The sequence below is a fragment of the Nicotiana tabacum genome, chromosome 14 (assembly GCF_000715075.1).
Source record: "Nicotiana tabacum cultivar K326 chromosome 14, ASM71507v2, whole genome shotgun sequence".
In the NCBI taxonomy this organism is placed as follows: domain Eukaryota; kingdom Viridiplantae; phylum Streptophyta; class Magnoliopsida; order Solanales; family Solanaceae; genus Nicotiana; species Nicotiana tabacum.
In genome coordinates, this window is record NC_134093.1 from 85,337,179 (window position 1) to 85,409,267 (window position 72,089).

Here is a 72,089-nt window from a genome sequence, read left to right on the forward strand (position 1 = left end):
AACAACCACTTTGGATGCAAATAGTACCAATATATAGCCTAAACATGTTTTATAGCATACCTCACAGCTCAAGTGCTCTAACACATAGAGTATAATACAAGTATTCAGATAAGATAACTACATAGTTCAATGAAATAGACAAAATAACCATTTATACGGTGTACGCCCACACGCCCGTCACCTAGCATGCGGGTCACCTCAACATTAATCACATAACACGTAATTCGGGGTTTCATACCCTCAGCATCAAGTTTAAAAATGTTACTTACCTCAAACAAGCCAAATCCAATACCGAGCAAGCCAAGCGATGCTTCCGAAATGCCATCTCCCACGTTCCAACCTCCTAACGGCTCGAAACTAGCAAAAAACAACTCAAGAACATCAAATAATGCCTAAGGAACAATTCTGAATGATAAAGGTCGAATCTTCAATCAAAAGCCCAAAATCGACCAAAAGGTCATACTCGGGCCCGTGCCTTGGGACCCGACAAAACTTGTAAAATCTGACAAGCCATTCAGTTACGAGTCCAACCATACTAGTTTCACTAAAATCCGACTCCAAATCGCTGTTCAAACCTCCAAATTTTGCTCTATGAAACTTTAGACAATACCCCCAATTTTCTTTTTAAAATTCATAATCTTATTACAAAAAACGAAGATAGATTCATGAAATATAATAAAAATCTAGTATAGAACACATACCCCAAACCTTGTGATGAAATTTTCCTTCAAAGTCGCTTCACTCCGAGCCCCAAATCTCAAAATATGATAAAATAACCAAAAACCTCAATTTTATAGCTCCTGCCCAGCAATTCCGCATATGCGACCCCTACTTCTGCGGCAAAGTTCATCGCTTCTGCGAAAATATTTTGGCCCATCACCCCTCGCACCTGCGGTTGCAATACTCCGATTCTGCGATAACCTTCGGCCCTGCGCTATAATTCATCGCACCAGCACATCCGCACCTGTGCCAAATTCTCCACTTCTGTGATCTTCCTCACACAACCTCTTCTCGCTTCTGGGATGGACAACCCGCATTTGCGAAGTCTCTTCCGCGAACGAGACTCTGTTGATGCCGCATACCGGTACCAGCAAATCTTCCACAATGCAACAAGAGGAAAAATGATCCGAACAACATCTGTAACTCACCCGAGCCACTTGGGACCCCATCCAAATATACCAACAAGTCCCGCAGACCTATTCGAGACCTCAAATCATGCATAACAACATCAAAACGACGAATCGAACATCAATTCAAACTATTCCAATCCGGAATGAAATCAACTTTCAACTTTCCACTTCAAAAACTCGCGCCGAAACATATCAAATCAATCCGTAATGAACTGAAAATTTGCACACAAGTCCCAAATGAAATAACGAAACTATTCCAATTCATGGAACAACAATTTATATGTGATATCATCAAAGTCAACTCTCAGTCAAACTTATGAACTTTCCAAACCTTCAAATTTTCAACTTTCGCCAATTGGTGCCAAATCCTTCTAGAAATATCCAAATGAAAATCCGGGCATACGCCAAAGTCCAAAATCACCATCTGGACCTAATGGAACCATCAAAATTCAAATACGAGGTAAAATACTAAAATGTCGAACTTGGTCAACTCTTCCATCTTAAAACTTAAATCTTGAAATTCAGTCTTCCGAATCGATTTCGAATAATCTGAAACCAAAACCGACGCTTCACACAAGTCATAATAAATCATACGGATCTACTCATGCCCTGAAACTACCAAGCGAAGTGCAAATGCTCAAAATAACCGGTCGGGTCATTACACCCTCTACTATCTGAATCCAGGGTAAGATTTCGAGTTATCGCCCACCTCATTACATCAAGTAATGCCAGAACAGTATCGCATCAACCCATTAAAATGGGGCAAAATTTTTGGGGGGTGCTAAAAATTCCTGGTTAAGAAGGTCGCAATGTCTCAAAGTATGTCACGACCTATGATTCAGCCAAATTATTTACTTTTTTGCATTATCTTTTAAATCAATCGTATTATTTACAAATGATTTACCACAAATGTATATTTTCGAAAATCGCATTTCTGTAATAGCAAGATGTTACCTAGGGTGACTCGAACAAGGCGTCAAGACTGGAGTAACGGTACAATGAGGAATCAAGAGCACGAATGACCTTCCCCAAAACTCATGATTTTCTTTGGATGCAGGAATAATGGATGTAACAAACACGTGCACAAATTTATACAAAAATACCACTATCTTCGGACCGACAAAAGTCACAAAGCACAAACATGTCAAGCTAAGAACCACTTTGCATCCTCATATTCAATCGTCGCTTTTCTTTCCATAGGGCTAACCACTACCCTCATCATTGCATAAGGCTAAACGATGCCTTTCTTTAAATGAGATTACCACTGCTTCAATTACGTTGTATGAGCCTAAGCACTGCCTCCCTTATTGTATAAGGCTAAACGTTGTTTTTCTTTGCATGAGACTAATGTCACAACCCGCATTACGGGGTTGTGACTTCGTGCAGATCAGGTGAGAAAAGGATCTTTTGATTCTTTGACGTAGCCTGTCTACTCAGAAAACTTGGTCTTTTTAATTTTAAGCATATATAAGGGAGTATAGGTGCTGCCTCCCCCATACGTGCTGCCACCAAGCCGTATCAAATGAGCGACCTTGAGGAGGAACCTCAAGGGCCTAGCTGGATGATGACTCAAAGGAGTGTCCTAGGTATCCAAACGAGTTTGGGAACTCTATGGATGGCGCGATGCCTTCGAGCTAGCATTAAGCACCAAACGGGAGCTGGAGGCTCGATATGTGGGACGGCTATGCCCCGCAGGCTGCCAAAATGTTGGACAATGACCTTCATGCCTATTGGATACTTGATGCACCTATCTTAGGGGCATCTTGTGTCGACTTGTAAGCATGGCTTGGGTTCAGCCATGCGAGCAAGGGTCCGTTGGCCTAAACGTGCAGTTGTGGGGCGACACTGCACTAGACGGGATAGAAGTGTGTCACCAAGGCTATGTATGGGCATGGCACAAAAGACGCACATGACAATGGCCAAGGAATAAAGGTTGCCTTACTTGGGCAAGGCACAGGCTGGGTGCGGATGAACGAGGCGAGTGTCAAGCTTGAGGATTTGGCTGTGCACGCGAGAGCGATGCTCAGTATTAGGCGAAGGACAAGACATGTCCTTAGCCAACCCCCGGGGCACGCATGGATTATGATCCTAAGACTAGAATCTCCACGAAATGTCAAGACCAAGAGCCTAGACATCTTACGGGTGGCACAATTGGAGCACACCTTCTAGGCAGGCTTCACCACAGGCACAGGATCGTGCTTGGAAAACCTGGGAAAGCAGCTAGGCTGGCCTGCAACAAGGGAAACTACAGGCGCCAGACGGGCAATTTGGTGCCACTGACGAGCGTAAGAAAGTGAGCCCGTGGCACGTGGTATCAGAGCTGATTAAGGCCATACTATGACATGGCACAATGTCAAGGTAAAGAGTGGAGATGGAGAGTGAATTTTGGATGTCAAAGCAGAGATTGATGTTCATATACCACCAGAGATCGAGAACCCGATACTACTGGTCGAAGAAAGAAATGGGTGATTCCACTTTCTTTCGAAAGTCTGGGTTTCTATTGAATTTGGTGATATGTCGATGAGTCGGATAGTCAAGAAAAGGCCCTATTTGCCAGGTCGAGCAACCATATTGCAAAGAGTGGGAGCCGTGGACTATAAACATTGGGCATGATTGAAGCGGAGATCTTGCCAAGGATGCGTGCAATGCATCAGTTGAGTGTCTTTCCTTCGCGATAGTCTTTTGGACTGCCTGAGGGCATTGCAAAGGTGAGGGGACGGATTCGAAGGAAATAGCGAAGCTTCAGAATTTGGCGAATTTCCAAGTTAGAAGGTGTCATTCTAGAAGAGGTACGCCGAATGATCGGGGACAATTGAGAGTCTAAGTGCGCGGCACAACCGGCCCGGGAAGTCGTGATAATAGGACCAAGAGAGTACCTATCTATAGGGCGAGTATAGACGTACTACCGGGAACATTGGGTACTTGGTGAGGAAGTGACAATTGGAAAACAAAGAGCTTTGTTCGTGAATGCGGCGATGCTATGACTTTGAGAATGTAGTACTCACCAAGAGACGTCCCAAGAGCTGGCCGAATTCCAAGTGGGACGTGTGCGCTAAGAAGTATCCTCCACATTGAGTGTGGGAGGATCCCGCCTATGCAAGAGGCATTAGGGTGAAGTTGTGAGTCCGGAAGCAAACACATCTTCAAAGGTACTATGGGCGAGGAAAAGATACGTGAGTGAAAGGCTGCGGGAGCTATGCCAGAGAGCGTGAAAAAGGCTACAGGAGCGATATAACTACGGGAGCTGCGCCAGAAAGCACAATGAAGTGCTTACCATTGAAGGAAGAGCTTCAGACGGTCATGAAGGCCGTAAGGGTCATGGTGTGATTGACTAGTGTGGGTCAATCACAAAGTTAGACACCAGAAGGTGCAGGTGCGGAGGCACTTTCCAAGTGAACACCGAAAAGAGGTGAAGTGTAGAGGAATGCTTGGAAGATACTTGGGGGAGAAGTGTATGGGGCACGACTCCTTTTGAGCAGGACTTCGAGGAAGTCCAACCCACAGGACAAAGGGAGCCGCAACGTACATACCTAAAGGGGCAGACTCCGGGATGTCATAGGCCATGATGTGTCATCGGGGACGATGACATAATCAATGTGGGAGGATTTCTCAACCCGCATTTTGGGGTTGTGACTTCGTGCAGATCCGTTGAGAGCTCAACCTGCCTCCCCCATACGTTCCTTTCCCGGGGGGTATAGGTTTTGAAAGCTCAACCTGCCTCCCCCATACGTGCTGCCATCAAGCCATATCAAATGAGCTACCTTGAGGGGGAACCTCAAGGGCCTGCTTGGATGACTCAAAGGAGTGTCCTAGGTATCCATACAAGTTAGGGAAGTCTATGGATGGCGTGATGCCTTTGGGATAGTGTTGGGCACCAAACGGGCGTTGTAGGCTTGATATGTAGGATGGCTATGCCCCGCGGGTTGCCGAAATGTTAGACAATGACCTCCGTGCCGATTGGATACTTGATGCACCAATCTTAGGGGCATCATGTGTTGACTTATAAGCATGGCTTGGGTTTAGCCATGCGAACAAGGGTCTGTTGGCCTAAACATGCAGTTGTGGGGTGACACTACACTAGACGGGATGGAAGTGTATTGCGAGGGCTATGTATGGGCATGGCACGAAAGACGCACATGAAAATGGCCAAGGACTAAGGTTGCCTTACTCGGGCAAGGCACAAGCTATGCACGAGGCGAGTGTCAAGCTTGAGGATTGGGTTGTGCACGCGAGAGCGATGCTCAGTATTAGGCGAAGGACAAGACATGTCCTTAGCCAACCCCCAGGGTGCGCATGGATTATGATCCCAAGACAAGAAGCACCATAACATGTCGAGTCCATGTTCTTAGACATCTTACGTGCGGCACAATTGGAGCACGCCTTCTAGGCAGGCTTCACCATAGGCACAAGATCGTGCTTGGAATACCTGGGAAAGGAGGTAGGCTGGCCTGCAGCGAGGGGAACTGCAGGCGCCACACAGGCAATTCGGTGCCGCTGACGAGCATAAGAAAGTGAGCCTATGACACTAAGCATTGTCTCCATTGTTGAATAAGGCTAAATGCAACCTTTCTTTGCATGAGCCTGTGCACTGTCTCCATTATATTGCATGAGGCAGAGAATTGCCTCTATTATTGCATAGGGCTAGACTATCACGACCCAAAATCACGTGACCGGCACCCGACATACTACCTTACTCGAGCGAACCAAACTAGGTGATGCACCCAAATCATATGCATGAAAACCAACTTAACTGCGAAAGATCCTTGAAAATCATATACATTTTAATGTTAAATAATAAAATATTTTCCAATTAAAAATCTCACATGACGCCTTTCATGATAATAACAATGAGACTAAGTAAAATAAATATGTTTTCATGTATATCGTGTACAACCCTATTACTACAATTTTTCACAACTATCTATGGAGCCTCTATATCAAAGGATAGAATTAAACACTTGGGCTAATACTTGACTAGCATAAATAAAGAAAACAACATGATAGCTACCACGAAATAGGAGGGGTGCCTCACCATATACCTCAGGAAGAGAGTCATCCTAGTCCTGAAAACATGCCACGTATCATACCTCATTCTGAAACATGTAAAGTAAGCGGGGCCCTGGAGGGGAGACCCTAAGGATTGAGTACACCACAACAGTACTAAATACATTTCATAGACTCTCTATAACTTAAGTTCTTGGGTCAAACGTTATAAAAATAATGCACTAATATTTGATATGTATCATTTTAAATAAAAGACAAGTGATATATAACCCACAATATAAACTTTTAAAACATTTATATCAATTCAAGATTTTGAGTAAAATCATATAAAATCATTCCATTTGCTTTAAGTCATTGAAATCACTTTCGGCTCCTTAGGCCTAAACATAAAAAAATCATCTTTACCTTTCACTGGGAGTACTATACCATCACCAACACAAGAAGGTCAACTAGGTTATGTACCTAGCGGCAAGTATCATATACCCTACTTGCTTAGGTCGTCTCATCGTAGTGCTGTACGAATCGACTCAGCCATGCTAATAATTGCACAAAATAGTTCTCTCTCGAGGAAGAGAACTCTGCCGTAGTCTATACCACAAAGTGGCCAACTACGCCTACACTGGCACATGTAGTTTCATGACAACAAACACAATATATCTGAAGCTAATCTCCGTGAACACAAGTAACTCCCAAAACATTTGATACTCACAATATATATTCATAGAATATTAGCCTCAGAGGATCTAATTTTTGTCAAATCATAGCTTTAATAGGAAAACCTAAACCATTTGAACCATAATTAAATAAGCAACATTTTACATGTTAAAGCATTTAGCAATTTAACATCAACCTTTAAAAATATACCACAAGTGCTATTCTATTTATCAATTTTCAAAAGAAATACTTTCTACGAAAACTTATCTTTAGCACTCAGATATATATACTCTTATCAATATGTAAGTTTTGATAAAAACTTATAACATTTACCTTAAATGTCATTTTGCCAACAAGATTTAAATAAAAGTTTATAAGACATCATGACACTACATATGCAATATAATATTTTAGTACATGGAGACATCCGTACTTGTTTGTCCCCATAAGCACGAAATTACATTTGCAAGCAACTTAAGCATTAACTAGAAACATGCTTTCAGAAAAGAAATCCCTCAAGAAGAGAAAGTTTTAATCAACTTACCTCACTTTCGCTTTATTAACATTCACAAGCTTTCAATCCTCTTCCATCACTCCAATGCTGATTAAAATACTCAAACATCATCAACAAGTCGATATCTACAATTAGATATCCTAATTACATTAAAATATGATCTAAAATATTGATCAATATTCATTTATGGCTCATAAGTTGACTACAAGCCTCCAACAACTCAAATCGCCGAATAGGTTCACTTACTAGCATATTCAACTCCATTCCTATCAATTAATACTCATTTGCGGTCATCAATGATACTACATTAGTTCTCCAACACCGCCAAATTACTATTCATCGTCTTCATTAACCAACACTTGCAAAATATACAATTCGGGTGATTACTTAGTTGATCACTTCCAACTTTTTCCAACAAATAATTCTATAGGTTCAGTGTATTCATCAATTTGATCGCAAAGATTACTATTCATCTTCTCTCTTATTTTCTCAAAAGTAATATTCATGCCATGAACTAGAGTTTTATAATCCAATCTTTCAACCATTAAAACTTGTAACAAATGCTTCAAATACTTCTAACTACTCATAATAAACGACTTTGAAGCATTGGAATTACATCTACTAGATCAATCTTAAAAAATCACAACTTTGGCGATTTTTGTGTTCTATAAGATTTGAGGATGAAATCTAGTATTTGGATGTAAGAATGATATTAGAACTCATGTATATTGTGTAAGAATCAAGGCAAAATATCATTAACAACTTACCTTAGTTGGTTAGACTTGATTTGAGCTTAAAATCGCCTCTTGACCTCAAGAACCCTAACCCCAAAAGCTCAAAATACTCTCTCTCCTCGACTTTGCACTTATAGGCCCAAATTTCAGAGTTTCGGATGCTAACACGGATGCGTCGTGTCACGTCCCGAGTTCACTTCTCCTCCAAGCTCGGATGCGGACCTGGATGCTATGGCAGTACTTCACTACCAGCCTTTGGTAATTTAATTATAACTTCTTGTAGAAATGTCCAAATGACAAACGGTTTGAAGAGTTAGAAACTAGACTCAAAGATCTTTAATTTGATAGGTTTTCCACCACATAACTCCTTATATATATATATATATATATATATATATATATATATATATATATATATATATATATATATATATATATATCTTAAGATGTATATATAGATAGGTGTTGCGCGTACTCATTTGGTACTTTAGTCTATCATGTAATTTCTAACTTGACTTGTCCCAAGAGCTCTCCTTAGACCCCATATCACTTCAAATACACCTCGTACACTTTTTATTATATCCAACATACTAATAGTCCTCGTCTGCACACATAATAATGTAATTAGCACACATCAACATTCTTAATAGCGCTTAAGCATTTCAAAAATTTTCGGGGCGCTACATAAATGCTGCCTTTCTTTGCATGAGACTAGGCACTGTCTCCATTACATTGAATGAGGCTAAGCACTGCCTCCATTATTGCATAAGGCTAAGCACTGCCTTTCTTTGCATGAGACTAAACACTGTCTCTATTACATTGCATGAGGCTAAGTATTGCCTTATTATTGTTGTAGGCTAAACGCTGCCTTTCTTTGCTTGAGACTAAGCATCGTCTCCAATACTGCTTCCATTATTTCATAATGCTAAACTCTGCCTTTCTTTGCATCAGACTAAGCACTCTTTCCAGTACTTTGCATGAGGCTAAGCATTGCCTCCATTATTGCATAAGGCTAAACACTGCCTTTCTTTGCATGAGACTAAGCACATCTCCTTTACATTGCATGAGGCTATGCACAACATCCATTATTGCATAAGGTTAAATGTTGCCTTTCTTTGCATGAGACTAAACACTGTCTCCATTACATTGCATCAGGTTAAGCACTTTCTCCACTATTGTATAAGGCTAAACGTTGCCTTTCTTTGCATGAGACTAGGCATTGTCTCCATTACATTGCATGAGGCTAAGCACTACCTCCATTATTTCATAATGCTAAACAGTGCCTTTCTTTGCATGAGATTAAGCACTGTCTCCACTAAATTGCATGAGGCTAAGCACTGCCTCCATTATTGCATTAGGCTAAACGTTTCCTTTCTCTGCATAGGGGCTAAGCACTGCCCTCATTATTTTACATGAGACTAAGCACTGTCTCTATTACACTGCATAGGGCTAAGCACTACCCTCATCTCATACAAGGCTAAGAGTTGCCTTGTCTCATTCTTGCATATAACTAAACACCACTTGTTCCCTCTATCAAGCAATCAATATCAATGCATCCGTGCATTTCATAAGCTGAAACATCGCCACGTTGTCCGAAGGCGTCATAGTCTGACGGCATCATACTCATAGCCCGAAGACATCATGCCATGGCATGAGGATCTTTCAAAATTGCATATCATTATTCAAAGGCATCATAGTATAGAGGCACCATCCTCATGTCCCGAGGACACCATTTCATGGCCTACGAATCTCTTATAATATGCTTCATGTCCTAGGACGTCATGGTCTAAGGACATCATCATCATCGTCCAAAATAAGACTCTCATGGTCCAAAAGGAATTTGCTTCATGTTTAAATTTATGTAATAACTATATATATATTCGTGCACATCATGTTTTATGTTTCGTAGACAACTTGGTAGGTAATCGTTCTACAAACAGGAGCAATTCTCACGCCAGTTTCCGTTCACGACGTTCACACCCTTTGATTACCTCAAAAGTAACTGATAACCATCAATGATCGTTTCTATCCAGTAACCGCTCAAAAATTTATCTTGTACAACCATAACGTTCAAAATCGCATTCATAACTCTTCCTGAAATTATACGTTACTTATGACACTATCCTAGCCTGAGAAGATCATTCCTCGTAGCATATAACTCTTTTTTATAATACCTCCATCGGCTCCGTTCACCGTTAGATCTAGAACTACACACGACCTGATTCCCGTAACACCAGGGATATGCAGGCAACTTAGAAACTTGGTTCTGCCCCTATATTTTCAAAACACCTCATTCGGATAAAATGGGTCATCATTTTCAAAACACCTCATTCTGCCCCTCTTTCATCATTCCCAGGTAAAGAGGGGCAACTGTTGATACCCGATTTTGTCCTCATATTTTGGGGTGACTTAATCATTCAAATTTATTAATAGTACCCATATGAATATTTCATAATATTTTGATTTTTTTATATACTATTTGCATTCTTTATATCATTTGCAATAACAGCCAATATATTCAATAATTATCTTTATTATGCTAATTTTAGGTTAAATTGACTTTTTATATTTTTACAATTATATTCATTTATTTTCAAAGTATTAATTTCAAAAACAATATTTTATATTATTTTATACCCATTTTTATATTTTATTTTGTTAATTTTTATTTTATTTTTAATTCAGCCCAAAATCAAACCAAAAGAGGTCCAAAATGCTAAATCCCACCCTAGTTGACCCATCGAAAGTCCAAAAGCAAGCAACCCAATAACCCGCACTCACCTGCCACCCGCTATACCCGACCCTAGCACCCCCTAATCTCGGCTGTTGATCTCAAATGATCAACGGTCCATAATAAACCCCCCACTCACCTTATATTCCTCCCCACTAAACCCTAGAGACACTGTCCTCAACCAGCCGCCTTTGAAGTCTCTCTATTTTCCTCCTCTATTCACAAAACACTAGCCGCCTTATCCCCCAAATCCTCTATGAATCCTGCTATACTATGGATTCTTTCACGACTTTATTGGCTTATTCCGCTACTACTCACGCATTCATGGTGTTACTTAGTACTTCCCCAATTTTGGCAAGTACTACCTTTCAAAATCAAGCCTGATTGACTTTGATTTTTTAAAGATTTGGGCGATGTTTCTCCTATATACACTCTATAATGAATGATTCTTGCATGTTTGGTCCGATTCATGGCCGTTGGACCCAACTCGGGTTTGAAATTTATTTCATCACTTTTACCGGCTCTGTTTCCGATTGCATGTGATCCTTTCCTTCGTTATTTATGTTTATTTGATTATTTTCCATGTTTGTTTGTCCTAATATGTCACTATATAAACCTTTCCACAATTCTTCTAAACAGACCTAACTATGTTTATTCTCTCACTCTCACTCATTCTATACTTTTCTAAAACTCTTAATTGTGGCCGGCTAAAAGCCAAGGCCACCAGAATCCTCTCTATTGTCTTTCCTAGTATGAGCATTGCTCGCGGCTCATTTGAAGCTCCTGTGAACTCTGTCGCTCGCAATTATGTTTGTCCCCTGTTAGTTTTCATACTTCTGAACATCTGTGTTATAACTCTTTTAAACTAATATGACACTGTGTCGAAGGAGAAGGTGGAGAGGCCAAGGAGAAGGTGGAGAAGTAAAAGCTCAAAGTTCATCATTCAGTCCTCACACAAGACAAGGGTTTGGATTGTTTTATGTTTTCCTTTAACTCAAACATTGTTATGATGAAATACTCCATATTCATGGAGTAGTTCTCTTTAATGTTTGATGGATTTGGTGTATTGATACTTGTTTGTTGATACTTAACTCTAGTTTTATATATTGAAACTGTTTTGGATGTCCACTTGTTAATGTAATCCAGAGAGACATAACTTGTGATATTTTTGCATTATACTTTGTTGGTTGAAGTCATTAATTTCTTTTAGTAATCGGAAGAGGCTAGTTGAATTGTTGATTAAACTTAGTTAGTAGGATAATCGAGAGAGGTTCTCTTAAAGATCAATCCAATATGAATTCTTGCATATCTTCACGTGCTTAAAATTGGTTCATCTCGTGAGGTTGAGACTTAATCGAGAGAGGGGTTTCTACTAATCAATTGAACTAATAACCAAGTGAATTCGAGAGACTCACTTGAACATTAGAATTAAATTATCTAGAGTTAAATCCTAAACATTTATCTTGCACCTATCCTATCAACCCCATCTTCTCCCAATTGACAACTTTCGTTGCTTAATACTTTCATTGATTGTCACTAGTCAATAGTTTAGACTCTTAGTTAATGTTAGTTTTAATCATATAAACTCTCAACCATTGATCATCTTGAATAGAAATCAAGCTATAAACTACGAAAATACTGTTTAACTCCAATCCATGTGGATACGATAGTACATTATAATATATTCGACTAGCGAGCATATTTTAGTGTGTGTTATGCGCTCATCAGCTTCCCCATGTCTACTAGTCTATCTTTTATTTACTTGGTTGCAAGCTAGATGTAATCATGTCTTCCTTAGGCTCTCATATTTAAGGCATTTCTGTATAACTGCTCTTTACTTGTGTACCTAAATTTCCTTGTTAAGACTCTTAGGTCTAAAGTCCCCTTTACATTCATTCTAAACCATGCTTACTTAGAACTTCAGCTTAACTTTGGCTTGCTATCTCTTTACCCATTTTCCAGAAAATATAACTTGTATCTATCATGTGCATGCTATGCCTACTGAGACCGTGTGTAATCTTGCATGTGTGCCTTTGGCCTGGAAAGGTTCTGTTTCTCTGTTAGCTACAACCCTAAGATCTAAGTGCGTAATTGACTTCGCATATAGCTTGTCACTTGAATGGTTAATTTGGTGGGTAAGAAAGGCATTAGTTTGTGCTTTATTTTCTGGACAAGTTGGTGTTGGGAGTTGAAGCATATCTATATCTACTCTGGGTATAGGCTTGTTCATCGACATGAGGCCCCAAGTTGGGTCGAAAGCCCAGATGAATCCTTGATTTAATTTGTATCTATGTAGGGTCTATAGTCGTCCTAGCTAGGCCTGTGGTGATTTATTTGAGTTTGTATTATTCTTATCGGGCATGTAATAATCTTTAGTGACGAATAATGGTGAATTAGTTTAAGTGGGGGGATGGGATACTTTAATTCTCGTATGAAAGGGTAGAAAACATGCCTATAGGATCTAAATGCTTCATTCGCTAATTGCTCAACATGCTCTATTTCTATGTGTTGTTAGACAACATTTTCTATAGGATCTCGTTTGAGTAATCAAGAACTGTTTACATTGATACCTCTCGCAATTATGTGGCTCACCTAGAAAGCATGGCTATAGGACTAATGAAACAAACATGCATTTAAAACAACTTCATTGCCCAAATCCGTTCATCTAGAAACCATGTCTATAGGACTTCAATATGTTTAATTAAGGTTGTTGCTACTGCTGTCCTCATCATACTGCTACCTAGATAATATGCCTATAGGAATGAAATAAAACAAATGTCCATTACAAGTTACTTTGATAAATGGATATTACTGTCTAGATATCATGCCTATAGGTTTGGCTGTTCATTTAGAAATCAGTCCTATTGGCTCCAAGATGAATAATTATTACTTTCAATTACCCCATAGTCTATTCATAATTCACCTAGATATCATGCATATAGGGTTATAACGAACCATCTATTAGAATCAGTAGTTTGTAGGATCTTATGTCAACTTTTAAATCAATCAACCACATAGAAATCATGCCTATAAGTCTTGCGACATTCAATATTGATCCGATTTCTGATGTACCTACCTGCAACTATTCACTTCATAGCATATGTTCATGACTATTTGCATGCATCTATGCCTATGTGTGGAGGTCTATTTGAGCGTTTACTTGTGCGCCTAATTTTATCATTTTGAGCATCCTATATGATGTCTAGAACTACCAAGGTAGTAGGTCTAAAGCCTCTTGGACCATAGTTATGGGACGGGTAAAGCACGCATAGGTCGCGGTTTAGAATTGAACTAGAACGCTTTAGGTAAACAACTTTAAGATAGCAATTGGGCAGCAGGAGATGATAGTTTGTGCTTGTCACGACCCAAAACCTCACCCGTCGTGATGGCACCTATCGTGTTACTAGGCAACTCGACATCTCCAAAACTCTTCCAACATTTAACAGAAATGAATTAATATATTTAAAATAACTGGAGTCTTTCATAAAAATGGGGTAAAATCCAAAGCATAAGTGTGGAAAAATAGCCCGACATCGGGATGTCACTGAGTCATGAGCATCTTGATATCTAGTCTAATACAAACCGTGTCTAACTATCAATACAGAAAAGAAAGAAAACATAGAAGGAGAGACAAGGTCTGCGGACGCCGGCAACTACCTCGTAGTCTCCGGTACTCGATGGCGCACGAACTCAACGACCTCCATGATCAAACACACCTGGATGTGCACATAAATTGCAGGGTGTAGCATGAGTACAACCAACTCAGGAAGTAAAAGAAATAAATAAGGAACTGAGAAGGTAGTGACGAGCTATACAAATATAGTTCATTTTCAATTATTCCAGCAAAGAATATACATGCTTTCAAATCCGGCAGTTCAAGTCAAATCAGTTTATACAGTTACAGTGCAGGTAATCCGGATATAGAATCTTTCCAAAATTTCACGACAATGACAGATAGCAACAAAGTGCATCAACAAATGAAAAACAAGTATAGCCTCTCAGGGTAACATACACTCAACTAGTCCCAATAGCTCAATCACTCAGCTCTCAGCCCTCGGTACTCACACTCAATAAGTATTTGAGCTCACTAGGGGTGTGCAGACTCCGGAGGGGCTCTTTCAGCCCAAGCGCTATATCGCTGCGGCGTGCAGCCCGATCCCATATAAATAGCCATAAGGCTCATTGCGGCGTGCAACCCAATCCATATATATATATATATATATATATATATATATATATATATATATATATATATATATATATATATATACACACACACACACACACACACACACACACACACACATATACAGCCCTAAGGCTCGTTGCGGCGTGCAACCCGATCTATATACACATATAGCTCATACCTCGGCACTCAGGCCCTAACTCAGTCACCAACCTCTCTAGTATCGCGGGCTCTCAGAAATCATAAAGATCAACCCAAACAAAATTAACATAGTGTATCAACAAGAATCAAGAAGAGACTGAGATATGATATGCAAGTAAAACCATGATTGAGTACAAGACAGCAATTAGCAAATACTTCACAAGTACGCAACCTCTACGGGTCCCAACAGTACCATCACATAGCCTAAGCATGATTTCTAACATGATTTGCAGTCAAATTTCTATAACACAGAGAACAGGTAATTAACAATAGGCTATTCGACTTTACAGTCTCACGGGATGGACCAAATCACAATCCCCCACGGTGCACGCCCAAACGCCCGTCACCTAGCATGTGCGTCACCTCCAAAATAGTCACATCAAACCAAATATTTGGGGTTTCATACCCTCAAGATCAGAATAGAAATTGTTACTTACCTCAATCCTACTCTGCAATACCTTTGCCCCTCGAATCAATATCCAAATTCCCCAAATCTAGCGACAAGAAGTATGATATAATTAATATAGGCTAAAAGAATCAATTCCACAAGAAAAATACGAAACTATAAGCCAAAATCTGAAATACACTCAAACCGGCCCCCTGGCCCACATCTCGAAAGACGACAAAAGTCACAAAATATGAACACCCATCGACTCACGAGTCCAACCATACAAGAATTACTCGAATCCAACCGCAAATCACCTTCCAAAACTAGAAATTTTAGCCTATGACGTTTCTACCATTTCCCCCCAAATTTACAACTCAAATCCCTAATTAGATGATGAAAATAGAAATAGATTCATAAAATATAGTCCTATCTGCGTTAGAATAACTTACCCCAACAATATTCTTGAAGTAACCTCAAAATATCGCCTTACACCGAGCTCTCAAACTCCCAAAATCGAAATGGAAATCAAACCCTCGAAATCCCATTTTCTGCCCAGTTCTTCCGCATCTGCGGACACACTGCCGCACCTGCGACGCCGCACCGGTGGAATTTCCCTAGCAGGTGCGGAAATGACTTAAAGGACTGGGTCCTCATCTTCGGTGAATGAGCCGCATCTGCATGTGCGCACCTGCGGACAATGGTGCGCTTCTGCGTTCACCCCTCCAGCTCACTCTTCGCATCTGCAGAACTTCAAGCGCATCTGCGGGTTCGCAAATGCGAAAATCCCCTCGCACGTGCGACCCTTAACAATCTCCTCAACCCCCGCTTCTGTGCTTGGCCTAACGCACTTGCGTGTCCGCACTTGCGGTTCCCCACTCGCAGGTGCAAAACACTAGAACACCAGAAACTCGCCAAAACACTAGAACACCAGAAACTCACCAGAAACGCGCAGGTGCAAAACACTAGAACACCAAATTTTGATCTGTTAAGCATCTGAAACACACCCGAGGCCCCCGGGACCTCAACCAAATATACCAACAAGTCCTAAAACACCATACGAACTTAGTCGAGCCCTCAAAAGACGTCGAACAACAATAAAAACACGAATTACGCCCGGATTCAAGCCTAATGAACTTATAAACTTTCGAATTCTACAAACGACGTCGGAACCTAACAAACCACGTCCGATTGACCTCAAATTTTGCACACAAGTCATATGCAACATTACGGACCTACTCCAACTTCTGGTACCGGAATCCGACCCCGATATCAAAAAGTCAACCCCGGTCAAACTTCAAAAAAATCCAACTTTCGCCATCTCAAGCCTAAATTAGCTACAGACGTCAAATTCACAGTCCTGACACGCTCCTAAGTACCACCTAACAGAGCTAATGGAATCGACAGAACTTCATTCCGGAGTCGTCTTCACACAATTCCGCATACGGTCAAAATCCTAACACTTAAGCTTTCGTTTTAGGGACTAAGTGTCCCAAATCACTCCAAAACCAAAAACAAGACCTCCCGGTAAGTCACATAAGCAGAAATATATACAGGGAAAATAGTAAATAGGGGATCGAGGCTAATACACTCAAAATTACCCGGGGGGAGGGGGGGGTTGTTACATCCTCCCCCTCTTAAAACAATGTTTGTCTTCGAACGAGAATAGAGACATACCTGAAGTGGTGAAATGATGAGGATAACGGTTGCGCATATCATGCTTGGTCTCCCAAGGCGCCTCCTCGACCGGCTTACCCCTCCACTGAACCTTCACAGAAGCAATATTCTTCGACCTCAGCTTTCGAACCTGCCTATCTAAGATCGCCACCGGCTCCTTAACATAAGATAAATCATTGTCCAACTGGACTGAGCTGAAATCCAATACGTGAGACGAATCACCATGATACATCCGGAACATAGAAACATGGAATAATAGATTAACTGATGGTAGACTGGGAGGGAAGGCAAGCTCATAAGCAACCTTCCCAACACATCGCAATACCTCAAATGGACCGATACACCTCGGGCTCAGCTTGCCCTTCTTTCCGAACCTCATAACACCCTTCATGGGTGACACTTGGAGCAAGACCCACTCTCCAACCATGAATGCAACATCGCGAACATTCTGATCCGCATAACGCTTCTGTCTGGACTGAGTTGTGCGTAGTTTATCCTAAATCACCCTAACATTCTCCAGACCATCCTGAACCAAGTCTGTACCCAATAATCTAGCCTCGCCCGGCTCGAACCAACCCACTGGAGACCTAGACCGCCTACCATACAGAGCCTCACACAGTGCCATCTGAATGCTCGACTAATAACTGTTGTAGGGGGAAAACTCCGCTAGTGGCAAGAACTGATCCCACGAACCCCCAAACTCCATCATACACATAGGGAGCATATCCTTTAATATATGAATAGTGCACTCGAACTATCCGTCCGTCTGAGGGTGAAATGTTGTGCTAAACTTCACTCGAGTACCCAACTCATGTTGTACGACCCTCTAGAACTGTGATGTACACTATGTACCCTGGTCAGAAATGATAGATATCAGTACGCCATGTTGCCTGACGATCTCAGGGATATACACTCGAGCCAGCTGCTCGGAAGAGTAGGTAGTCATCACAGGAATGAAATGAGCTGACTTGGTCAGCCGGTCCACAATCACCCAAACTGCATCAAACTTTCGATGAGTCCGTGAAAGCACAACAACGAAATCCATAGTGATCTGCTCCCATTTCCACTCCTGAATCTCTAACTTCTAAAGCAACCCACCTGGTCGTTGATGCTCATACGTCACCTGCTGGTAATTTTGGCACCGAGCAACATACTTCACTATGTCCTTCTTCCTTCTCTTCCACCTGTAATGCTATCTCAAATCCCGATACATCTTCGCGGTACCTAGATGAATAGAATACCGCGAGCTTTGAGCCTCCTGGAGAATCAACTCACGCAAACCATCTATATTGGGCACACATAGCCTGCCCTGCATCCTCAATGCACCATCATTCCCAATAGGGACCTCCTTAGCATCACCGTGCTAGACCGTGTACTTAACGAGAATTAGATGAGGGTCATCATATTGACGCTCCGTGATACGATCATAAAGAGAAAACAGAGATACCACATAAGCCAATACTCGACTCGGCTCAGAAACATCCAATCTAACAAACTAGCTAGCTAAGGCTTGAACATCCAATGCCAATGGCCTCTCTGCTGCTAAAAGATATGCTAAGCTACCCAAACTCTCCGCCCATCTACTCAAGGCATCGACCACCACATTGGCCTTCCCAGGATGGTATAAAATAGTGATATCATAGTCCTTAAGAAGCTCCAATCAACTCCGCTAATGCAAGTTAAGATCCTTCTGATTGAACAGATGCTGCAAACTCCGTTGATCAATGTAAATCTCACAATGGACCCCGTACAAATAGTGCCGCCAAATCTTCAAGGCGTGAACAATAGCTGCTAACTCAAGGTCGTGGGCAGGATAGTTCTTCTCATGCGGCTTCAACTTGCGCGGACCATAAGCAATCACTCTACCCTCCTGAATCAAAACACACCCAATGCCGATCCGCGAGGCATCACAATACATTGTGTAAGAACCAGAAGCTGATGGAAAAATTAGACCTAGAGTCGTGGTCAAAGCAGTCTTGAGCTTATGAAAGCTTTCCTCACACTCCTACGACCACCTGAAAGGAACACCCTTTTGGGTCAATTTAATCAAGGGCGATGCAATGGATGAGAAGACCTCCACAAAATGACAGTAATAACCAGCCAAACCAAGAAAACTCCGAATCTCCATGGCTGAGGACGGTCTGGGCCAACTCTGAACCGCCTCTATCTTCTTCGGGTCTACCTGAATACCCTCACTAGACACCACATGCTCCAAGAACGCCACTGAAGTGAGCCAAAACTTACACTTGGAGAACTTTGTATAAACCTTCTCCTCCCTCAATCGTTGTAACACAATCCTCAAATGCGGGGCGTGCTCCTCCTGACTATGAAAGTACACCAGGATGTCATCGATGAATACAATAACTAACGAGTCAAGATAAGGCTGAAACACACTGTTCATCAGATGCATGAACGCTGCTTGGGCGTTGGTCAGCCCAAAAGACATCACAAGGAACTCATAATGGCCATATCGGGTCCTAAAAGTTGTCTTAAGAATATCTGACTACTGAATCTTCAGCTGGTGATACCCTAACCTCAAGTCAATCTTGGAGAACACCATCACCCCTGAAGCTGGTCGAACAAATCATCAATATGCAGCAAAGGATACTTGTTCTTGATTGTGACCTTGTTCAACTGTCTGTAATCAATTCACATTCTCATAGTACCATCCTTCTTATTCACAAATAGAATTGGTGCACCCCAAGGTGACACGCTAGGCCGAATAAACCCCTTATCAAGGAGTTCCTGAAGCTTCTCCTTCCACTCCTTCAACTCAGCCAGTGCCATATGGTACGGTGGAATAGAAATGGGCTGAGTGCCCGACACCAAATCAATACTGAAATCAATATCCCTATCGGGCAGCATGCCCGACAGGTCTATAGAAAATTCATCCGGGAAATCTCGCACCACCGGAACAGAATCAATAGAAGAGTCTCTGCCCTAACATCCCTCACAAAGGCCAGATAAGATATACAACCCTTCTCAACCATCCATTGAGCTTTCAAGTATGAAATCATTCTACTGGGAACATAGTCTATGGAGCTGCTCCACTCAACCCTCGGCAACCCAGGCATCGCCAACGTCACGGTCTTAGCGTGACAATCTAGAACAACATGACATGGAGACAACCAATCCATACCCAAAATCACGTCAAAATCGACCATTCTAAGCAACAAGAGATCCACTCTAGTCTCCATACTCTCAATAGTCACCACATATGACCGATATTCACGGTCCACAATGATAGTATCGCAAACTGGAGTGGATACACGAACATATGCAACTAGAGACTCACAGGGCATATCCAGATAATGAGCGAAATACGAGGACACATATGAATAAGTGGAACCAGGGTCAAATAATACAGAGGCATCTCTATGGCAAACTGAGACAATACTTGTAATCACAGCATCCGAAGAAATGTCATCTCGTATGGTAGGAAAAGCATAGAAATAGGCTTGGCCGCCCCTTGATCGGCCTACCCCTCTCAGGCGACCCCTAGCTGACTTGTATCCACCCCAAGCTCGCTGAGCGGGTGGTGAAGAAACTGGTGCTAATGTCATAAACTGGCTCCTCTGCTGAGCCGGCCCTTTCGTAAGGCGGGGACAATGTCTCCTGATGTGGTCAAACTCTCCACACTCATAGCAACTCCCGGTGCTAGTGCTGGGGACTGAAGGGAGCCCCGAGCACCGGAATAACTGGAAGAAGGAACTGGCATAGTCAAGCCCTAACCCGATGGAGCACGGGATGAACTATGGGCTGGGAGGGCACTGAGAGATGAATGGCCCTACTGCTAACTGTGTGAACCATGGCCAGATGATGCACCACGGTGAACTGGGCGAACCATGTGAGCATGTCTGAAAGGACGACCCTTACCGTGGAGGAACTACCCCTAGAAGGAACACCGCTAAATCCACCCTTTTCACGAGGCCTCTTGGCCACTCTCTAAACTCGCTCCTAGCTGCAAACCATCTCAATCTGACAAGCAATGTTGACAACCTCATCAAAAGTAGCACCAGCCACTCTTTCTCTAGTCAGAAGCAATCGCAGCTGAAAAGTGAGGCCATCTATGAACCTACTGATCCTCTCTCAGTCTGTGGGAACCAACCAGATAGCATGATGGGCCAACTCAGAAAATCTCATCTCATACTGCGTCACAAACATATCACCCTGACGAAGCTGCTCGAACTACCTGTGCAGCTCCTCTCTGCGGGACTGAGGCACGAACTTCTCCAGGAAAAGAACAGAAGATATATGTTTAGATCTCTCCAGGTCGCCTCTATTTACCCACTCCATGATCAACGAGGCCCACTCAAACGAGGGGCCTAATACGGCGGCAAATTCTTTCAATAACTTCTTCGATGGCTTAGATTCTACCACCTCGGAGGATGTCACCGGACTGGGTGACTTATTGGTACCAAAGAAGGTACCATCTTCAGGAGCCAGTGGATCTTCTTCAAGTCTGAGATTAGTGGACCGGTCCCCAGCTCCAAGTGCAGATCCTGATCTGAGGCGTTCAATCATTATGTCTATCCCGGAGTATGCCCGGGTTCTCTTCACCCAATGGGGGTTGCCAGCTATCTTCAGTGCTTGGTGACCGAAGAGGACCAGGCCAAGATGGACGAGGTGTAAGCACCCTGCCTGTTGAACGAATCTCAATATGCGTTAAATCAGGTAACTTCGAATGCCTCTTTATTATGTACTTAGATTTAAGTTGCAAACAATCGTAACATCTCTCTTCATGTTTGCAAGCCTCGGTGCTTCATCACAAAACCTTTCTTTGATATCAGGAAGAGTTAAACCAACATGAGGCCAAGACTCATGAGTTTACTTAGAAGAGGGACGCTTACAAGCTTCTTAGTGAGAAACTCCAGACTAAGCTAGAAGCTGCTCGAAAGGAGCATGCTGGCCTGGCCGAGCAGGTAAGATGAGTGTTTGAAGTTAGTGATGAACATGCAGACACAGTGGCTAGAGACCCGAACCCACAGATTAAAAACAAACTTGACCAAATCGAGCAGCTCCAAGAGGTGGTGGATACGGTGAAAGCTGAGGCCGAAGAATGGAAGAGAGCATGGACCTCTTAGCCTTGGAAAAGAAGACTGCCTGGGCATAACAGGCTTCGACTGAGGTCCAGCTCCGGGCTGCAAAGGAAAAAGCCTTGGTAAATGCCAAAAAGATCGAGGAGATGCAGTCTCAGCTGAGCTCGACAGTTTCTGGCCAAGAAAATCTGGTCAAGGAACTTGAGGCGGCCAAGTCAGAGATTACTGTGGTCCAGGTTGAGGCTGATGAGAGGGTGGCCCAGCGTAAGGCCGATGCCGAAGTGACTCAGGATCAAGTGGGAAATGTGGTGGAGTATATGAAGTGGCAATCATGAAGGGAGGCCCTCAAGGGAGTTCAAGCTCGGGGTTTTGACCTGTTGGCTGAAATCGAGAATGCCAAGATATCCGAAGCCAAGACCAGGAAACTGGCTTATCCCGAGGTGGAGGATTTTGAGGGTTATGAAGATTCGGATGAGTCCGAAGGTGGCGGAGACCCCGTAGGTGATGACGCGGCCCCCGGCAAAGACTAGGCCACTTCGGGTCCTTTTAGACATTTTTGTCTTTTGTTTTTTGAAGCCATTTTGGCAGTTGTAGAATTTTTCATCGGGGCAATTTGGCCCTTGTAAAAAGAATTTTGGATAAATATATAAGGCTTTCTTTTCCTTTCACAACTTTCAAAATTTTCCCTTTGCTTTATTATTTGTATTCACAAAGATCGAAATGCCTTAGAATGAAATAATTAGGTTATGTTCGAAAGTTCAAACAAACCTTGCCTTTACATTTTTCTGTTTTATGGTATCTTGGGGGTTTGGTGTTACCGGAAACTCTCTCTCAAAGTGAGTAATTTAGATTATAGTTTGTCGAGGGTAGCCTTTATAGCCGGTTATGAAAAGTTTTCTTTTGTTAGGCCTTGTTTTTGTTACGGGTCTCAGACGTCTCCGAGCCGTGTTAATATGGTTGTAGCCTTTTAGTTTGGGTGTCGCCCAGTGGGCTTGCTTTCCCGAGTTATCCGGGCTTTCCTAATGTAACTGTCCCCGGGTAGGGGTTTCCTTAGCCTTTAAAATTCGGGCTTAGCCTAATAGTACTTATGCCCCCGAGCTCTGATAATTCGAACCATCTGAGTTTGGTTTTAGATAGCAGTCCCCGAGTAGGAGTGATCGCATGAACTTGGACTAAGGTGGCCCTTGGGCTCGATACCTTTAGGATATTGAAAGTAGGGAATTTCTTAAGAAATGTAAAAAACTAAAAAAGACAATGATACTTATCCGCAAGGAAGAGACTGCTTTTTATTCTTGTGTGTCATAATTACATATGTGTACAAGCCATGTCAGGGCTCGAGCAATCTATGTGGGCATGGTTCATTTGATTGTTTGGCCCTTATAATAAATTCTATAGATCGAGACCCTTCGGTTACGAAGTTTCTTCCCTTGCTAAAGTCGATATCCAAGGGTAATGTCCACTAGTATTCGAGGTTGATTATAGAGAAGCCTCGGATACTGTTTATGTGATCTTCGACACCGATTGTTGACTGATCTTCGATTCTAAGTTAGCACAATCCACTGTTACCTCGTTAAAAACCTTGCTGGAAAAACCATTTGGGAAAAAACTGGTTCAAGGGAAAAAGTGTACAACGCGTTCTTTCAGACCTAAAAACTTTGTACTGCTCCTTGCCGATTACCAGCAAGCGTTAGTCTGAAATATAATAAAAGGAAATGAATGGGACCGTAGCTTAGCAGTAATATTGTTTTAGGTGAGTTACATTCCAATTGCTCGGTAGTTGTTCGTCGTTTATTATTCCGAGATCGTAGGATCCTTTTCTTGTGATTTCGATGATATGATACGGCCCCTCCCAGTTGGGGCCCAACATTCCCTTGTTCGGGTTTCGGGTGTTAAACGTGGCCTTCCTTAGTACTAAGTCCCCGACATTGAAGTATCAAAGCTTGGCCCTTCTGTTGTAATATCTCTCGATCTGTTGCTTCTAGGCACCCAACCGGACAAGGGCAGCTTCGCGCCTTTCATCCAATAGCTCCACGCTCGTATTCATGGCCTTGTCATTTTATTTCTTTGTTGCATATCGGAATCTGATACTTGGTTCTCCGACTTAGACCAGCATTAGAGCTTCGACGCTGTAGACCAATGAGAATGGAGTGGCCCCGGTACTGGACTTCGAGGTCGTATGATATGCCCAAAGGACTTCGGGTAGGATTTCCTTCAATTTTCCTTTAGCGTCGGTCAACCTCTTTTTAAGGTTCTGGAGTATGGTTTTGTTGGTCGATTCGGCTTTTCCATTCCCTCTAGGGTGGTAAGGTGTTTATATGACCCTTTTGATCTTGCTGTCTTTGAGAAATTTGGTTACTTTGCTACCGATGGACTGCTTTCCGTTGTGGCACGCAATCTCGACATATGATGTGGTCCCAAATGAAATCGATGACCTCCTTTTCCCTGACTTTCTCATATGCCTGGGCTTCTACCCACTTAAAAAAATAGTCAGTCATAAACAAAATAAATTGGTCCTTACCGGATGCCCATGGAAGGAGGCCGACGATGTCCATTCCCCACTTCATGAACGGCCATGGTGATAAAACGGATTGCAACAGCTCCTCTGGTAGGTGTATCATCGGAGCATGTCATTGGCACCCACCACCATTTCGTACGAACTCCTTCACATCCTTTTCCATATCGATCAAGTAATAGCCTACTCTAATCACCTTTCGAACTAGTGACTCGGTTCCCGAATGATTTCCATTGGTGCCCTAGTGAATTTCCCTCAAAACGTACTCGGTATCTCCTAGTCCTAGACATATTTCTAGTGGGCCATCGAACATTCTCCTGAACAAGGTTCCATCCTCGGACAAACAAAATCGGGCTGCTTTTGTACGCAGGGCCCTCGATTCTTTTGGATCCGGGGGCAGTTTTCTATTCTTCAGATATTTTATGTATTTGTTTCTCCAATCCCAATTCAGGCTTGTAGAGTTTATCTCGGCATGACCTTCTTCCACCACCGATCTCATGAGTTGCACTACTTCCCACGAATTAAGCTCATTGTCTTCGACCGATGACCCTAAGTTAGCAAGGGTGTCGGCCTCACTGTTTTGGTCCCGGGGTACGTGTTGTAAGGTCCACTCCTTGAACCGATGTAATGCTACCTGCAACATATCCAGGTATCTTCGCATTCGTTATTCACTATCCTTGAATGTTCCATTAACTTGGTTCACCACGAGGAGGGAGTCCCACTTAGCTTCGATCACCTCCGCCCCCAAGCTTTTGGCTAGTTTGAGACATGTAATCATGGCCTCATATTCGGCCTCGTTGTTAGTCAATTTTACAGTCCTAATGGATTTTCTAACTATATTTCCTAATAGTGGCTACAACACAATGTTGAGTTCGAGGCACCGTCTGTAAAGAGGGTCCAGATTCCCAAGGACGTTCTCGAGTTTACTAACAACTCTCGTTCTACCTCGGGTATTAGGAGCATAAATTCGGCAACAAAATCTGCCAAAATTTTAGATTTGATGGATGTCCGGGGTCGATACTCAATATCGTACCCACTGATTTCCATGGCCCATTTGGCCAATCGCCCCGAGAGCTTGGGTTTTTGCATAATATTTCGCAACGGGTAAGTTGTCACAACATATATGGGGTGGTACTGAAAATAAGGTTTTAGTTTCCTAGAGGCGCTTAGCAAAGAGAGCGCTAGTTTTTCTAGGTGAGTGTAACTAGTCTCGGCCTCACCTAGGGTCCTGCTAACATAGTAAATTGGACATTTTGTACCTTGTTCTTCTCGGACCAGGACTCCACTTACCACTATTTTCCGATACTGCCAAGTACAAGTACAGTTGTTCATCTGCTTTCGGTGTATGAAGCAGTGGTGGGTTCAATAAATATTGTTTGAGTTCCTCCAGGTTTGTTGACACTCCGGGGTCCACAAAAATTAGTTCTTATTTTTAATTAACGAGAAAAATCGGCGACTCATATCCGAGGACCTCGAGATGAATCGTCCTAGGGTGGCCATGCGTCCAGTTAATCTTTGCACGGCTTTTACGTTGTCCACGACCGTGATATCTTCAATAGCTTTGATTTTGTCGGGGTTGATCTCGATTCCTCGGTTAGATACCATGAACCCGAGGAATTTACCTGATCCGACTCCAAACGCACACTTCTCCGGGTTTAGCTTCATATTGTACTTCTTCAAAATGCTTAAAGTTTCCTGCATATGTTTTAAATGGTCCATTGCTCGTAGGGACTTAACTAACATGTCATCAATATAAACCTCCATCTATTTACCTATTTGTTCCTCAAACATCCGGTTTACTAGGCGTTGATAAGTGACACCTGCATTTTTTAGTCTCAATGGAATCACGTTATAGCAGTACTTTGCCATACTTAGTAATGAAGGAGGTTTTCTTCTGGTCATCCGGGTCCATCCGTATTTGGTCGTACCTAGAATAGGCATCGAGAAATTTGAGGATTTCATGGCCGGCCGTGGCATTGATCATACGATCTATGTTGGGTAGAGGAAAGGAGTCCTTCAGACATGATTTGTTCAAATCCTTATAGTATACACACATTCTTAGTTTGTTCCCCTTTTCATGGACTACCACTACGTTTGCTAACCAATCCAGGTATTTAATCTCCCGAATGGACCCTATTTTAAGGAGTTTAGATACCTCGTCCTTGATGAAAGTATGCTTGACCTAAGACTGAGGCCTACTTTTCTACTTGACCGTATTGAATTTTTGGTCCAGGCTTAGCTTGTAGGTAGTTATCTCCCTTGGGATCCCTGTCATGTCAAGATGGGACCAGGGGAAACAATCCATGTTAGTTATAAGAAATTGAATGCGTTTTTTCCTAAGATCATGAGTTAAACCCGTGTGCAGGTATACCTTCCGATCGGGTAGATGTTCAATCAATATGTCATGTTCTAGCTCTTCAACTATTGACTTAGTAGTATCAGAGTCATCAGGGTCTATAAATGATCGCGGAACCCCGTAATCATAGTCTTTGTCAGTCCCCTGCTTGCCTAGTTGGGTCGTGGTTGGTATCGTTGATTGCTATTTGGCCTCTCGCTCTGCTCCCGAACATGGTTCCTTCGACGTTGCGAGGGTTGATATCGAAATAACTTCATCAGCTGCATACATCTCTTTTGTGGTTGGTTGTTCTCCATATATCGTCTTAATCCCTCTCGGTGTTGGGAATTTGAACACTTGGTGAAAAGTCGAGGGCACTACCCTCATGTTGTGGATCCACGGCCTCCTGAAAAGGGCATTGTACATCATGTCACCTTCTATCACATAAAACTTGGCCTCCTGGATGGTCCTGGTGGCATTGACTAGTAATGTTATTTCCCCCATAGTGGTATCACGTTCCATGTTGAATCCGTTCAGAACTCAGATTGCGGGCATGATTTGATCTTCTAGACTGAGCTGTTCTACAACTCTTGACCGGATGATGTTGGACGAGGTACCTGGATCAATTAATACATCTTAACTCGAGCTTTATTTAATACATCGTTGAGAGGTTGCACAATCCCCTCTGCGTCCTTGTCGCTGAAAGACAAGGTTCCTTCCAGTATGTATTCACAAGTCTATTTTCCCTTGTGATGGATACTTTAGTGCATTTCAGCATCGGTCCTTGAGGTACATAGACTCCACTGATAATCATGTTGATATCGTGTTGAAGTTTTTATTGTTCGGTCTATTTATTAGAATCCCTATTTCTAAATTGATTCTTGGTTTCTTTGCTCAGAAATTCTCGAAGGTGCTCGTTGTTGAATAACTGGGCTACTTCCTCTCTCAACTGTCGACAATCCTCCGTTCTGTGGCCATGAGTTCCGAGATATTTGCACATGTGGTTGGGATCTCCTTGGGCTGGATCGGTTTGTAAAGGTCGAGGCCATTTGGTATATTTGATGCGTCTGATAGCTGATACGAGACACTTGCATCAATATTAAAGTTAGATTCTGATAATCATGGTGCTTCTTTAGGTACGATAGGCCTATCGAAGTCGTTCTTGCTCATCACTCTCTGAGAGCTCTAACCTCGATCACTTCTCCTTTCACTTCGCATAAAACTTATCCCGGACCCGCTGCTTTTATGATTTCCATTATATGGCTGGTACCAATCTCTGTTTGACCTCGGTTCTCGGTCAATATATCTCCTGATTATGTCGACGGGTCTGACAGGATAAATGTACCCGGAAGGAGCCCCAAGTTGATCGTCTTCGACCCTAATATTTGATTGATACCGGTTATGCACATCAGCCCAAGTAATAGCCAGTTACTCTATCAGATTCTACTTCAACTATTGTGAAGCCACCGAGCTTCGAACATTGAATAATTGGGTGTAGGCTTGAACAGCCCAATCATCAGCGACCGACTTTGTGAGCATTTCATTGTCCTTCTGCCTTACTTTGAAAATGTCTGACTTCCTGGTCTCAACCTTGATAGCCCTGGCGTGTGCCTTCACGAAAGAGTATGCAAGCTTAGAAAATGAGTCAATAGAATTTGGTGGAACATTGTGATACCATATCATAGCTCCCTTCAACATGGTCTCTCCGAATTTCTTCAGCAAGACAGATTCGATCTTGTCATCCTCAAAATCATTCCCTTTGATGGCACATGTGTAAGAGGTAACGTGCTCATTCGGGTTGGTTGTTCCATTGTAGTTAGGAATCTCGGGCATGCGGAACTTCTTAAGGATCGGCTTAAGAGTCGCGCTCGGGGGCAAAGGTTTTTGCACGAACCTTTTGGAGCACAAGTCTTTCAATATCGGCGTCGCTCCTAGGATTTGATCGACCCTGGAATTGAAGGTTTCCACCTTCTTATCGTTTGCCTCGATCTTCTTCTCTCCCGACTCAATTCATTTTGTCAAATCTTCGAGCATCTTCATGATTACCGGATTGGTCCTCGATTCGACCTCATTCGATCTCCTTGAGGCCGATTCAACTCTGTGAACAACTTCATGGGATAGCTCGGGCTCAATCCTACTCGGTGTGCTACTATGGTTCTGGACTTGGGCTATCGCCACCTGTTGAGCCTGTAACATTTCGAAGATCACCTGCAACTTGATTCCACCATCTTCGCGGCTATGTTTGCTTTGAGCGGCCGATGGAACATCCCTACAAATGTTGTCCTCGGGATCGGTGGGCAAATTTGCCTTCATGGCCAAATATGAGCTGATGTCGATTGGATTTGCAGCCGGGATTGACCGGGGGTACGTCGTTCCTGGGTTCTACGTTATTGTTTTCACCGTGGTTGCCGAACCAATTTTAAAGTTTGTCATGAATTTAGAATCCTCTGGCCAATAATTCAGATCTATTTTGAAATTCAATTATATGCCCTTTTTGTAGAATGGAAACCCATCAAACTACTAAAAATACCAACAAATAAAAAAAAAGGTCAACTGAAAAATTCTCAAAAATCACCACACTTAAAAATTAACCCATAAAGGATTTTGAAGCGCAAATTATACAACTTTTACCAATTAATACATTAAAAAGATTTGAGTTTTTTGAGAAAATTTAACCCCAAATATCATAAATCATACAAGGAAAGACATTTTTCCTATTAGTAAGAGAAGAAGAAGAAAAACAATGAATTGTTCCCCAGTTTTCGAGCTAGAAATAAAATAGACCACCGAAGTTCTTCTCTGCCACCTAACGCCTTCAGCTATACAAATAGACAACCGAACTTCTTCTCCCACTTTTCGATCTGGAAAAATAATTACTCCAATTTTACCTCGATTTCTTTTCTTTATTCCTTTTAATTTTATTTCTACAATATAAAAAGGGATGAATTGGAAGGGGAAAGGAGGAAGAACATGAAGAGAGAGAAACGAGATGGGCAAGATGAAGAACGTGAGGGGAGAGAGAGAAATCAACGAGGGAGAACTAGGGGATTAATGTTTAAATTTTATTTTTATTTTTAAATTTTTTATTTTAATTATTTTTAATCTGCCATGTGACATGGCATCTACACATTGTTATTTGTTGATGTGGCAGCCGACGTGGAGGCGTTTAAACAACACGCACCATGAGCAGGCTGAAGCGGAGTTTAAAATGCCCAGTAGAGTGGTTTGGTTGGCATATTCGTAAGTACGAACACCAGCATGACAATGCTGGATACGTACAGGGGCCTCCCAGACCATTCTGCCTATTAACATTGTTTTTCTTTTTTCGACTTGTTTCTTCTGTTAAGTCACCATTGCAGACTACCTGGTGATAGATTAGCCTTTATGAATTACTAGTTTTAGAGTCTTCACTTTACGCATATAACTATATCAATGAATTAAAAAATAATTAAAAATTATATACATATTCTTAGATAATTTTTTTGAGTTATAAATTAAGATTTAAGATTTTTTTAAATAATAAATATTATTCCCATTTAGTTAGCTTAACAAACGAAGGAATTTTATTTAGAAGCCTTATTATGATTTATCCGGACTAAATGTTGAAACTTATGAAAATTGCTATTATTTATGTGACCTAATACTAAAAATAAAATATAAAAATATTATTTAACACAATTCTTTAAAGAATTGTCAAATAACACAAATTAAAAATCAATTCTTTTAGTCTTTTAAAAATTTGCGCTTAAAAAGTTGGCGTTATACCTTCTAAAAATTGAATAGTGACAATGTAATATTTAAAGAATGGCTAATATTGAACTAATTATACAAGAAAAACCTTAGTATAAAAATTATAGCGAGACATTTTCATTTGTTGGACTGAATGCAAGAATGTTGTCTTCTAAAATTTTGCCTTATTGCTTCAAATTTGTATTTTTACCGATTTTAATTTTAATTTTATACTATAATTGTATATTTTATTATTTCTTTCATCCGTCGACACTCTTCGTACAAATTTTTTTGTCAATTTAACAAATAATTTTTCTTATATGATAAATTTTTTAAATAATTGAATTGGATTCGTTAGCTAATTATTTAATTCTACGACTTAATCAGTTGTTCTCAACATTAAAAAAAGTAACGACTGGACCGGTTGTTTTGAGCTTTAGCGATTTGCTCAATGGTTCAAGGTCTTGAATGACTTCATATTGTGTATTTTGGTTTGCGTACGCAGTCAGAATTTATTTTTCGATGCTTCGGGATGAATTTGAATGAGTGATTCTCACTTTAGAAGCTTAAGTTAGAAATATTGACCGAGATTTGACTTTTGTGGAAACGATCTCGGAAAGGTATTTTGATGGCTTTGATAGGTTCGTATCGTGATTTTGGACTTGGACGTATGCCCAAAATCAAATTCGGAGGTCCGTAGTTTGATTTGTGTTGGTATGCCAAAAGTTGGTTATTTAAAAGCTTACAATTTTGACATGATCGTAGTTTGACTTCATAGCTATCATGTTTAGATTTTTTTTCGAGACTTGCAATAGGTCCATTTTTTCACTTGGAACTTGTCCGCAAATTGTAGCGTCATTCCGAGTTGATTTGATAAGAATCGGACGTGCTTGTGTATTTAGAATTTCTTGAGTCTCATATTGATTCATGTATTTTGGAGGTCCGTTTCGTGATTTCGGATGTTATTTTGATTATTTGATCACGCGAGCGAGTTCGTGTTATGTTTTTAGACTTGTGTTGATATTTGGTTTGGGGCCCTAAATGCTCGGGTGAGTTCTTGATGCGTTCTGGAATGTTTCAAAGAGTTTTAGGTTGCTGGTTTTGATCAGATGCTACAGGTCTCGCAAATGCGATAGTTTGTTCGCATTTGCAAGGTGTGGGGTCGTATTTATGAGAATGGCTTGAGTCTGATCGGTTCTCACTTGCGAACCCTGTGTTCGCATTTGCAAAGGGGGTCTGGGCTTACCAGTGATCGCATTTGCGATTATCCTGATCGCTTTTGCGATGGTCCACTGTTCGCAATTGTTAACTGCTCATTGCATTTGCGATGACTGCAGCGGTGTGAGGGGCTTCGCTTTTGCGATTGTGTCCTCGCATTTGCGGGGTTCGCATTTGCGAATTCCAGGTCGTAATAGCGACACCTGTGACTGTACATAGAATTTGAGGGACGAATTTTTGATCTCATTCTCATATTTTTAACCCTTGACGCGGTAAGATGCAAATTAAAAGAGGGATTTTTATCTACAATTATTGGGTAAGCGATTTTGATCAATTTTCAACTATTTTACATGATTATATGTGAATTTTAACATCAAAATTATAATAATCAACGTGAAATTTTAAGAAACTTTATCTATGTTTTGAAAAATGAGAATTTGAGTTTTGAGATTCGATGTGGACTCGGATTTTGAAACAAAACATAGACTCATGGGTTACGGGTAGTCAAAATGTATCCTTGGACCCGGGGTTTGACCTCTTTTATTGACTTTTGAGGAATTTTTCAAAGATCATAGTTTTATTTATCGAAATTGACTTCTCTTGAATTATTTGATGTTATTAAGTCGATTTTGATTAGATTTGAGCCGTACAGATGTGAATTGTAAAGGAAATGCTATTTTAGAGTATTGATTGAGGGCGTTTGAGGTAAGTATCTTGCCTAACTTTGTGTGGGAGAACTACTCCATAGGGATTGATTTGTTTGTGCTATTTGAACTACGTGGAAGACGTGTACTCGAGGTGACGAGTGTGCACACGTCTTATATGTGAAATTTGGCGGTTTTAGACTCTTAGGTTTCTCATTCACATTAAACTGAAGTTACCTTATCATGTTATATCCTTCATTGCTAAATTTACCCTTACACGCCTTATTTGAAGTTGATTGGTTCATGTTCTACCCTTTATTATATGTTATCTCTTCCATTGTTGATATATTCTTATTTGAAGCCATTATTACTTGATATGTATTTCATAGTGAGCTGGTTCTTCCGTTTCATTATGATTTTGTAATTCTTGTTGTCACGACCCAATTTCTCCATCCGCGAACCGTCGTCACAACACCTAGTCTCTACGACTAGGTAAGCCTAATACTTTGCGGAAATGAAACAAAAACACGAACATTAACTACTAACAGTATCAAATATCTAATAAGCAACTAAATGCCACTCGGAATATACAAATATCACCTCTGAAAATGTACAAAACAATTCCTAAAACCAGGAATATCGTAAGTCACAAGCTACTAAAAAGTCTTAACCATTCTATACATCAATTCTACAGAAAGAAGGAAAAATGAACATAGAGGGATAGAGGGGGACTCCGAGGATCTGCGGGCATGAGCAGATGTACCTTGAAATCTCCAATAAGCAGCAGCGACTACAACTACTGATGAGGCTGGTAAGATCAACCTGGATCCGCACACGAAAAATATGTGCAGGAAAGGGCGTGAGTACACCACAACGGTACCTAGTAAGTGCCAACCCTAACCTCGTTCGAGTAGTAATGAGATCAGGTCAGGGCCCTACTAGTATAAATATAATGAAATAAGACAGAATGAAATATTGCAGTAAAATAAATATGGAAATCTAACATGAATAGAATCAATGAAAGACAACAGCTCAGAACACAGTGATAACAACAGGGGATCTCTCGAGATACCGTCTCGTAGTTCCAAACGTAAATGTGCAGGGTGATCTCCCGGAATACCGTTCCGTTGTCTCAAAATAAATATGAAAACAGGAGGATCTCCCGGAATACCGTTCCGTAGTCCCAAGTAAATATACAGTACATGAGGATCTCCCGGAATACCATTTCGTAGTCCCAAAGTAAATATGCAGTGCAACCAACTGAAGTAACAATTACAGTAAGAAATCGTACAGTTCAGACTAAGTTCAAGTCAAGGAAAGTAGGAAATTTCACTTAACATGCTTCACAGAGTTCAAATAGGCAGTTAAACAATGTAGGCATGCTATTCTAGTCTAAACAAGATAGTTACATATGCTACTGTGTTTTAAATAAGGAGAAAAACAAGTTATGACTTAGTGAATAATATAGTTTTACAACAAATAGCTTGTGTACGTACTCGTCACCTCATGTATACGGCACCCACATATCCAACAATACCAAATTCAAAGGGGAGTTCCCCCACACAAGGTTAGGCAAGCCACTTACCTCGAACCAAGCTCAAATCAATCCGTCACAATGCTCTTTCCATGAATATCCGACTCCGAATGGCTCAAATCTAGCCAAAACCAATTACATAACATAAATATAGCTACAAGAAACTAATCTATCTAACGAAATAATAGCTAAGGCAAGAAATTAGAAAAACGCCGAAAAAGCCTCCTCGGGCCCACATCTCGGAATCGGGTAAAAGTCACAAAATATGATCACCCATTCACTGACGAGTCTAACCATACCAAATTCACTCAAATCCGATACCAAAATCTTGATCAAAATCCCAAAATTTGCTATAAGAACTTTTCTCAAATTTTCCCAATTTTGTTCACCCCAAATCTGAAATTAAATGATAAAATTAATGATAGATTAGTGGGTTATAACCATAAAGGAGTTAGGAATCATTACCCAATGACTCCCTCTGAAAATCCCTCAAAGAAATCGCCAATTTTCGAGCTCCCAAGTCCAAACATGGAGAAATGAATCAAACCGTCGAATATTTTTCCCTTTTCTGCCCAGCAAATTCGCTCCGGCGACCTATTCATCGCACCTGCGGCAGCGCACCTGCGAAAAATCCATCGCAGGTGCGAAAATGACTTAAGGGACCTGGGACCGCTTCTGCAAGAAAGTGGCTGCACCTATGCGTGCGCACCTGTGGAAACTGGTCTGCTTCTGTGGTCACTGTTCGCACACGCGCTCCAGGGTCGCATCTGCGGACATTGCAGATGCGGAATATTACCTCGCACCTGCGATCCCTGAGCTCCTCCTTTCAAACCGCTTGTGCCCCTCATCCTTCACACGTGCGAGTCCGCACCTGCGGTTCCCCAATCGCAAATGCGAAAACACCAGCAACCAGAAATCTTCAGCAATTGCATAAGTCCAAATTTTAACCCGTTGAGCATTCGAAACACACCCGAGGGCCCCGGGCCCTCAACCAAACATACCAACCAATCCGAAAACACCATACGAACTTAGTCGAGCCCTCAAATCACATCCAACAACGCTAAAATCATGAATTACCCTCCAAACCGATGCCGAAACCAACCAAACCACGTCCGATTGACCTCAAATTTTGCGCACAAGTCATATTAAAAACTATGGACCTACTCCTACTTCCGGAATCGGAATCTGACCCCGATATCAAAAATTCCACTACTAGCACAAAACTCCAAAAATTCGACTTTCACCATTTCAAGTCTAAATGAGCTACGGACCTCCAAAACACAATCCGGACACGTCCCTAAGTCCAAAATCACCTAACAAAGATAACGGAACCGACGTAATTCCATTCCAGAGTCGTCTTCACATAGTTACAACTATGGTCCAAATCCTAAGGCTTAAACCTCTATTTAAGGACTAAGTGTCCCAAAACACTCCAAAAACCAAAACAAAACCTCCCAGCAAGTCACAATACCAGAAATAGACAAGGGAGAAGCAGTAAAGAGGGTATCGGGGCTATTACTCTCAAAAAGACCAGCCGGGTCGTTATATCCTTCCCCTTTTAAAATAATTATTCGTCCTCTAACGAGCATAGAGACATACCTAAAGTGGTGAAAAGATGAGGATAACAGTTGCATATATCCTGATCAGTCTCCCAAGTCGCCTCCTCAACCGGCTGGCCCTGCCACTGAACCTTTACTGATGCAATGTTCTTTGACTTCAGCTTCTAAACCTGCCTCTCCAAAATAGCCACTGGCTCCTCAACATATGATAGATCCCTGTCCAACTGGACTGAGCTGAAATCCAACACATGAGATGGATCGCCGTGATACCTCCGGAGCATCGAAACATGAAATACCGGATGAACTCCTGCTAGGATGGGAGGTAAGGCAAACTCATAAGCAACCTCCCCAACTCGCTGCAACACCTCAAAGGGCCAATAAACCTTGGGCTCAGCTTTCCCCTCTTTCCGAACCTCATAATGCCCTTCATAGGCGAAACCTAAAGCAGGACCCGCTCTCTAACCATGAATGCAACATCGCGAACTTTTCGGTCTGCATAGCTCTTCTGTCTGGACTGGGCTATGTGAAGTCTGTCCTGAATCACCTTCACCTTCTCCAAGGCATCCCGAACCAAGTACGTACCCAATAATCTTGCCTTGCCCGGCTCGAACCAACCCATTGGGGACCGGCACCGCCTACCACACAAAGCCTCATATGGTTCCATCTGAATGCTAGACTGATAACTGTTGTTGTAGGCAGATTCCGCAAGTGGCAAGAACTGATCCCAAGAACCTCCAAACTCCATCACACATGCACGGAGCATATACTCAAGAATCTAAATAGTGCGCTCGGACTGCCCGTCCGTTTGAGGGTGAAACGTTGTGCTCAACTCCACCCGAGTACCCAACTCCTGTTGTACGGTTCTCCAGAACTGCGATGTAAACTACATGCCCCGGTCAGAGATGATAGATACCGGTACGCCATGAAGTCTGACAATCTCACGAATGTAAATTCGAGCCAGCTGCTCGGAAGAATAGGTAGTCATCACAAGAATGAAATGAGCTGACTTGGTCAGCTGGTCCACAATCACCCAAACTGCATCAAACTTTTGCTGAGTCCATGGGAGTCCAACAACAAAATCCATAGTGATCCGCTCCCATTTCAACTCCGGAATCTCTATATTCTGAAGCAACCCACCCGGTCGCTGATGCTCATACTTCACCCGCTGGAAATTTAGACATCTAGCCACACACTCTACTATATCCTTCTTCATCCTGCTCCACCAATAATGCTGCCTCAGGTCCTGATACATCTTCACGACACTCGGATGAATGGAGTATCAGGAGCTATGAGCCTCCTGTAGAATCAACTCACTCAACCCATCCACATTAGGCACACATAACATGTCATGGATCCTCAATGCACCATCCTCCCCAATAGTGACCTCCTTAGCATCACCATGCTGAACCGTGTCCATAAGGACAATCAGATGGGGGTCATCATATTGACGCTCCCTGATACGATCATAAAGAGAAGACCGAGAGTCCACACAAGCCAATACTCGACTCGGCTCAAAAATATCCAATCTCACAAACTAGCTGGCTAAGGCCTAAACATCCAATGCCATAGGCCTCTCTGCTGCTGGTAGATATGCCAAACTCCCCAAACTGTCTGCCCGACGAGTCAAAGCATCGGCCACCACATTGGCTGTTACAACCCATGTTTTCGTACGTACGAGTACGTCGTAAGTCAATTGATGTAAGCTTAGAATTGAAATCATATTTGAAAAGTTTACAAAGTAAGATAATCATGTTACCTCTGAGGTTACAAATATTTAAGATCATGAACAACAAGTACAAAGAGGGTTGGATGGTTCAGAAGCTAAAGCAATTGAAGAAAACAATGTTTCGTCGAAAGTCGACAAGTTGGGAATGTTATAACATGTACCTTTGGGGTGAGACTAGGGTTCTTAACATGATAAGGAGATTATGTTATGATTTATATTAGTCGTATGACATCCGTGTGTTATGTTTTGAAGTCAAGCGAGTTGTGGAACAAAAGTCGATGAAAGTCATCACAAGTTACATTCATAAGTTTTACTGAAACTTTGGGTCCAATATAACTGCAATTTTCTCCCAATATACTTAGAGTTATGGGGTGTTCTACCCATAAAATTAAAGATCTATGAGTCTATTTTCCAACGCATTAAACCGTTTGTCAATACGATATCAGAGTAGAGAGATATGGTCATTGTTGCGATACTGCACAAGCTGCTAGGTGACAAGTAGGTGTGTCACCTACTTGCTTAAATGAGAGCCCAAAAATGGGCCATTTCGGGTCGTCCAAAGAGGCCTTTTAAAGGCCTATTTTCTTCATATATTAGACTTAAAATAGAGCATAATAACCAGACATAAGCTCTGCAAAATTCTTCCCAAAACATTCCCACAAACCCTAATTGATTTTCTCTCCATTTCAAGTTCTAATTGGAGGTAAAACCTAGAGTTTGAAGAACCAAGATAGGAGCTGAGTTATCCAACAAATAAGGTGATTTTACTGCTCTCTTTCATCCATTTTTTCTTCTGTAAATTCATGGTAAGTCGTTCTATACTTGTAACAACTCACGGGACGGTGATCGGAAGCCATGAGTTTGAGTTATTCACTTGTAGCAGACTGTTTTGTGGACTGTTTTATGGTGCTGCTGGGCAGCGTGTTTCACTACTGTTTTGTGGAGTTTTGGAGGAGGAAGGGTGTCTAGAAACCCCACATAAATGCAGGATGTTGGGCTGGTTGTTCATCGTAACAATTTTGGGTTGTTGACACTACTACGGTGGTCATTTTGTGTATGAAGAGATTGGGGTGTGTTGGGCTGTTTTGTTGTATTGTGTGGTGTGCATAAGGTTGGAAAATAATGTATATATGTTTTTATTGTTGTTTTTGTTGTTGTGGTGTTATCTTGAATTTGGAGGAAGTAAGGATTATAGGGGAGATGCTGTCCGTTTTAATACAAAATAAGCTTGTCGTTCGTTGTGCGATAGTTGCACCTTTCGTAACTTAACGATAGCATTATTATCATTCTTGAAGATTAAGGTGCAAAGAGGTGAGTTCAACTTGGTGATTGGAAAGATTGTGATAAGGTATGTTAAGGCTAAACCTTTCTTCATTTTGGCATGATCTCGTAACTACATGAGTTTGATAACGAAGCATAAAGAGAAGTTTGTATTCCTGAATTTATTCACATTATCCTAGTCTCAAAAGTTATAGTATTCTCCCTTATCGGGACTTCATATTCAGTTTAGTATTGGCTTATTTCAGCCAATAGAGCATAGAGTGTATATATATACAGTGTTACTGTATTTTTACCACCATCGAGCTATAATCGGTGGGGAGGCCCCTATTGGCCAACCTCTGATCAGATGGTAAGTTATATACAGAGCCTACTGTGGCCGAGCGCCTATGAGCGAGCCCAGAATGGCCGAGATACAGAGCCTAGTATGGCCGAGCGCCTATGAGCGAGCCTACTATGGCAGGGTAGTTACACATACCGAGCCTTATAGGGCCGGACAACTATTTTACATACTATATGGAGAGAGTTGAGTCAGTATCAACAGGTAAGCATATCTTCATATTATTTTTGACTCCCAGTTACATTCAGTTATTATATGATCAATTCAGTTTTAGTTTTTAGTTTTTAGTTATTTTGTTGCCTTACATACTCAGTATATTATTTGTACTGACGTCCCTTTGCTGGGGATGCTACATTTCATGCCTACAGGTCCTGATAGACAGCTGGATAGACCTTCCCAGTAGACAGAGCCAAATATCAGCTTGGTTGGTAAGCTCCACTTCCCCGGAGTTACCAGGTCTAGACCTTGGAGTCCGTTTTATATATATACAGGTTTGATGGGTAGGTCGAGGCCCTGTCCCGACCATGATATAGTTCAAATATCTCTAGAGGCTTGTAGACAAGTTCTGTATAGTTTGTATAACACTATATGAGTTTTTGGGTATGTTTACCCCTTAGATGAGACAGACGATATTTTCAGATGATTCAGAATATGGCCTCATTGGCCTAGGTTGAGGGTTATTCCTCTAGAGTTCACAGTTATAGAGTGGTACGCTCGGGCCGAGTATGGTACCGGGTGCCGGCCACATCCCTTCAGGTTTGGGGTGTGACAAACTTGGTATCAGAGCAGTTTTATCCTAGGGAGTCTACAAGCCGTGTCTAGTAGAGTCTTGTTTATCGGTGTGTTGTGCACCACACTTATAAGCAGGAGGCTACAAGGCATTTAGGAGTCTGTTACCCTTCATTCAAATCCAAATCGTGCTATAGAGCTGAGTAATAAGAGTTCGGGCCAAAGCTTATGTTTGCTACTGATATAGCGATGCTTTCAATTAGAATAATTATAGCTAGCTAAAGGTCTAATACAACAATAGGTAAAAGCATTAGTAGAGAGAGAATTCTTGACTACGTGGCCCTATTTGAGACCCTATTAGATTGTGCTTACCATATGTGCGAATTTCCCATTTACCCTAAGACAGGAATATCTAACATGCCCCGTGAATAGCAGGCCATGGGAGTATCATAAGGTAAAACTATAAGTTTCAACATGTGACAAAATTAAGGTGAAGAAGGGTACGAGGTACCTAGTTAATGAAGAATGTTCGAATTTCCACGTTAGGCAGAGAAATAAAAGGATTCTAAGTTACCTTCAACAGAAATAGAGGTATGTACAATTGGCCACACCCATCTCAGTTATGCCCTATGGGAGCTAACATATATAGTTTAAGAGAAGGATGGGATATCAAGATCCAGCTTGGGTTAGAGTAACCCGAAATGGTGGATTGAGCTAGGGGAGCTAAAAGTGAAACAATGTTTTGTTGAAGTTTTCAGAATAAAGCGATAAACAGAAGTATTAGCAGGAGAATAAGAAGAGAGAAATGAAGTATTATGAGTAAGATGTGATAAATGGGTGATAACGGTAAATCAAAATATGATATGATGACAGAGTCTATAGTCAAGTGAAAAAATAAAACAAGAGGTGACAGGTCTTGAGACAATAAAAGAGTATAGGCCAAAAGTCATATTCTCATTTCGAGAAATGAGTTGGTGCGTCCAATGTGATTACCAAGACAAAACAATTTAGACCCCCGGAGTAATAGAAATTAGCATGGGCTAGTGAACAAGATAAACTGAATATCAATTAGGGATCGAATGAGGTGATGATAGTCGATATCAAGTGAATTTCAAAGATCGCATTCTGGCAATAATACAATAGACAACAGAAGAATAACCTTTAAAGTTCACTCAGGAAGACGCTTCCCTAAAGCAAGAACTTTGAGCAAAGTTAATCTTAAGGGACTAAGTGTTCCAATTACACTAGGTATCTTATACCATCGTGTGTAAGATATTTAATTATCCTTGTTACATAAGGGTTACTGCAAGGCAAGTAAGAGTCAATAAAGACGTGAAAAGACGTCGAAGATGAAGAGGTAAAATATTTATAAGTAAGTTTTCATAGCATTACATGTTAATACTCCCCTAAAGGGGGGAAGATGGTGTAATATGGTATTAAGTCAGAGTTAAGTGGTTCAGGTAACTATGGAATAGTAAAGGAAGAATGCAGTAAATGGTGAAAGGAATGATATTGCATTTATTCAGATCCTACAGACATGATACGAGTCCAGAACATTATGCAAGCACGACACCGAGGGGAGGCAGTAAGGGTTCCCACACTAGATGTTATTGATAAATAAGAGCGAATGAACACTTGATGCATTAGGAGCCAGTGCAAAAGTTAAGTTAAGGTAGAAGACATAACCCAAGAGTGGTTACCCAGAAGGTAAATATGAGCATGGACTGACGAGTAGTTAGTAGTTCATTCAGGAATTCAGGAAGAGCCTAGTCATGGCTAGACAAGAGGTTCAGATAAATCAGTAGATTATGCAAGATAAACGAAGTGAAACCCAGCATAGGAAATTCGATGTCGTATCTATAAAGCCAGATTAAAAAAAAAGTACCAGTCTCATAAGGAGTAAGTATGAAGCTCCCACCAGATTGTGTACGCACTAGAGCTGCAAGTTTATAGTAGAGCTTCAAGTTGTGGATGTGAATTCTACCTATGTGAAAGAGAGGTTATGAAAGAGACAGAAGATACAATGTGAGATTAAAAGCTAAGTAAGGTAAAGGTTAAGACGGTACGAGATGCACAAGTATAGGGGGTTGTGAATAGTCCATACATCAGATAGAGGGCTAAAAGCACTGTGATTCAGTATCCACAAATGATAGTGGTGTTGTCAGTGACATATCTTCTAGCCTATAGTTTCCAAGTACCGAGAGGTCTGGTTAAGAGATTAAAGAAGAGTTAGAGACGGTTTGATGTCTCGCATGAAGTTCCAGAATAACATAATGAAATGTATGGTGCTAGAAAGTTAAAGGAAGGTTGTGGGTACTATAATTAAATATGTGTAGGTCGCAAGATAAAGTATGGTAGAGCAACAGGGTTTTAGGCAGACATGAGTAAGGATAAGCAGAGGTGATTGAGAAGCTGACGAGAATAGGTAAGGCCTCAGAATTAAGCCCATCAAAACAAGAGAGCTGATGGTTTCCGTAAGTTATAAAAAAAAAACTCAGTATAGCCTGAATGAACTTAGAGGAGTCTAAGACTATGAGCAATTTGAAGAGATGAAATGTTGCCCTGGTAGTAGAATAAGGGTGTAATTGTGATAGATAAGAGGATGACGTTAAGGTCATTGATTGGTTAATGATTCAAAAAGAAGGGATTTCATGAATTGCATGAGATTAGAATACCCCTCATAAGATGAATCACATTGGGATGCGATGAAATACGGTTATTGAAGTATAGTATCGCCCCTAGGTGGATCGAGCAAATAACTTCAGATGTTCTCTAATGAGACGTGATCCCTAAGGACAATGTATTACCTAAGAGGTTTCAATTTATCAGTGGTAGATTATAGATCAACATTAAGATGAATCAATAATAGGCAGATAAAAGTTCCAAAGTATGAGATGATATTAGGCCGTCATTCTTAAGATGAACAGTAATGAGGAAGAACTAAAGGACTTAGATTTATACATATAGGATAAGCAGCGAGAGGGTAACCTGGAGTTGGGTAGCAAACCTCGACAATAATAAAATGAAGTAAGTGTGATGGTGTAGTATAACCTACCTAGATGTAGTAAAGCCATAAGGATATATTTATAAGGCTACGAAACAAGATATCGCAACAGTCGTAAGTTTGACAAAGTACCGAGCAAAGAACTTAACTACACCTATATATACCGGGAGGAACAACTTGTCATAGTTCTATATATGTTCCCAAAGTGAGGCCTAGAGATTGGCTAAAAGCTGGAGGAAAAGGAACAGAAGAGTCGCATAGGCGCACATACAAGGACAAAGTCGTACAGGCTGCATGACAGAATGTCGCAATAATTACGAGGTTGGAAGGATTCAGACCAAAAGTCGTGGTGTCAGAAAGAGGCCTAAAGTGGGGAATGCCCTGGCCTATGGATTTATTCATAGAATAGTTGCCTACATGGAAAGGCCAGCAATAAAGTATTTATGAGAGCTATAAGTTATGAGACTGATAAGTGCACCAGTCAACATTCGAGGACGAATGTTCCAAAGGGGGGAATGATGTTACAACCCATGTTTTCGTACGTACGAGTACGTCGTAAGTCAATTGATGTAAGCTTAGAAATGAAATCATATTTGAAAAGTTTACAAAGTAAGATAATCATGTTACCTCTGAGGTTACAAATATTTAAGATCATGAACAACAAGTACAAAGAGGGTTGGACGGTTCAGAAGCTAAAGCAATTGAAGAAAATAATGTTTCGTCGAAAGTCGACAAGTTGGGAATGTTATAACATGTACCTTTGGGGTGAGACTAGGGTTCTTAACATGATAAGGAGATTATGTTATGATTTATATTAGTCGTATGACATCCGTGTGTTATGTTTTGAAGTCAAGCGAGTTGTGGAACAAAAGTCGATGAAAGTCATCACAAGTTACATTCATAAGTTTTACTGAAACTTTGGGTCCAATATAACTGCAATTTTCTCCCAATATACTTAGAGTTATGGGGTGTTCTACCCATAAAATTAAAGATCTATGAGTCTATTTTCCAACGCATTAAACCGTTTGTCAATACGATATCAGAGTAGAGAGATATGGTCATTGTTGCGATACTGCACAAGCTGCTAGGTGACAAGTAGGTGTGTCACCTACTTGCTTAAATGAGAGCCCAAAAATGGGCCATTTCGGGTCGTCCAAAGAGGCCTTTTAAAGGCCTATTTTATTCATATATTAGACTTAAAATAGAGCATAATAACCAGACATAAGCTCTGCAAAATTCCTCCCAAAACTTTCCCACAAACCCTAATTGATTTTCTCTCCATTTCAAGTTCTAATTGGAGGTAAAACCTAGAGTTTGAAGAACCAAGATAGGAGCTGAGTTATCCAACAAATAAGGTGAGTTTACTGCTCTCTTTCATCCATTTTTTCTTCTGTAAATTCATGGTAAGTCGTTCTATATTTGTAACAACTCACGGGACGGTGATCGAAAGCCATGAGTTTGAGTTATTCACTTGTAGCAGACTGTTTTGTGGACTGTTTTATGGTGCTGCTGGGCAGCGTGTTTCACTACTGTTTTGTGGAGTTTTGGAGGAGGAAGGGTGTGGATAAACACCACATAAATGCAGGATGTTGGGCTGGTTGTTCATCATAACAATTTCGGGTTGTTGACACTACTACGGTGGTCGTTTTGTGTATGAAGAGATTGGGGTGTGTTGGGCTGTTTTGTTGTATTGTGTGGTGTGCATAAGGTTGGAAACTAATGTATATATGTTTTTATTGTTGTTTTTGGTGTTGTGGTGTTATCTTGAATTTGGAGGAAGTAAGGATTATAGGGGAGATGCTGTCCGTTTTAATACAAAATAAGCTTGTCGTTCGTTGTGCGATAGTTGTACCTTTCGTAACTTAACGATAGCATTATTATCATTCTTGTAGATTAAGGTGCAAAGAGGTGAGTTCAACTTGGTGATTGGAAAGATTGTGATAAGGTATGTTAAGGCTAAACCTTTCTTCATTTTGGCATGATCTCGTAACTACATGAGTTTGATAACGAAGCATAAAGAGAAGTTTGTATCCCTGAATTTATTCACATTATCCTAGTCTCAAAAGTTATAGTATTCTCCCTTATCGGGACTTCATATTCAGTTTAGTATTGGCTTATTTCAACCAATAGAGCATAGAGTGTATATATATACAGTGTTACAGTATTTTTACCACCATCGAGCTATAATCGGTGGGCAGGCCCCTATTGGGCAACCTCTGATCAGATGGTAAGTTATATACAGAGCCTATTGTGGCCGAGCGCCTATGAGCGAGCCCAGAATGGCTGAGATACAGAGCCTAGTATGGCCGAGCGCCTATGAGCGAGCCTACTACGGCAGGGTAGTTACACATACCGAGCCTTATAGGACCGGACAACTATTTTACATACTATATGGAGAGAGTTGAGTCAGTATCAACAGGTAAGCATATCTTCATATTATTTTTGACTCCCAGTTACATTCAGTTATTATATCATCAGTTCAGTTTTAGCTTTCAGTTATTCTGTTGCCTTACATACTCAGTACATTATTTGTACTGACGTCCCTTTGCTGGGGACGCTGCATTTCATGCCTACAGGTCCTGATAGACAGCTGGATAGACCTTCCCAGTAGACAGAGCCAAATATCAGCTTGGTTGGTAAGCTCCACTTCCCCGGAGTTACCAGGTCTAGACCTTGGAGTCCGTTTTATATATATACAGGTTTGATGGGTAGGTCGAGGCCCTGTCCCGACCATGATATAGTTCAACTATCTCTAGAGGCTTGTAGACAAGTTCTGTATAGTTTGTATAACACTATATGAGTTTTTGGGTATGTTTACCCCTTAGATGAGACAGGCGATATTTTCAGATGATTCAGAATATGGCCTCATTGGCCTAGGTTGAGGGTTATTCCTCTAGAGTTCACAGTTATAGAGTGGTACGCTCGGGCCGAGTATGGTACCAGGTGCCGACCACATCCCTTCAGGTTTGGGGTGTGACATTGGCCTTCCCAGGATGGTACAAAATGGCAATGTCATAATCCTTAAGCAGCTCTAACCACCTCCTCTGATGCAAATTAAGATCCTTCTACTTGAACAAATGCTGCAAACCCCGGTGATCGGTGTAAATCTCACAAAGAACACCGTACAAATAATGCCTCCAAATCTTCAAGGCATGAACAATAGCTGCTAGCTCATGGTCGTGGTCAAGATAGTTCTTTTCATGCACCTTTAGTTGTCTGGATGCGTAGGAAATCACCCTACGGTCCTACATCAACACCGCACTGAGGCCAACTCGCGACATATCACAATAAACTGTATAAGACCCTGAACCTGAAAGCAATACCAATACTGGGGCTGTAGTCAAAGTTGTCTTGAGCTTCTGAAAGCTCTCCTCACACTCCTCTGTCCACCTTAATGGAGCACCCTTCAGGGTCCGCCTGGTCATAGGTGCTACAATAATAGAAAATCCCTCAACAAACCCACGGTAATACCCCGCCAACCAAAGAAAACTCCGAATCTCTGTAGCTGAGGAAGGTCTGGGCCAACTCTGCACTTCTTCCACCTTCTTCGGATCCACCTTGATCCCCTCACTCGACACAATATGACCCAAGAATGCCACAGAATCTTACCAGAACTCACATTTTGAGAACTTTCCATACAACTTCTTTTCTCTCAAAGTCTGAAGCACTGTCCTCAGGTGCTGCTCATGATCCTCCCGAGTCTGGGAATACAATAGAATGTCATTAATGAATACGATGATTAAAGAATCAATATAGGGCCGGAACACACTATGCATCAAGTGCATAACGGTTGTTGGGGCATTGGTCAGCCCAAATGACATCACAAGGAACTCGTAGCGGCCATACCGAGTCTTGAAAGCAGTCTTCGGGATATCTGGCTCCCAAATCTTCAACCGATGATAACCTGAACGCAGATCTATCTTGGAAAATACTTTGGCACCCTGTAGCTGATCGAATAGGTCATCAATACGAGGCAAGGGATACATGTTCTTCACTGTGACTTTGTTCAACTGGCGATAATTAATACACACACGCATAGAACCATCCTTTTTCTTCACAACCAAGACAGGAGCACCCCAAGGTGACACACTGGGCCGAATGAAGCCCTTATCAAGAAACTCCTTCAACTGCTTCTTCAACCCTTTCAACTCAGGAGGAGCCATATGGTATGGAGGAATAGAGATGGGTTGAGTTCCTAGAAACAAATCAATGCTGAAATCAATATCTTTGTCGAGCAGCATGCCCGGAAGATCAGCTGGGAACACATATGGATAGTCCCTCACTACTAGAACTGACTCAACTATAGAGGTATCAATACTGACATCTCTCACATAAGCTAGATACGCGTCACACCCCTTCTCAACCATTCGTTGAGCTTTAAGAAATGAGATAACTCGGCTAGGAGTATACTCTAAGGTACCTCTCCACTCTAATCGCGGTAAGCCTGGTATAGCCAACATCACGGTCTTAGCGTGACAATCAAGAATAGCATCACGGTCTTAGCGTGACAATCAAAAATAGCATAACCAGTCCATTCCCAAGATAACATCAAAATATACCATGCTGAGTAATAATAAGTTGGCTCTGGTCTCAAAACCACTAAGAGCAATCAAACACGATCGATACACGCGGTCCACAATAAGAGAATTTCTCACGGGAGTAGACACATATACAGGGAAACTAAAAGAATCACGAGATACGCCAAAATATGGGTCAAACTAAAAGCACACATATGAATACGTAGAGCCTGGGTCAAATAATACCGACGCATCTCTATGACAGGCTAGAACAATACTTATAATGACAGAGTCAGAAGAAACTGCCTCTGTACGAGCCGGAAGAGCATAATACTTGGCCTGGCCTCCCCCTCTATGGCGACTTCGACCTCCCCGACCTCCACCTCGAGTTAGCTGAGCAGGTGGGGCGGTAGCTGGTGCTGGAATCATGGCCTAAGGACCTAGTGGAGCACGTGGTGGCTGAGAAGTCTATGGAGGTGCAACCTTCCTAAGTCTGGGGAAATCCCTAACCATATGGCGGGTGTCGCCACACTTAAAACGACCCCTAAGAGAGCGTATCTATTATGACTCACTCGGGCCAGGTCTGCTGGACTGGCCGCTAAAAGTACCCCGAGCAGGAGGCACACTAGATATACTAGTGGTGCATAATAAGGCTCCTAGGGCCTAAAAGGGGCTAGAACACCACTGGCAGCTAGAAGAGCTGAATTAATGGGGCGACCCACATAACCCCTACCATGGCAAGCTGCTGGAGCACGAGCTCCAGAATCATAACCAGTCTCTCGAGACCTCTTGGGCTCTCTCTCCTCTCTGTCCTGGGCAAGCATGCTCTCTAATCTCCTAGCAATACTCACAACCTTCTGGTAAGGAATATCCATCTCCAGCTCCTTGACCATACTAATCCTAATACTGGGGTGAAGTCCCTCAATAAATCGTCGAACCCTCTCTCGAACTGTGGCAACCATGGCTGGTGCATGTTGGGCCAAATCACTGAAGCGGACTGCTTACTCTCACACAATCATAGCACCCTGGCACAGCTGCTCAAACTCCACGTGCCAAGAGTCCTTGAGGCTCTAAGGGACATACTCTCTCAAAAACATGTCCGAAAACTGAGTCCATGTAAGTGAAGCTGCCTCATCCGGACTACTCAACTCATAAGCACGCCACCACTGATAGGTTACTCCTCTAAGCTGGAAAGTGGTAAAAGAAACCCCGCTCATCTCCGCTACGCCCATAGTATGGAGAGTACGATGACACTCCTCTAGAAAACCCTGAGTATCACCTGTAGCCAATCCGCTAAAGGTAGGTGGGTGGTACTTCTGGTACCTCTCAAGTCGGAGGTGCTCCGCCTCAGAAGCGGCTGTCCTAGTCTCATGCTGAACCGGGGCTATCGGCGGCATAGGAATGAACTCTGGGGCCTGATCAACCTGGATTGTCTGCTCAAGGGTGTGGGATGCTGGAGTCTGTGTCCCTCCCCCATCCTGAGATGTGGCGGGAGCTAAAACAATCAATCTAGCCTATGCTAAGGTGCTGAACATGCTCATGAACTGGGCTAGAGTCTCCTGGAGGACTGGTGCAGCAATAGGAACCTCCGGTGCCTGCCCTCTAACTTGAACTGCTGGGGGCTCCTCTGTCGTAGCTCGCGCGGTTGCTTTAGCTACACCGCGTGGCCATACTCTACCCCGGCCCCGGCCTCTGGCGGCTCTAATAGGGGGCGCGGGTGCCTAGTCGTCAGATCCTCCGGTACAGGTCCTCACTATCTGTGAGAAAGAATAGAATAGAGAATTTTTAGAATTTGATGCCAATAACTCGCATGACAAGGAAATCAAAGAAGTATGTTTGTTCCTAACAGTTCCATAGCCTCCCGAAGATAAGTATAGACGTCTCTGTACCGATCTACGAGACTCTAATAAACCAGCTTGTGACTCACGACTCCTGTGAACCTAGATCTTTGATACCAACTTGTCAAGACCCAATTTCTCCCTCCGTGAACCGTCGTGACGGAACCTAATCTCTACGACTAGGTATGCCTAACACTTTGCAGAAATGAAACAAAAACACGAATATTAACTACTAACAGTAACAAATATCTAATAAGCAACTGAATGCCAATCGGCATATACAATTATCACCTCTGAAAATGTGCAAAAACAATTCCCAAAACCCGGAATACCATAAGTCATAAGCTACTAAGAAGTCTTAACCGTTCTATACATCATTTCTACAGAAAGAAGGAAAAATGAACATAGAGGGATAGAGGGGGACTCCGAGGATCTACGGGCGCGAGCAGATGCACCTTGAAGTCTACAATAAGCAGCAGCGACTGCAACTAGTGATGAGGATGGTAAGATAAACCTGGATCTGTAGACGAAAAACATGTGCAGGAAAGGGCGTGAGTACACCACAATGGTACCCAGTAAGTGCCAAGCCTAACCTCGGTCGAGTAGTAACGAGATCAGGTTAGGGCCCTATTGGTATAAATATAATGAAATAAGACAGAATGAAATATCGCAGTAAAATAAATACGGAAATCTAACATGAATAGAATCAATAAAAGAAAATAGCTCAGAACAAACTGATAACAACAAGGGATCTCCCGAGATACCGTCTCGTAGTTCCAAACGTAAATGTGCAGGGGGATCTCCCGGAATACCTTTCCGGAATCCCAAAATAAATATGCAAAATAAGAGGATCTCCCAGAATACCGTTCCGTAGTCCCAAAGTAAATATGCAATACAGAGAGATCTCCAGGAACACCGTTCGGTGGTCCCAAAGTAAATATGCAGCGCAACCAACCGAAGTAACAATTACAGCAAGAAATCCTACCGTTTAGACTATGTTCAAGTCAAGGAAAGCAGGAAATTTCACTGAACATGCTTCACAGAGTTCAAATAGGCAGTTAAACAATGTAGGCATGCTATTCTAGTCTACGCAAGATAGTTGCATATGCTAGTGTTTTTCAAATAAGGAGAAAAACAAGTTATGACTTAGTGAAAAATGGATTTTTACAACAAATAGCCCATGTACTTACTCGCCACCTCACGTACAAGGTGCTCACATATCCAACAGTACCAAATTCTAAGGGGAGTTCCCCCATACAAGGTTAGGCAAGCCAGTTACCTCGAACCAAGCTAAAATCAATCTGTCACAATGCTCTTTCCATGAATATCCGACTCCGAATGGCTGAAATCTAGCCAAAACCAATTACATAACATAAATTTAGCTACAAGAAACTAATCTATCGAACGAAATCATAGCTAAGGCAAGAAATTAGAAAAATGCCAAAAAAGCCTCCCCGTGCCCACGTCTCGGAATTGGGTAAAAGTTGCCAAATACGAACACTCATTTACTCACGAGTCTAACCATACAAAATTCACTCAAATCCGATATTGAAATCTCGATCAAACCCCAAAATAGGTTACAGCTAAGACTATAACATTTAGTCATTTATATGAAGAGCTTGAGGGTAAAGGCTGGGATAAGATGATGTTTAGGCTAGCCAAAGTGAGAGATAGAAAGGCCCGTGACTTGGACCAAGTGAAGTGCATCAAGGACGAAGAAGGTAGTGTTTTGTTGGATGAGGCACATATTTGTCGGAGATGGCAAACTTACTTCCTTAGTCTCTTGAACAAGGAGGGGGACAGAGACACTGTTCTGGGTGATTTGGGATCCTCTGAGAGTCATTGTGACTTTGCTATTGCAGGCAGATTAGAGTTGAGGAAGTTTTGGGGGCTATGCATAAGATGAGCAGGAGCAGAGCGACCGGGCCAGATAAAATCCTGGTGGAGTTTTAGAAGAGTATGGGCAGAGCGGGATTGGAGTAGCTCACTAGGTTATTTAATGTCATTTATAGGATGAAAAAGATGCTCGAAAAGTGGAGATGGGGTGCGATGCTTCCTTTGTACAAGAATAAGGGTGATATCCAAAATTGCAATAACTATCGAGGAATTAAGCTGCTTAGTCATACTATGAAGGTGTGTGAGAGGGTGGTGGAGCTAAATGTGAGGAGAAATGTGTCTATTTGTGATAACCAGTTAGGGTTTATGCCGGGATATTTGACTACGGAAGCCATTCACCTTGTTAGGAGATTGATGGAATAGTATAGAGAGAGGAAGAGGGGCTTGCATATGGTGTTCATCGACTTAGAAAAGACTTACAATAAAGTCTTGAGGAAGGTTTAGTGGGGATGTTTGGAGGGTAGAGGAGTACCTATTGCCTATATTAGGGTTATTAAAGACATGTATGATGGAGCAAAGATTTGTGTGAGGACAGTGGGAGGGTTCCCGAACCATTTCCCAGTCATGATGGGGTTGCATCAAGGGTCGGTCCTCGGCCCATTTTTGTTTTCACTAGCGATGGACGTACTGACTCGCCACATCCAAGTGGAGGTTCTATGGTGTGTTTTATTTGCAGACGACATTGTTTTTATTGACGAGACGTGAGACGGTGTTAACGCGAGGTTAGAGGTGTGGAAAAAGACCCTGTAGTCTAAAGGTTTCAAGCTGAGTAGAACCAAGATAGAATACTTGGAATGTAAGTTTAGTGGTGCTACTTAGGGAGTGGAAGGAGAGGTTAGGCTATATTCACAAGTCATCACTAGGAGGGGAAGTACCTTGGATCTATTATACAAGGGGGTGGGGAGATTGATGAATATGTCACACATCGTATTGGAGCGGTATGATTTAAATGAAGACTTGCTTCTGGTGTTTTGTGTGACATGAAGTACCACCAAAATATAAAGGTATGTTTTATAGAGCGGTGGTTAGACCGGCTATGTTTTATGGGGATGAGTGTTGGCCAGTCAAGAGCTCCCATGTCTCGAAGATGAAGGTAGTAGAAATGAGGATGTTGAGATGGATGTGCGGGCACTCCAGGTTAGATAGGACTAGGAATGAAGTTATTCGGGAAAAGGTGAGTATTGCCCCTATTGAGGACATGATACGGGAAGCAATATGTGAGAATGAGAAGCACAAATGCCCTGGAAAGGAGGCGTGAGAGGTTTTCATTGGAGGGCCTTAGGAGAGTTAGAGGTAGGCCGAAGAAGAGTTGGGGTGAGGTGATTAGGCAAGCCATATAGGAGCTACAACTGACCGAGGACATGACCATAGATAGGAAGGTGTGGAGGATTAGGATAGTAGGTTAGGTAGTCTAGATTATTCATACCGGTAGTGTTAGTACGTATTCTCGCATTTGGTTGGTATTAGGTTTCTTTGAATATCTGTCATTGTTTTTTGCATTTTGAACATCTTACCGGTCTTGTTTTCTTGTTATTATTGCGGTACCTATGCTTTCCTAAGCTGAGGGTCTATTAGAAACACCTTCTATACATCCACAAGGTAGGGCTAAGGTCTGCGTACACACTACCCTCCCCATACCTCACTATGTGGAATTATACTGGGTATGTTGTTGTTGTTGTTACTTGCTATAACCTATACAATTTAATCAATTTAACAAGTACAGAATAATAATGTGATCAAGTCATAAAGCACAGAAAGAATGCGTGTGTGTTCAATTACTCAAGTTCTTTGTTAAGTCAATGATACAACATATAAAGATGATATGAAAATAAATCAGAATATTAGCCTTGAAAATTGAAAGTAAAGATGAAATGCAAAATTCAAAACAAACACTGACCATATTTTCCACAATAATTCCACAGTCGTACCAAATGACTGATCAATTTTCCTCAAATCTGCCTATACACCATCAAGAGAGAAACATGAGAGGGTGACCCTAGGTTGATGGATCCATATCCACACACTACACGGACAACTCACGTGCTAGTAATATCAATACTTGGATCTGAACGGACAACTCACGTGTCGCACAGTCAACTCACGTGCCAATAATGTCAACCGCACATCCAACTCATGTGCTAATAATCACAATCTGCCCGGCGTGGTCACAGGTTACTAGTCAAATTCATAAAACACAAAAAGCAAATATATGATAATTCATTAACATGATCAATAATTATCAAGTTTCATACTCATGGACTGATATATATAACATGCTATAGTGTAGGCATATGCAATTTGTGCTATCATAGCTCAAATCGGCAATTTCATCACATGAATAGCAATTGTCAAGTTCATTCAGAGAATTAGCCTTTATGTAACCTCAAACATGGCTCAAATAGTTCACAATAAGGTTACAAATATGAGAAACATTATAGCTTAAAGCTTAACAGTCAATTCTAAGCATATCATAGCCTAAACACTACCCCGAGCATGAATGAATACCCCGATGCTCGCATATGGTCTCAAACCCAACACATATGCGCACCTGTAGCATGTAGCTATGACAAATAATTCAAACAACTAGTGCCTCAACCAAGTTTAGGTAGAATATTTACCTCAAGCAAGCCAAATCACCCTTCTAACAATCCCTTCCCGCGTGAATCCAACTCTGCATGGCTCGAATCTAGCCAAAATAACTTAATACCATCAACAATAGTCATAGGAAACAATTTCAAAAGATAAAGATAAAGTATTGAATCACACATGTAAAGTCAACCCCAGACTCGCACCCCAAAATTCACAAATTTCGAACACCCATTCAATTACAAGTCCAACCATACTAATTTCATCTAATTACATCCCCAAATCGACCCTAAAATCCCCAAATTCAACTTCAAATTCACCTAAACTAGGTGTAATAATCAAAGGGTAATCAATATTTATTAACAAAAGTGACTAAAAGTCACTTAATGTTGGCAACAACTTTTGACCCTCCTTTTAAAAATTAATTTATTTGTACTTAATAATTTGAAATAAATGTGGTGAAAATATTTTCTAATCAATTAAACCTATTTTCATATAGATATAATAGGAAATTAGTACTATTGTCACGACCCAATTTCCACTATAGGTCGTGATGGCGCCCAACATCGCCGCTAGGCAAGCCAATAGTGAACTACCCATCTAATTTCTCATTTAAATTTTTTTAATGTCTTTGTTTTTTATTTAAATGCGGAAAACAAATAGTAAATTAGTGTGTTAATTATAATGTAAAGCATAAACTAAAAGGTGAAGTTAGGTAGTAAGTTAAATAATCAAAATCGATGAATGTCTACTAGAATTCCCAAAACCCGATGTCACAAGTGCACGAGCATCTAATAGAATATATAAAACACCCTAATAACTATTGTCCGAAACAAAATAGGCAGGAATGATAAAAACATTACAAGAGAAGGCCCCGGGGATTGCAGAACGGAGCATGGAAAGTAGCTCACCACTAAGCCTCCGAATAATGCGGGTACGCGCCGGACGAACTCCAGATGCACCTGCCTCAAAACCTGCACAATATGTGGAGTATTGTACCGTGACTGCATAAACAACATGTACCCAATAAGTATCTAGTCTAACCTCGAAGAAGTAGTGATAAGGGGTCGACTTCAACACTTACTAATGGTCAATATACATAATGTACACGATCATTTAATAGGCATGAAATACAATGGCAATAATGGAAAAAGAGACAATAAATAAATGACCATATATCAAATAACAATTAAAAGTTCTCAAATATCACATATTAGTCTCAACAAGCAAGGGCTTCACACGCACGAGTTATGCCGAAGTCGTACGACCCGATCCATTATATTCGTGTACATACACTACTAAGGTCGTATAGTCCGATCCATGGATGCATCCCATATATAAATATATGTATTTACAACTCCGAGTTAAGACCATAAAAGGATATAATATCCATAAGGGGTCGTAGGTGCGAGCGGATTTCCGTGGGGACTATGATTTGGTCCATCCCGTGAGACTATAAAGTCAAATAGCCTATTGTTAATTACTTGTTCTCTCTGTGTTATAGAAATTTGACTGCAAATCATGTTAGAAATCATGCTTAGGCTATGTGACGGTACTGTTGGGACCCGTAGAGGTCGCGTACTTATTGAAGTATTTGCTAACTGTTGTCTTGTACTCAGTGGGATCTCGTTCACTACTTTTCAGTTCTCTGGGGCTGCCTTCAGTTGCTGGGAGGCTTACGATAGGCGTAGGCCAGTCGGCACAGCACGCCTTACATGGCAGCAATTCTCCGTTCTTTTCTTGAAGAAGTTCGTGCCTCAGTCCCGCAGAGAGGAGTTGCGCAGGCAGTTCGAGCATCTTCGTCAGGGTGATATGTCCGTGACGCAGTATGAGATGAGATTTTCTGAGTTGGCCTGTCATGCTATCTGGTTGGTTCCCACAGATAGAGAGAGGATCTGGAGGTTCATAGATGGCCTCACTTTTTCAACTGTGATTGCTTATGACTAGAGAGAGAGTGGCTGGTGCTACTTTTGATCAGGTTGTCGACATTTATCGTCAGATTGAGATGGTTTGCATCTAGGAGCGGGTTGAGAGAGTGGCCAAGTGACCTCATGGATAGGGTGGATTTAGCGGTGTTCCTTCTAGAGGGCAGTTCCTCTACGGTAGGGGTCATCCTTTTAGACATGCTCAGATGGCTCGCCCAGTTCACCGTGGTGCATCATCTGGCCATGGTTCACATAGTTAGCAGTAGGGCCATTCATCTCTCAGTGCCCTCCCAGCTCAGAGTTCGTCCCGTGTTCCATTGGGTCAAGGCTCGTCTATGCTAGGTCCTTCTACCAGTTATCCGGTGCTCGGGGCTCCCTTCAGGCCCCAGCTCCAGCACCGAGGAGTTGTTATGAGTGTGGAGAGTTCGGCCACATCAGGAGACATTGGCCTCGCCTTATGGGAGGTCCGACTTAGCAGAGGAGCCAGTTTATGACATCAGCACCAGTTTCTTCACCACCCGCTCAGCCAGCTCGAGGTGGAGCCCAGTCGGCTAGGGGTTGCCTGAGAGGGGGAGGCCGATCAGGGGGTGGCCAGGCCCTTTTCTATGCTCTTCCTACCAGAATAGATGCCATTGCTTCAGATGCTGTGATTACAAGTATTGTCTCAGTTTGCCATAGAGATGCCTCTGTATTATTTGACCCTGGTTCCACGTATTCATATGTATCCTCGTATTTCGCTCATTATGTGGTTATGGCCCGTGAGTCTCTAGTTGTATCTGTTTGTGTATCCACTCTAGTGGGCGATACTATCATTGTGGACCGTGTATGTCGGTCATATGTGGTGACTATTGGGAGTATGGATATTAGAGTGGATCTCTTGTTGCTTAGTATGGTCGATTTTGACGTGATTTTGGGAATGGATTGGATGTCTCCATGTCATGCTGTTCTAGATTGTCATGCTAAGATCGTGACGATGGCGATGCCGGGGTTGCCGAGGGTTGAGTGGAGCGGCTCCATAGACTATGTTCCAGTAGAGTGATTTCATACTTGGAAGCTCACCGGATGGTTGAGAAGGGTTGTCTATCTTATCTGGTCTTTGCGAGGGATGTTAGTGCAGAGGCCCCTTCTATTGATTCTATTTCGGTGGTGCAAGATTTTCTGGATGTGTTTCCTGCAGACCTGTCGGGCATGCCGCCTAACATCGATATTGATTTCGGTATTGATATGGTGCTGGGCACTCAACCCATTTCTATTCTACCGTACCGTATGGCACCATCTGAGTTGAAGAAGTTGAAGGAGCAGCTTCAAGAACTCCTTGATAAGGGGTTTATTTGGCCTAGCGTATCACCTTGGGGTGCACAAGTTCTATTTGTGGAGAAGAAAGATGGTACTATGGGAATGTACATTGATTACAGATAGTTGAACAAGGTCACAATCAAGAACAAGTATCCTTTGCCGCATATTGATGATTTGTTCGACCAGCTTCAGGGGGCGATGGTGTTCTCCAAGATTGACTTGAGGTCAGGGTATCACCAGCTGAAGATTCAAGACTTAGATATTTTTAAGACAGCTTCCAGGACCCGATATGGCCATTATGAGTTCCTTGTGATGTCTTTTGGGCTGACCAACGCCCCAGCAGCGTTCATGCATCTGATGAACAGTGTGTTTCAGCCTTATCTTGACTCGTTCATTATTGTATTCTTTGATGATATCCTGGTGTACTCTCGTAGCCAGGAGGAGCATGCCCAACATTTGAGGATTGTGTTACAGTGGTTGAGGGAGGAGAAACTTTATGCAAAGTTCTCCAAGTGTGAGTTTGGCTCAGTTCAGTGGCGTTCTTGGGGCACGTGGCGTCTAGTGAGGGTATTCAGGTAGACCCGAAGAATATAGAGGCGGTTTAGAGTTGGCCCAGACCGTCCTCAGCCACGGAGATACGGAGTTTTCTCGGTTTGGCTAGTTATTACCGTCGTTTTGTGGAGGGCTTATCATCCATTGCATCGCCCTTGACTAAGTTGACCCAAAAGGGTGTTCCTTTCAGGTGGTCGGAGGAGTGTGAGGAAAGCTTTCAGAAGGAGTGTGAGGAAAGCTTTCATCGACCTTGAGTTAGCAGCTATTGTTCACGCCTTGAAGATTTGGCGACACTATTTGTACGGTGTCCATTGTGAGATTTACACTGATCAACGGAGTTTGCAGTATCTGTTCAATCAGAAGGATCTTAACTTGCATCAGCGAAGGTGGTTGGAGCTTCTTAAGGACTATGATATCACTATTTTGTACCATCTTGGGAAGGCCAACGTGGTGGCCGATTTCTTGAGTTGCCGGGCGGAGTGTTTGGCTTGCTTAGCATTCTTCCAGCAGTAGAGAGGCCATTGGCATTGGACGTTCAAGTCTTAGCTAGCTAGTTTGTTAGATTGAATATTTCTGAGCCGAGTCTAGTATTGGCTTGTGTGGTCTCTCAGTTTTCTCTTCGTCATCGTATCAGGGAGCGTCAGTATGACGACCCCCATCTACTTGTCCTTAAGGACACGGTCCAGCATGGTGATGCTAAGGAGGTCACTATTGAGAATAATAGTGCATTGAGGATGCAGGGCAGGCTATGTGTGCCCAATATAGATGGTTTGTGTGAGTTCATTCTCCATGAGGCTCACAAATCACGGTATTCTATTAATCTCGGTGCTGCGAAGATGTATTAGGACTTGAGACAGCATTACTGGTGGAGGAGAAGGAAGAAGGACATAGTGGAGTATGTAGTTCGGTGCCAAAATTGCCAGCAGGTGAAGTGTGAGCATCAACGACCAGGTGGATTGCTTCACAAGTTAGAGATTCCGGAGTGGAAATGGGAGCAGATCACTATGGATTTCATTGTTGGGCTTCCACGGACTCAGCAGAAGTTTGATGCAGTTTGGGTGATTGTCGACCGGCTAACCAAGTCAACTTATTTCATTCCTGTGATGACTACCTATTCTTCCGAGCAGCTGGCTCGAGTGTATATCCGCGAGATCGTCAGGCTTCACGGCGTACCGGTATCTATCATTTCTGACCGGGGTACGCAGTGTACATCACGGTTCTGGACGGTCGTATAGCATGAGTTGGGTACTCGAGTGGAGTTTAGCACAACATTTCACCCTCAGACGGACGGACAGTCCGATCGCACTATTCAGATATTAGCGGATATGCTCCATGTGTGTGTGATGGAGTTTGGGGGTTCGTGGGATAAGTTTTTTCCACTAGTGGAGTTTTCCTACAACAACAGTTATCAGTCGAGCATTCACATGGCACCGCATGAGGCTTTGTATGGTAGGCGGTGTAGGTCTCCAGTGGGTTGGTTCGAGCTGGGCGAGGCTAGATTATTAGTTACAGACTTGGTTGAGGATGCTCTGGAGAAGGTTAGGGTGATTTAGGATAGACTACGCACAACCCAGTCCAAACAGAAGATTTATGCAGATCGGAAGGTTCGCGATGATGCATTCATCGTTAGAGAGCGGGTCTTGCTCCGGGTGTCACCCATGAAGGGTGTTATGATGTTCGAAAAGAAGGAAAGCTGAGCCCGAGGTTTATCGGTCCATTTGAGGTATGGCAACGTATTGGGAAGGTTGCTTATGAGCTTGCCTTGCCTCCAAGTCTAGCAGGAGTTAATCCAGTATTCCATGTTTCTATGACCCAGAAGTATCACGGCGATCCGTCTCACGTATTGGATTTCAGCTCAGTCCAGTTTGACAATGATTTATCTTATGTTGAGGAGCCGGTGGCGATCTTAGATAGGTAGATTCGAAAGTTGAGGTCGCAAAATATTGCTTCTGTGAATGTTCAGTGGAGGGGTTAGCCGGTCGAGGAGGTGCCTTGTGAGACCGAGCATGATATGTGCAGCCGTTATCTTCATCGTTTCACCACTTCAGGTATGTCTCTACGCTCGTTCGAGGACGAATGGTTGTTTTAAGAGGGGGAGGATGTAACAACCCGGCCAGTCATTTTGAGTGTATTAGCCCAAATCCCTTATTTACTATTTTCCCCGTATTTGTTTCTGCTTATGTGACTTGCCGGAAGGCCTTGTTTTTGGTTTCGGAACTATGTGAAGACAACTCTGGAATGGAAATCTGTCAGTTCTGTTAGGTAATTTTTGACTTAGGAGCATATTCGGACTGTGAATTTGACGTCTGTAGCTAAATTAGGTTTGAAATGGCGAAAGTCGAATTTTTGGGAAGTTTGACCGGGGGTTGACTTTTTGATATCGAGGTATGATTCTAATAGAGGAAGTTGGAGTAGGTCTGTAATGTTGAATATGACTTGTGTGCAAAATTTGAGGTCAATTGGACGTGGTTTGTTAGGTTTCGACGTCGTTTGTGGAATTTGAAAGTTTATAAGTTCATTAGGCTTGAATCCTGGTGTAATTCATGTTTTTATTGTTGTTCGATGTGTTTTGAGGGCTTGACTAAGTTCGTATGGTGTTTTAGGACTTGTTGGTATATTTGGTTGAGGTCTCGGGGGCCTCGGGTGTGTTTCAGATGCTTAACGGATCAAAATTTGGACTTGTGCAATTGCCGAGTTTCTGGTGTTCTAGTGTTTTGCACCTGCGAGTGGGGAACCGCAAGTGCGGACACGCACATGCGTTAGGCCAAGCACAAAAGAGGGGGTTGAGGAGATGGTCAGGGGTCACAGGTGCTAGGGGATTTCCGCATCTGCGAACCCGCAAATGCGCTTGAAGTTCCACAGATGCGGAGAGTGAGCTGGAGGGGTGAACGCAGAAGCGTATCATTGTCCGCAGGCGCGCACATGCAGGTGTGACTCCTTCATCGCAAATGCGGACCCAGCTTAAGTCATTTCCGCACATGCGAGGGAAATTCCGCAGGTGCGGCGTCGCGGGTGCGACAGTGTGTCCGCAGATGCAGAAGAACTGGGCAGAAAATGGGATTTCGAGGGTTTGATTTCCATTTCGATTTTGGGACTTTGAGAGTTCGGTGTGAGGCAATGTTTCGAGGTTTCTTTAAGAATATTGTTGGGGGTAAGTGATTCTAACGCGGATTGGACTATATTTCATGAATCTATTTCTATTTTCATCTTCTAATTAGGGATTTGAGTTGTAAAGTTGGGGGAAAATGATAGAAACTTCATAGGCTAAACTTTAGAGTTTTGGAAGGTGATTTGCGGTTGGATTTGAGTAATTCTTGTATGGTTGGACTCGTGAGTGGATGGGTGTTCATATTTTGTGACTTTTGTCGGATTTCGAGACGTGGGCCCGGGGGCCGGTTTGAGTCTATTTCGGATTTTGGCTTATAGTTTCGTGTTTTTCTTGTGGAATTGATTATTTTAGCCTATATTAATTATATCGTACTGCTTGTGGCTAGATTCGGGGCGTTTGGAGATTGATTCGAGGGGCAAAGGCATTGTGGAGTAGGATTGAGCTAAGTAACAGTTTTAAATCTGGTCTTGAGGGTATGAAACCCCAAATATTTGGTATGATGTGACTATTTTAGAGGTAGCACACATGCTATGTGACGGGCGTGTGGGCATGCACCGTGGGGGATTGTGATTTTGTCCGTCTCGTGAGACTGTAAAGTCGAATAGCCTATTGTTAATTACTTGTTCTCTTTGTGTTATCAATATTTGACTGCAAATCATGTTAGAAATCATGCTTAGGCTATGTGATGGTATTGTTGGGACCCGCAGAGGTCGCGTACTTGTTGAACTATTTGCTAATTGTTGTCTTGTACTCAGTCATGGTTTTACTTACGTATCATATCTCAGTCTCTTCTTGATTCTCGTTGATACACTATGTTATTTTTGTTTGGGTTGATCTTTATGATTTCAGAGTGCTCGAGAGACTAGAGAGGTTGGCGACTGAGTTAGGGCATGAGTGCCGAGCTATGAGTTATATATGTGTATATGGATCGGGTTGCACGCCACAACGAGCCTTAGGGCTGTATATATAGATAGGGTTGCACGCCGCAACAAGCCCTAGGGCTGTATATATATATGGATCGGGTTGCACGCCGCAACGAGCCTTATGGCTACTTATATGGGATCGGGTTGTACGCCGCAGTGATATAGCTCTTGGGAGGAAGGAGCCCCTCCGGAGTCTGCACACCCCCAGTGAGCGCAAGTACTTATTGAGTGTGAGTACTGAGGGCTGAGAGCTGAGTGATTAAGCTGTTGTGACGAGTTGAGTGTCTGTTGCCCTGAGAGGCTGTACTTGTTTTTCATTTGTTGATGCACTTTGTTGCTATCTGTCATTGTCGTGAAATTTCGGAAAGATTCTATATCCGGATTACCTGCACTGTAACTGTATAAACTGATTTGACTTGAACTGCCGGATATGAAAGCATGTCTATTCTTTGCTGGAATTTTTGAAAATGAACTATATTTGTATAGCTCGTCACTATTTTCTCAGTTCCTTATTTATTTCTTTTACTTGTTGAGTTGGTTGTACTCATGCTACACCCTACACTTCATGTGCAGATCCAGGTGTGCTTGATCATGGAGGTCGTTGAGTTCGTCCGCGATCGAGTACCGGAGACTACGAGGTAGCTGCCAGCGTCCGCTGACCTTGTCTCTCCTTCTATGTTTTCTTTCTTTTCTATATTGATACTTAGACACAGTTTGTATTAGACTGGATATCTAGATGCTCATGACTCAGTGACACCCTGATGTCGGGCTATTTTTCCGCACTTGTGCTTTGGGTTTTACCCCGTTTTTATGAAAGACTCCGGTTATTTTAAATATATTAATTCATTTCTGTTAAATGTTGGAAGTGTTTTGGAGATGTCGGGTTGCCTAGTAACACGATAGACGCCATCACGACGGGTTAGGTTTTGGGTCGTGACAGGCACAAACTATCATCACCTGCTGCCCAATTACTATCTTAAAGTTGTTTACCTAAAGCATTCTAATTCAATTCTAATTGCTGCCCAATTACTATCTTGGACCTACTACTTTGGTAGTTCTAGACATCACATAGGATGCTCAAAATGATAAAATTAGGCACACAATTAAAGCAATTAGGACTGCACATAGATAACAATTAAATGCTCAAATAGACCTCCACACATAGGCACAGATGCACGCAAATAGTCATGAACTTATGCTAACGACGTTACAAATTATGAAGTGAATAGTTGCAGGTAGGTAGATCAGAAATTGGATCAGTATTGAATGTCACAAGACTTATAAGCATGATTTCTATGTGGTTGATTGATTTAAGAGTTGACATAAGATCCTACAAACTGCTGATTCTAACAGATGGTTCGTTATAACCCTATAGGCATGATCTATAGATGAATTGTGAATAGACTATGGGGTCATTGAAAGTAATAATAATTCATCTTGGAGCCAATAGGCATGATTTCTAAATGAACAGCCAAACCTATAAGCATGATATCTAGATAGTAATATCCAAGTATCAAAGTAACTGGTAATGGACATTTGTTTTATTTCATTCCTATAGGCATATTATCTTGGTAGCAGTATGATGAGGACAGCAGTAGCAACAACCTTAATTAAACATATTGAAGTTCTATAGACATGGTTTCTAGATGAACAGATTTGGGCAATAAAGTTGTTTTAAACGCATGTTTGTTTCATTAGTCCTATAGCCATGCTTTCTAGGTGAGCCACATAATTGCGAGAGGTATCAATGTAAACAGTTCTTGATTATTCAAACGGGATCCTATAGAAATGTTGTCTAACAACACATAGAAATAGAGCATGTTAAGCAAGTAGCGAATGAAGCATTTAGATCCTATAGGCATGTTTTCTACGCTTCCAGACGAGAATTAAAGTATCTCAGCCCCCCACTTTCACTAATTTACCATTATTCGTCATTAAAGATTATTACATACCCGATAAGAATAATACAAACTCAGATAAATCACCACAGGCCCAGCTAGGACGACTATAGACCCTACATAGATACAAATTAAATCAAGGATTCGTCTGGGCTTTCGACCAAACTTGGGGCCTCATGTTGATGAACTGGCCTATACCCCGAGTAGATATATATATGCTTCAACTCCCAACACCAACTTGGCGAGACAATAAAGCCCAAACTAATGCCTTGCTTACCCGTCAAATAAACCATTCAAGTGACAAGGTATATGCTATGTCAATTATGCACTTAGATTTTAGGGTTGTATCTAACAGAGAAACAGAAGCTTTCCAGGCCAAAGCCACACATGCAAGATTACACAAGGTCTCAGTAGGAATAGCATACACATGATAGATATAAGTTATATTTTCTGGAAAACGGGTAAAGAGAAACCTCACGAGATGAACCAATTTTAAGCACGTGAAGATATGCAAGAATTCGTATTGGATTGATCTTTAAGAGAACCTCTCTCGATTATCCGTTATGCCTCTCTGGATTACATTAACAAGTGTATATAGATGCAACAGTTAAAACATCCAAAATAGTTTCAATAAATAAAACTAGAGTTAAGTATCCACAAACAAGTATCAATACACCAAATCCATCCAACCTTAAAGATAAGTACTCCATGGATATGGAGTATTTCATCATAACAATGTGTAAGTTAAAGGAAAACATAAAACAATCCAAACCCTTATCTTGATTGAGGACTGAATGATGAACTTTGAGATTTTACTTCTCCACCTACTCCTTGGCTTACTCAGGTCTAAGATGTGTCAAAAGTCCATAAAATAACATTTTTACATGTATTTATACTAAGTAGGGTCAGGCCCAAATGAAAACACCTTCTCCCACGCGAAATAGGAAAATAACTCTGAAAAATTGCACAGGCGCGCACATGGGCGATGCCCCATACAGAACATTAGTGGGGAAGTTTAGAGAGTTTATTCTGACAGACTGGAGGAAAATTGACCTACCGCGGTGCTCCACGCGCCGCGACTGTGGGATGTTCTATGAGTACAGATTTTTCTTGCTTTATAGCTATCCCGGCGTGGTTCTCAACCCCCGAACGCGATCCCGGCTTATTCCTTTGGGATTTTACTCAGACTTCAAAGCTCCAAATCACTTGAATTCATTCCATAACATCTACGTAGCTTGGAATCTCCCTACAAGGCTTAAAATACATAATTAGTGCAAAACACTAGCAATTAAAGCTCAAACTCAATTATGAACGTAATAATTGACTAAAATATGAGATTAATTAGTAACACTAGTAAATATGAATGTAAATATGAGATTAAAACTAAAATATGAATGTAATACATGACTAAAATATGAGATTATAGCCTACCATCAATACCTCACACTTAAACCATTGCTCGTACTCGAGAAATCAAACTACACTTTATATAGACACAAACTTACTAAGAAACTCTCCTAACTCATCATACCAAGAATATTTAAAATAGACTAAGCACAATAGTGTAACATCTTCACCTCAAGATTTTACTCAAAAGTACCATGCATTATTCATAATCTACTCACTTACTCTAACATAGAGGTCAATGACATTACCTTTCCTTCATGAATCGAGAGCTCTCGCAAAACAATAGAGAGTAGTTCCACATACAATAAAAGTTAAGAACAATTGGGAACTCAAGATAGAAAGAATTCACTCACTCTCAGAATAATATTCATATGCCACAAAAGATGCATCATAGGCTTGTCCGTAGTGTACTTACTTCCTCCAAATTCAAGATAACACCAACAATACAAGAACAGAACAATGACAACATATATACATCATTTTCCAGCCCTATATACACCATCAAATACTACAAAACAGCCCAACACACCCCAATCTCTTCATACACAAAACGACCACCGTAGTAGTGTTAAACGACCCGAAAATGTTATGACGAATGACCAGCTAACCACCCTACATTTATATGGTGTTTCTACACCCCCTTACTCCTCCAAAACTCCACAAAACAGTAGTAAAACATGCAGCCCAACAGCAACACAAAACAGTCCGCTACAAGTGAATAACTCGAACTCACTGCTTCCGATCACCATCCCGTGAGTTCTCACAAGTATAGAACGACTTACCATGAATTTATAGAAGAAAAACTGGATGAAAGAGAGCAGTAAACTCACCTTATTTGTTGGATAACTCAGCTCCTATCTTGGTTCTTCAAACTCTAGGTTTTACCTCCAATTAGAACTTGAAAGGGAGAGAAAATCAATTAGGGTTTGTGGGAAATTTTTGGGAGGATTCTTTGCAGAGCTTTTGTCTGGTTATTATGCTCTATTTTAAGTCTAATATATGAAGAAAATAGGCCTTTAAAAGGCCTCTTTGGACGACCCGAAATGGCCCATTTTTGGGCTCTCATTTAAGCAAGTAGGTGACACACCTACTTGTTACCTAGCAGCTTGTGCAGTATCGCAAAAATGCCCATATCTCTCTACTCCGATGTCGTATTGACAAACGGTTTAATGCGTTGGAAAATAGACTCATATATCTTTAATTTGATGGGTGGAACACCCCATAAATCTAAGTATATTGGGAGAAAATTGCAGTTACAACTCTACTTATTGAGCTCATTCATAAAAGGATCAAGTAGGACTTTACTGGTTGTAATATAGGCTACGGGGTGGGTAGGATACATTTAGATATAAGAGTGACTACACCTCCCTAAGCACTTTAATACATAATTGCCCGTTCAAAACTCCACACTTATGTCAAATCATAACTTCACCTTCACATTAATATACATTAACTCCCTACTTCCTTATACACAATTGCGTCAAGAGTTTCTACTATCAAGGAATATTTGCACAACAATAAAACTATTTTTTTTTTATTTTCTTATTCAATTCAAGTGGCTCTTATTTTTTTAAAAGCATTACACCTTTCTCCTTGTTTCAATAATTCCACTCAAAAGCCAAACCAACCACCCCACACTTCATCTTTTACAAAGTTCATATCAAATTCAAGTGCTCAAGAGAGGTACAAGGTTCAAATATATGGTCAATTGAAACAAATGGGTAAGGCTTGTAATGTTCTTGTCAAAGAAACAGGATTGCAGGCTCAACGGGGGTTAACTACGATACATCATAATTAGGTGGGTAAAAGTATATAAATCTGGCTCAACAAAGAAACGCCTATATCACTTCCTATACTGAACAAAACTACTATTTCACTTTGCAAATACATGGGGCAAGTTCTAGACATCAAATGCAATGCACGGAATAACACAAAAACTCACACACACATGGAACCTAACTCACTCAGCGTTGGACTATCAAGACATTCTAGTCAAAGCAGTTAAGCAAAGTTAAGATCATACAACTTAAGGTACTTATACAAGATTCAAAAACTGAGCCTAAGCGTCATAACTAAAGCACACATTATTCTCAAGACATGATAAAGTCAAGAGATATTACTTTCAATTCAAATCATTGCACAAGGTTCCCTATACTACTAACAAAAATAAAAACTAACTACACCTGGTTCAAACAAAACCCTTGGAAAAGAACCACGGCACACAGAAAAATAAAGGGGGGATTGTTACACTACCTACAAAAGAAAATCTTTTTGTTTTTTTCTTTCGACTTAAATCCCTCAAGAAACCTATCGATATGATATCCATCATCGGGAAAAATCAAAAATTTTAATAACTTTTATGGTTTTTTTTCACTTTTTTTTATCTCTACTACTACAACTAACACAACAAGAAATCTAAAACATACATACATACAAATATCCCCCACCCCACACTTTAAGTGGTGGCATGTCCCCATGACACACAATTAAAAAGCATAAGATAAAGAAAACTTCCCTGAATTTTCTTCTTTTCCGAGAACTTATGAACTCCACCCCTAATTCTGAACTCCTTCCCCGTTTTCACCCCTTGGAATTCTTTATGGATGTCATTAAGCCCAATTTGTCTGATGATACCTGCAAGACCCGCTCTTTTCTTTCTTTCTTGTCCTCATCTTGAGCGGTGAATTGCTCGTTCATGATGATCCTTAACTTGTTCATACATTCTTTCACATGATGAATCCATACATATTCCTGTAAATCCCCAAAAATAAAATCCACATGATCAACGTTAGACTAAGAAAACAAAGAAGGAATGTCAAGTGAATATTCCTCTAGTATGTCCAATACCATTTATTTCTCATTCTCTTCTACTACATGTTGCAGATGTGAAAAGGTGAATGAGGGTTTGAACTCTTTTTCCGTTGCTTCACACTTAACCCCAACCTTATTTTCAATCATCTCAGTTGAATCAGAGTCCTCTTGTAGCGTGGAAATCTTCCTCTTTAGATGCTCATCCTCTTGAGTATGTTCATTCTCGTAGGGTATCTCCTCCATATATTCATCATCACAACGCAATGAGCTCTCTGAAAGTGTACTTATTATTTGACTTACTTGCATTGTTAGGTTGTTAATTGCTTCATCATCTTGTGTAAATCTCTCTTCCACCTTATTTATGAACTTATACACAAGCTCTTCTAAACTATAATTCTCCCCTTGAGGTGTTTGTCTCCCTTCGCTTCCATTCCAGTTATAATAAGGGTATTCATCCCAACTAGGGTCAAGATTGTGTCCATATGAATCCTCATACTTGTATGGACTAGAAATAGAGTGAGACTGTTCAAAATACGAACCATAGGAAAAATACATACTTGCTTAATAGTCAACCCATAGATGATTTCCACCGCATTTAAAACACATATGAGACCGCTGATAATATTTAGCTGCTAACTCTTCGACCGTTTTCTTAGGCTAGTTGTACTCCATCTTCACAGCATATAGAGTTCAATATATATCGTATATTCTCCAACTTGTTAGGAACTACAAAACAAATCTTGAAAAGAAGTTAACTAATAAAGAAAATAAAATAAGAAATAAAAAGAAACACAACAAAAAAACTGTATTTAATGAAAAAACAAATTCTGAAATTAGCACTACAAACTATTTCAACCATCAGCTGCTACAGTGCAAAACAGTATGATGAATAGTGCCAAACAGTGGCACGAACGGTGGTTTTGCTACCGTTTCACTGCTACAGTGTAGTGAACAGCAGCATCGCTTCACTGTTCATCGCGGAAAGCTGTGAGTTTGAGCTTCAATTGCCGCGATGGTCGGCGACCAGCCATCTTTTCCGGCTGGTCTGCCCTCCTCCAACATCACCCAACCACAAACAACACCAACTATCAATCCACAAACTCTAGATTACTCAAAGATTTTGACACCCAACTCAACCAATCCTCCTGCGATGACTGCTGCCCAAGCTTCAGTGCAGCCCATCGCCAAATCATCTACGATAACAAACAACAATCCCCAATCCATGGATTATTCAAAACTTTTAAAACCTACTGCCATTAATGCCCCTATGCAAACCTTCGCCACGCTACCATTGCAAACAGTTGAGTTCCTTCACGGAGAACCAATTGTGAAGTGGAAGAAATAAGAAGTGAAGCAATCTATCGTACAACAAGGACTTCTACTTGCAGTTCTTGGGAAATTTTCGTATGGGAAGCATGTTATTAGTGAATTACGTAAAGTGATTCCAATTTAATGTGAGATTAAAGGCCATTGCGCAGTTGGTTTAATTGAAGATAATCATGTGTTGATTAGGCTGTCTTTATTGGAGGACTGTGTTCATCTTCTTTCAAAGCCAACTTTTTATTTAAAAGCTCAGTCATACATGTGGCAGATGCGTTGTAGAAAATGGAATCAGTGGTGGACACCTGATGAAGAGACTCCCATTGCCGTTTCTTGGATTAGCTTTCGAGAACTGCCTCCTAATTTCTTTGGGAAGGAATGTGTATTTTCCTTAGCTCGTGCAGTTGGTAATCCATTACATGTAGACCTAGCCACACAAAATGGGACTAGACCTAGTTGTGCTAAGGTGAAGGTGGAAGTTCACTTGTTAAGTAAGTTCCCTCATCGTATTAAGATTGTGGAAGAAGCTGATGAATCTCGACCAGAAGAGTTCAAGTGGATCAAGATTAAGTATGATTATATGCCAAAATATTGCAAATCTTGCAAAAAACAGGGGCATAGTGAGGTAGAATGCTAGGTAATTCATCCTGAATTACACAAGATATTTGAAGAAGGTGTTAAGGAAAAAAGCAAGGAGAAGGTAGTTGTGGTGAGTTCTGATGCAATTGGGACTGCTGCAAATTCAACAAAGGTCCTAACTAGTGGAAAGGTGGTTGGTAAGCCTACTACTAATCATGCCAAGCGTGAATGGATGCAAGCAAGGAAGAACAAATACCAACGAGATAGTAGGGGTCACATTGTTGTTAACAAGCAAGGAAAGGAAGCTGACAAGGGTAAAGGGAAGGCCAAAGTTGAGGAAGTTACAACCAAGAACAAGTTTAATGCACTAGAGGTTGAGGAAGTTCATCAGCCTACTCTACAAATTACTGAAGGCAAAGGTGAGGATCATAGCAATGGTAAGAAGAAGGAACATGGGGAAAATCAAGCTACGAAGGGCCAGGATAAGAAAAAGAAAGTCAATACTCAAGATGATCAAGAATTATCTAAAGCTAATTCTAGTGTTCCTAGTGATCAACATACTGTTGAAAGGGCTAATAAGGAATCCACATTCGACTGGATTCATAGAAGGTTTGGGACTAGCAATGAGGAACTAAAACAACTCAATGTGACCACATACCAATCTTGTCATGAGATTCCATCTCAAACATTTAAAGATGCTGGGCAGATTGAGGATCTTGATGAGGCAAACTCTACAAAGGTCTTATGGAGTGATGCAGTTGAGGTTAAGGATGATCAGCTGGGCAAAACTAAGTCAACAGAAGACAAAGTGAAGAAGGACCACGAGCTTAACTCACCTGGCGATAGGCAAGTGACGCCAGGCTCACCAGGAGTTAGGTTGGCGACGCCAGGGCTAAATCCAGGGTCCCTAGGCGTTAGGCTGGCAATGCTAGGCCTAAAGCTAGGGTCCCCAAGCATTAGGCTAGAGATGCCAGACCTAAAGCCAGGGTCCCCAGGCGTTAGGCTGGCAACGCCAGGCCTAAAGCCGGGTTCTTCTGATGAGGCAGCTACAGTAAACCCCAACCTTAGTGCAATTGGAGAGATTTTGGCCTATATAGATGGTGTTCTGATGTATGCATCAAAGAACATACTTGATGGAGATGTTGATATGAAGATTAGGGATGATATAGTGGGTTTAGACCAAATTTCAGGCAATGGGAAGGGTGGTGATCTCACTGGAGAGATTTTGGCCTATGTAGATGGTGTTCCGGTGTATGTCCATGAGCTACAATTCAAGGAGTATGAACAGGCTGATGAGCGGGCAATTGTTCCAAGAGCATCTGGGGAAATAGAGGAAGTGCCTATGGAATCTGGCACTGATCAAACCATGCAACTACATCTTAATGTTCCAATTAAGACTCCTCTACAACATTTATATGATTTAGTTACACATAATGTGACACCGATTGATGAAGACTTATTGAGACAAAATCCAATGGAGGATGAAGGAGATGACGAATCAACTGCAGAAAACTTCAAACAAGTGGCTAGGGAAGGGGATTTATCACCCACAACTAGTGCTAAAGGAGGTAAAAACTAAGAAGAATCAAAGTAAAGATACACCACAACCTTCAAGAATAATTCCAAAGAGGGAAGCTTCTCTATCTAAATGATGATGATCAAAACATTAATATGGAACATAAGGTCTGTGAATACATAACATGCCTTTCCTAGGGTGATCAACATGAATATGGAGCATAATTTTTGTGTAGTTGCATTGATTGAGCCTTTTCAAAAGAAGGGACTCATTGATACATATAAAAGGAGGTTGAATATGGAGACTGCTTATGCAAATATTAATGAGCAAATATGGTTGTTCTTCAATGCAGTGGTGGAATGGGAATTAGTGGAGGATACTGAGCAACAAGTGACTGTGAGAGTGTTTCACCATGACCTGGGGCAGCACATGATGATGACATTTGATTATGCAAAATGTTCAGCAATGGAGAGGTTGGATTTATGGGATCGCTTGTATTACTTAGCAAGTGATGTGGAATTACCATGGTTGGTAAGAGGGGATTTTAATGTGTTACTGCATGAAGATGATAAAATAGGGGGACTTCCAGTACTCCCTCCTAAATATGAGGATTTTGCATTTTCTGTAAACTCTTGTGGTTTGTTTGAGCAAGGGTACAAAGGAAGACCATTCACATGGTGGAATGGGAGATTTAATGTTGAGTGAATATTCAAGAGATTGGATAGGATTTTTGTGAGTTTTCCATTTCAGAACATGTTGCCAACTATTGAAGTTGAGTATCTAATCAGAACTGGATTAGATCATGCACCATTGCTAATCACATGTAGGATGCAGGCAACTAATTTTGTCAAGCCTTTCAGATTCTTGAACTTTAGGACAAAGCATGCTACATTTATGGATGTGGTGAGGTTGAATTGGGAAGTTGATTTCATAGGGGATTCATTTTTGATGTTCAAGCAGAAAATCAAGAGGGTGAAGGCAGCACTCTCAAAATGGAGTAGGGAAACATTTGGTGATATTTTCAAGCAATTGGCTATTTTGAAGGACATTGTT